At 41.6% G+C, this 62,574-nt stretch overlaps 1 protein-coding gene across 1 annotated transcript; it reads right to left on the bottom strand.

Moving 5' to 3' along the window:
* Window positions 1–9,203: 9,203 nt before the first annotated feature.
* On the bottom strand, window positions 9,204–33,702 carry adra1d (adrenoceptor alpha 1D). The gene is made up of 2 exons (XM_038998836.1): window positions 32,751–33,702; window positions 9,204–9,814 (listed from the first exon to the last, which is right to left on the bottom strand). Exons 1-2 carry the CDS (start codon window positions 33,700–33,702, stop codon window positions 9,204–9,206), a joined length of 1,563 nt encoding a protein of 520 aa, XP_038854764.1.
* Window positions 33,703–62,574: the final 28,872 nt, after the last annotated feature.

Raw genomic sequence — 62,574 nt, 5'->3', positions numbered from 1 at the left:
TTAGCAAGGCACACCTGTTAAAATTTAAATCCATTCCATCATGAAGATGGTTGAGAGAATGCCAAGAGTGTGCAAAGCTGTCATCAAGGCAAAGGGTGGCTACTTTGAAGAATCTCAAATCTCAAATATATTTTGCTTTGTTAAACACTTTTTTTGGTTACTACATGATTCCGTATGGGTTATTTTGATGTCTTCACTATTATTCCACAATGTAGAAAATAGTAAAAACAAAGAAAAAACCTTGAATGAGTAGGTGTTCTAAAACTTTTGACCGGTAGTGTGTATATACTGTATATATATATATATATATATGTTTCCTGATCTTTCTTACATTTCTCAGATTTAGGAGAGGCACTTCAGAACACACTTCCTTTTGATATTTTTTGGGACTATCTGTTGTTCCATGTAATGAATCTGTTATTCAATGCGTTTGTATGGGCTAATAGCAGTAAGGCCAAAAATACTTTTTCATCAAATAATTTGTTGATATTTTTTTTAATACTTCAAGGGGTCTTACATTTCAAAATCAAAGAGCAAAATGATCCTTGGTATGGCCTTCTTAAAACAATTCCATATAGAAGAACCTTGTATTCAGACTTACCTTATGAAGGTGCGTAACGGGCTTTGCAGGTGTGGTTCCCTTGCTCGCTCTGAATAAATATAATTCAACCACTGAAAACCCTCCCATTTGCTGGCCAACTCATTTTCTCATGGAGTTTTCATTCAACAGGGTTTTCAGTACATTTATCTTAATCCATCCCTTGAAAAACAGTGTAACTTTAATTTGAATTTGGTTGATAGACTCGAATACATCAAGACAACGGGCTCAGACGATAGGGCTCAATGAAAGAAAGACATCTAAATATATGCATATTCCTCTCCGTTTCAACACCAACAGGTAGATTTAAAAATACTCTGATGTAGATTATTTAGGCACATTTTGGAGTTAGAGAAGTATGTATGGTGGGCTTTTTACGCAGAAAATATATTAACCCATGGTAATGAAGGAAGATTAGTGTACATAGAATTATAATATGGAGAATAGCGAACAATAGTAGGCTATACTCTCCTCTATTGCCTGCACTAACCATGGAACAGTGTGATGACAGCCAATTATTGGGCCATGCGTCAGGTTTATACTGTTGCAGTTTAGTCTGCGCTCATCTCCATAACAATTTAATTAGCCTACATTTATTTTATTTTAAGAACTGTTACTAAGGATCCTCAGCAACAACCACATGTCCGTGACAGTGTATACAGAGGAAACAAATGAAGGTAAATGAAACAATGTCATTAAATGGAATGATAATGTAGGCTATACCAACGGAAGGGAATTAACAGTAAATTGGCAGTTGAATAGTGTGATTATTAGGCCTACTGACTGTCAGAACTGATAGTGGCAAATTTTTAACATGGTAGAAATAGGAAACAGAGAATGTCGGGGTAGCCTATAATTAACACATTCGAGACTTAACATGCAGGAATGGGCAAAGGCTGTACAATTTAAATTCGACCTAATGGCACAGCATTTCATAAACCGTACTGTGGGAAAGTTGATACAGTATGTTGACATGCTGCAGTGTGCTGCCATATGACTGGTTTCACATTTGTCTCCAGAGATGTTAAGGTAAAATAGATCTAAAACAAGCATAATTGATATTTACAATTCCCTTATCCAAATGGATAACTCATTTACCTAGCTCTTATCAATAGTTGTTCTCAAGTTGTAAATTACAGTTAATGGAGAATGCTGCTATTTCTATCAGAAAAAAATTAAGTAGATGATTTTTCCACTTGGTACCGGTAGATTCATGGGACCTTATTCATGGTTTCCTCTCGCGTAAAGGTAGTGGAATTATGATGATTTTAAGTCAAGGTCAGAATATCTGTAGACATACCTCCACCACACCTTCATTTCTTAGATCTCCATCCAGAACGAATAGCAGGTGAATATCATGTTATTCTCATGCTTACAGTAAGTTCAAGGTCAGAATACACATAGAGAAAAGTGCAAAAAAAGGGAATTAACGTTCAATTTACGCGTGCTTAACTCGGGTCGGAATCGGGGCCTAAAAACGTTCACTGTCTTTGTGATATGCAACTCCAGTGTAGATTTGGCCTTGTGTTGTAGGTTATTGTCCTGATGAAAGGTGAATTCCTCTCCCAGTGTCTGGTGTAAACCAGATTGAAGCAGGTCTTCCGCTAGGATTTATCCTGTGCTTACCTCCATCCCGTTTCTTTTCATCCTACACTCCCCAGTCTTTGTCGATGTCAAGCAAACTGTTACGAAACCCATAACTAGCCTACGGATATTGTTGCACTCGCTTTGTCTAGGAGTCCTAGGCCTAGTTGCATGGTCTGTAACCTGAATGAATGTGTGCATTTATGTGAGAAATCACTATTTGAGGACTGTGTTGCAATTTACAGAGTTTAGGGCCAGCTCCGTCTTGACCTCTTGGTCGGACAGTTCAGGCGTATGATTATTTTTTCAGATGATGACAAAACATAAATATGTACAAAAAATAAAAATTCCAAAGGTATGCCAAAACTCAAAAACACTCTGACAGATCACCTTAATTGGAAGCACCTGATGTGCTTATCAAGCAGGCTCAGCATTTAGACAAGATTGCCGCTGCCCCCTGGGGGAAAGGAGTGTGGAAGTGTAACCTGGATAGTGTGTTTGTCTATGTCCTAACACTAACCTTCTCCATGTCATAACAATACCCATACCATGATGCACCTACCACCATGCTTGGAGGCAGTTACTCAGTGATGTGTTGTGTTGAATGCCCCAAACATAAGGCTTTAAATTTAGGTTGAAAAGTGTATTTCTTTGCCATGTTTTTGTTGTTGTTGCTGTATTACTTTAGTGCATTGTTGCATGTTTTGGAATTTTTGTGTATTTTTATTGTTATTTTCACTCTGTCATTTAGAGCATTCTTGTGGTGTAACTACAATGTTGTTGATCCATCCTCAGTTTTCTCCCTTCACAGCCATTGAACTCTGTAGCTGTTTTAACATCACCATTGGCCTTATGGTGACATCCCTGAGCAGTTTCCCTCCTGTCCTGCAACTCAGTTCAGAAGGACGGCTGTTTATTGTGTCTGGGTGGTTTAATGCATCATCCACAGCATAATTATTAACTTGACTATTCTTTAAGAGATATTCAATGTCTGATTTGTTATTGTTACCCATCTACCAATCACTGCCCTTCTTGAGGCTTTCGAAAAGCTCCCTGGTCTTTGTAGTTGAATCTGTGCTTGAAATTCAATACTGACTGAGGGACCTTACAGATGATGTATGTTTGGGGGACAGAGGAAGGGGTAGTCATTCAAAACTCATGTCAAACTCTATTATTTCACACAGAGTGAGTCAATGTAACTTATTCTGTGATTTGTTAAGCCAAATTGACTGATCTAATTTAGGCTTGCCTAAACAAAAGGGGAGAATACTTCTGCAATAACTATATTTTAGTTATTTAATTTGTATTCATTTGTTAACATCGTATAATTATCTTTTCACTTTCACATTAAGGAGTATTGTGTGTATGTCAATGAAGAAAATCACGATAAATCTGTTTCAATCTTGGTCATGTAACAATGTGAAACAATCCAAGGGGGGTGAATACTTATGATACCCACAGTATGCTATACCAACAGTAAGTTGAGATGCCGACTGACCCCCCCCCCCCCACGCGCAGCAAGTAGTCTGCGTACGCACACACGCACAAACACACTCTCTCTCTGCCCCCCTCTCTCTCTGCAACATTGAGAGAATCTTGAATGGCGGCATCACTGGTTGGTATGGCAACTGCATCAGCCTTGGACTGCCCAGTACATCACTGGGGCTGAGTTTCCTGCAATCCAGGACCTCAATATCCAACCTGGTCTCATACACTAGACGTAACGTAGTTAACATTAATCCGGGACACTCAAATGATTATGATATGTTACGTTTGGTATGGACAGAAAGTTACTTATTTAACCCTTTAACCTTACTCCTAATCTTAACCCCTAACCCTGAGCCAAGCTAACATTAGCCAGCTAGCTAACTCTAGCATTAGCCACCGAGCTAATTGTTAAAGACTCCAGCCACCGAAGCCAGAGATCAGGGATGGGCAACTTTGATGGGGATGGGGGCCACAAACAATTGGAACTCATAATGAGGGGCTGCAGTTGCTTGCTGGTCTGGGTACCCACATCCATAACCGTGGGCTAATTGACTGACTATCGGTGCCTGACATAACAAGAAAAAAACTGCTGATGCACAACCAAATGTCTAAATTGCACCTTGTTCTATTATTCTAACTCGCAACAGTAAGTCGAGACCTCGACTGAGTTCCCTCCCCCCAAAATAATAAAGTAAAAAAGTCTGACACCAAATGCTTCTGAACAGCTTCTATCCCTAAGTTTTAAAGCTACTAAATGGTTGACAAAATGGCTACACAGACTATCTGCATTGACCCTTCTATTTTATTTTAGCACCCTATGCACACTAACTCACTCACTCACTCACTCACTCACTCACTCACTCACTCACTCACTCACTCACTCACTCACTCACTCACTCACTCACTCACTCACTCACTCACTCACTCACTCACTCACTCACTCACTCACTCACTCACTCACTCACTCACTCACTGTCACACTCCAACACACACACACATACATACACACACACACACATTTAATTTGCTCTCATACACATAACACGCCACACATTCATACTGACTCTGTTTATCATATACTTTACCCTTATACTTATCTGCCCCTACGACTCCAGTATTCCTGCACATTGTATATATGGTATTGGGACTGACCCTGGAACTGACCATTTATATAGCTCACTTACTTTCTCATGTTCTTCTTTTTTGTTCTGCTTTACTTTTTTATATAGTACTACTGATATCGATTACTTCATTGTTGGGAAAGCAAGAAAGGCATTTCACTGTTCTTGTGCACATGACAATGAACCTTGAAACTCTCTCTCGCTCTCTTCTGCCTCTCTCCCTGTCTCTCTTTCTCCCTCTCTACGTCCTCTTAGATGAAGTCTCTGTCCGGAGTAATTGCTTGTATGGCCATTTTGTTATTGTCAGCTCGGCAGAGATTTTGGCTGGGCCCCTCACACAGCGGCTGACTCATACAGTACTTAGGGCGGCATCCCAAATGGCACCCTATCCCCCATTAAGCCCCATGGGGCACTGGTCAAAAGTAGTGCACTATATAAGGAATAGGGTGCCGTTTGGGACACAAACCTATAATTGATGTTTATCTTAATATTTATGGGGGGGGGGAAATACACTGAGTGTACAAAACATTATGAACACCTGCTCTATCCATCACAGAGACTGACCAGGTGTATACAGGTGAAGGATATGATGCCTTATTGATGTCACTTATTAAATCTACATCGATCAGTGTAGATCAGGGCTGTCAAACTCATTCCATGGAGGTCCTAGTGTCTGCAGGTTTTTGGTTTTTCCTTTCAATTAAGACCTAGACAACCAACTCTATATTAGGAAGGTGTTCTTAATGTATAGAACCATCTTTTATGCCCTCATCTGTGGTAGTTATACTACTCTGGTAGTGCTACTGTTACTCAAATGGTGTCAGAGAAGCCATCTTTGATGTGATCATGGAAATTTGAAGTGAATTGTGATTGTGAGGGATTGCAGCTGGTAGGGCATTACAGTAAATGGTAAATAGCAGCTGCCAATAGTGACACCTGCTGGGAATGACAGGTACAGTACAATAATAGATCAAATGCATATTTGATGTGCAGTTGCGACCCGTCATTCAGGACAGGTGGGGCAAAGCCTTTTTAGCAAAAATAAATTAAATATATTAACAAAAAAATTGGGGGCTTGCCTGTTAAGGCATGTTATTTTGCCATTCATACGTGTCACATATCAGTTTGCAAATAATATCAAAATATATATATGTATCATTCAGCTAATAAAGCTGCATACACACAGTCTACTTTTTGTTTTCTGGAGTAAGGCAGCACCAGAATGCAGGGGCTTCAGCCTAGCTCAGTGCTTGTGGTGGGGCAAGCCAGCAGAAAATAGGAGCCCTGCGCCGTGATTGGCTCAGTGTTCTGTCACTCACAGGGACAGTACGTCATCGGCAAGTTTAAGTCCTTAGTAAGTGTAGACATCCGACATTTCAGCCCTTTGGGTCCTGCCATAGAGTTACATTACAAGTGTCCTTCCAAGAATGCTCAAGGTCATTGGCCACAGATACAATTACGTCAACTCACGTTATATGTACAATAGCTTTGTTAGTACTGATCATGTCAGCATCTTACTTTTAATGTCTTAGTTAGCAGTCATCATCATGAGTCAAGTCGACAATCTACTGGCAAATCCTTTTTAATCCTTGTCATATGAAGAGAAATAATGAAGAGAAATTATAGATATAACTTATCGTCGGCCATTGGACATAAAGATTACCCTACAAGTTGGAAATCGCAAATTCAACAAAGGGTCGTTTGGAAGGAATCAGAGGCTAACTGCAAGCATTGCAAAGCAAACACTAACGTTAGCCTGCTATTCAATGTAGTAGTTGTGTGTTTTTTTTCTCCGAGTTCCCACCATTAATCCAGAGAATGCCAGATTTTGTTTACAAAATTTGTCCACAAAGGACCGCCGCGCCACCTTCACAAGGTGAGTCCAAAAATGTCTTGTATGCTGCTGCATAAATTATGTAATATGCAAGGGAGATATGTATACTGTAGCTAAGAAAGTCATACTAAGTGCATGATGTGTAGTAAGCTGTTAGTAGCCCATGTCTCTCACCATAATAATTTGGTCTATTTTCACCAACGCTGTATTGTAAACACATCGTACGTGGCCGGTGTATGCTTGTTTGACAACTTTTTTTATACAGCTTTGACAGTGCTACTGATAGTAGTGGTGGCGCTTGGCTTGCACATGCAAATTCAGCACATACAACTTTCTATAATAGAATTGTGTTGTTTGACGTGTCAAATTAAAGCTTATTTAATGTGTCAAATAGTGTTATGACATGTATCTTTTTTGACACGCAAAGACCCAAACGGCGTTCAATGTGCCTCACCCTAATAATTTGGTCTATTTTCTCCTCTTAATTTTGCCTACTGTTCTAACTTGGTGGTACACATGTAGCCATAACCTGTTTTAGTGAAATGTAATCATCAAAGAGCTTTCATTGTCTGTTTATATGCCCCATTTATTTATCCTACGGTTCTGACTTGTTGTACAGGGAGTACACAGTAAGAACGGCCCATGTTCTGAATTCTGTCGCTGTACATTTCAAAGGTGCTGAACAAATAGTTATATTGACTACGTCTGTCGTTGCTTTCTCATTCATGTCTTAATGGAAATCACTGACTGCCTCTTATCCGCTTGTCGTCCCCTTATGCCATAGTTTACACATCTCAATTGTCAGTAAAAAAAACATTTGTTTGAGCAAGTCACCCATATCAGCTATGTTTTTTTAAAGGCAGTAAATGAGGTTGAATGATCTGTTTCGCTGCCAGACAAGGCTCCGCTGAAAGCCAGGTGTAGAGGTGGTAAGGTGTTGGGACTCTGCTGTTGGGACAGCTTTATGTAGGTCCGTACAGTTTGTGGGCACCGTTTGTCACTGTTATAGTGCAATTCATGTATTGTTTAGTGTTGTTTAGTGTTGTTAGTGGCTTGGCTGGCATGCATCCCACATTGTTTTTTTTGCCCCACCAAGATTCGCCACTACTGGTCTTGTGTAGTTTGTCCAAACCTAGCTACCGTACAATGTACCTGATACAGTCAGGTAAGGTTTAAGGTTTCGCTAGTTCCTCAGTTGAATCGTTAGGCTGGAACAAAAGCATGCACCGACCATGGCCACCCTCCAGAACTGACATAAAATAAAAAAAAGTGGTATTTTTTTCCATTTTTATTTTGCTTGACATTGACAGACGTCATTGAACCATCAGTAAATACAAACAAAATCAAAGCGTCTTTTTGGCAATGCAAAGAACAGACAGATAGTGTAATCAATGGGTTCCAGGCTTTGATTCTGTCAATCCCTTGTCCTTTCAAAAGATAAATGACCTCTCTTCTCTCTGGCTCTGAATGCAGTTAAGGTACATACACCACGATACTTATTCAACTGGTCCAAACATTGTTTTCAGTCTGAACGTGACCCATCACTTTTATAATGCTGTTTCACAGAGGTCTGCTCATGTCAGTTCATCACAGTTCACTCCACTCATTCACTTAGCAAAATAATCAGATGCAATTATAATTACCAATACATTACCCTATGTTTACCCATATCATCCCGAAATTGTCCTGTGCAATGGTTTCGTCATTCAAGTCAGTGGCTTTCACTTTGTTCTATGTGTTTGCTCTGTTCAGACAACACACATCTGTGCCCAGCTGCATTGTGTTAAGTTGAGCTGGATGGTCTGATACCCTAGAAAAGGGGTGTTTGTCTGTAGGTTATATGGTAGAATGGAGGTTCATAGTGTCTCCGTGTTGCTGCTGGTTGTAGGGGTTGAGCTGTTTGGAGTTGAGAGTGAGAATGCTCAAAGGACACAGTGACCGGCTGCTGATGAGCCCAGCCTATCATTGAGAAGTAAGTTTGACATCTTGCCACCTGTCCAGAAAGTGACTTTTCCACACCCACTTATTGTTCTGCATTTATCTTTTTAACGCACCTCCAAGAAATAATGTTTCATTCCACTTCACTTCAATCTCCATCCAACAAAATGAAACAAACACGATACAGTCATTAAGGTTTGATATCATATTTTGGAGCAATTTGTGCTTGGATCAAAGTGCTCCATTTCCAGACAAAATGAACTCAACCCTTTGATCGATGTCCAAACAACTCTCTGCAGACAAATGTTCTTTCAGTCCTGTTTGTTTGCTGGTCAAATGTTCCCGTGATAACCCCATGTTCCGATCTGACATTTTGTGGAATTTCCGCATTCCATTCCATGGCGCAAGTGGAAAAGAGCACTTTCCTTTTCCTTTTACCTCTTTCTGGTTTGCAATGGCAAATCCCATCTAGGTGTTTTAAGGCGGAATTATATTGGTTATTCCCCATGTTGACACCCCAATGGCAACCATCAAGCACTTTCACTTGCGGCGTCACTGCAAATGTCATTGAAGAAGGTTAAGCAATTGAATGACAGTAGCCATCCATATTAGCCACTCCCTTTGTCTGTCCCTCAAGAATCTAGATGTCTGTCTCCTTCAGGCCGTAGCACTCCGTGAGGTCATAGATCTGATAGCAGCTCTGCTCGGCGACCTCGTTGTAAATCCCCATGGAAACCGTGTCTATCTCAGTCCTCGCCAGGGCGGGGGCCGTGACGCCTCCCTTCCCGCCCGGACCTCCCTTAATCTTATTGGACAGATTGTTCATCTTCTCTTTGAGCTGGAACGATGACTTTTGTAGCGGCGGGAACAGGCTCCACCCTTTAAAACTCAGCGAAGGTCCTTTAGTACCCTTGTGGTAGTGCGAGCTCCCGCACGACTCGTGGTTGATGGTGTAACCCGGTCGGCAGTCTGTCACCCTGGCATTGCCGATACCCATCGTATCCATTTCCCTGCCACCTATGCCCTGGTGGTGGTGGCCCTTGACGGCCGTGCGCCAGCGCTGGTTGTAGAAGCGCCGCAGGACCCGGCGGCGGCGGTGGCACTGGCAGCGGAGGAGGCGGGTGAAGGCGCGCTGGAACTCTTTGCTGGAGCACGGGTAGATGACAGGGTTAATGCAGCTGTTGAAGTAGCCCAGCCAGAAGATGACCTTAAAGACCATGTCAGATGGCTTCAGTGCCGGGAAGAAGGAACCTGGGAGGGGACAGAGGAGAGATGCGTTAGGATCTGTGATAATCTTTAAGATGATGTGCTAGACATTTTTATCTCTCTTCATTTTTAAACTTTGACTTTTTGTGTGTAAGACAAGAATTGGCCTGAAATGAGACATCTAGCTGGTTTTTCTATGCATCGTCAAGACCGAACGGCAGCTTCTTCGGGTAAGGTTAAGGGGGAGGTGTGTGTTTCTTTGTTAACAACAGCTGGTGCGCAATCTCTAATGTTAAGAAAGTCTCTAGGTTTTGCTCACTTGAGTGAGAATACCTCATAATAAGCTGCAGACCAAACGATTTACCTTGTGAGTTTTCGTCTATATTTTTCGTAGCTGTCTATTTACTACCTCAAACCAATACTGGCACTAGGACTGCACTCAACAAGCTGTATAGGGCCATAAACAGCTGTATAGGGCCATAAACAGCTGTATAGGGCCAGTGATTTTAATGCAGGGAATCTGAAAAACTGTTTTACCTAATTTTTCCCAGCATGTCACCTGTGCTACTAGAAGGGAAATGCTCTAGATGACCTTTATTCCACACACAGAAATGCATACAAAGCTCTCCATCGTCCTCCATTTGGCAAAGCTGACCATAACTCTATCCTCCTGATTTCTGCTTACAATGAAGTGGATGCTAAGCTGGAAGACTGTTTAGCTAGCACAGAGTGGAATATGTTCCGGGATTAAACAGTTTACCACATAAATCACTGACTTCATTAATAAGTGCATCGACAACGTCGTCCCCCATAGTGACCGTACGTACATATCCCAAGCAGAAGCCATGGCTTACAGGGAAAATCTACACTGAGCTAAAGGCTAGAGCTGCCACTTTCAAGGAGCGAGACACTAATCCTTATGGTCTGCTTGAAACATGTTGGTATTACAGACTAGGTCAGGGAGAGGTAGAAAATGTCTGTGACGACACTTGCCAGTTGGCCCGGGTATGCTCTGAGTACACGCCCCTTGACCTGTTTAAAGGTCTTACTCACAATGGCTACGGAGAGCGTGATCACACAGTTGTCTGGAACAGCTGGTGCTGTCATGCATGCTTCAATGTTGCTTGCCTCGAAGCTAGCATAGAAGGCATTTAGCTCGTCTGGTAGGCTCGTGTCACTGGGCAGTTTGCGGCTGGGTTTCCCTTTGTAATCCGTAATAGGTTGCAAGACCTGCCACATCCGACATGCATCAGAGCCGGTGTAGTAGGATTCAATCTTAGTCCTGTATTGACGCTTTGCCTGTTTGATCAATCAATCAATCAAATGTATTTATAAAGCCCTTTTTACATCAGCAGATGTCACAAAGTGCTGTACAGAAACCCAGCCTAAAACCCCAACAGAAAGCAATGCAGGTGTAGAAGCACGGTGGCTAGGAAAAACTCTAGAAAGGCCGGAACCTAGGAAGAAACCTATAGAGGTTTGTCAGAGGGCATAGCAAAATCTCTTACAGGCGTCCGGATTAGTGTCCTGCTCCTTGAAAGTGGCAATTCTAGCCTTTAGCTCGGTGCAGATGTTGCTTGTAATCCATGGCTTCCGGTTGGCATACGTACATATGGTCACTGTGGGGATGACATTATCTATGCACTTATTGATGAAGCCAGATAAATCTCACCATTGGATAAATCCCGGAACATATTCCAGTCTGTGCTAGCAAAACAGTCCTGTAGGATCCGTGTCATCTGACCACTACTGTATTGGGCGAGTCACTGGTACTTCCTGCTTTAGTTTTCCCTTCTAAGCAGGGATCAGGAGGATATAATTATGGTCAGATTTGCCAAATGGTGGGGGGAGCTTTGTATGCATCTCTATGTGTGGAGTCAAGGTGGTCTAGATTGTTTCCCTCTGGTTGCACATGTAACATGCTGGTAGAAATGAGGTAAAACAGATTAAAGTTTTCCTGGATTAAAGTCCCCGGCTACTAGGAACGCCGCTTCTGGAACTGCATTTGCTTGTTTACTTTTGGCCTTATACAGCTGGTTGACTGCGGTCTTGGTGCCAGCATTGGTTTGTGGTGTTAAATAGACAGCTACGAAGAATATAGATGAAAACTCTCTTGGTAGTGATGTTTCAGTGGAGAGGAATGCTTTGTACAGCCCCCACATCCCTAATCTCATCTCATCTCCGCCACGGTGTTGACCAGCCCTCCTTTCCCTCATCTCTCCTTGCCCTGGCTTGAGCCCTCTCCTTAGGGACCTGTGGGCAGTTTAGTTTAGATTGGAGCTGACGTGGCACACACGCACACACGGGGACACACACACACACACACACACACACACGTTTGTTTTTACTATCCTTGTGGGGACCAAACAATTGATTCCCATTCAAAGTCCAATTTTCCCTAACCCCTAACCCTGAACCAAACTCTAACGCTTAACCTTAAAGGGAAATTTCACATTTTTTTATTTCCTATTCGTCATCTCCAGCACCACCCCAACATCAACATATGGAAACACTTGTCTCCCTCTATCTTTTTTTACTACAAAACATAGAAACGCCCCATTTTAACATATGTTGATGTTGCGGGGGTTAAAATGTCCTTTAAACCTTAACCCCAAACCCCTAACCTTAACCCCTAACTCTAAACCTAACCCCTAACCCTAGTTCTAACTCTAACCAGGGGTGAAAGTTGAATTTATTTATTCGTGGAATGGGACCTCCTATATGTGCACACACTTGCATGTTTTTTTTTATACTCCGAATCATATCATTTCATATAGAATCCCTATTAATTCAAAAGGATCTCTGTGGGCCTCGTCAACATGTATTACCTTTTATTGTGGCATAAACACAACCAGTCATGGTTTCATATGATTGTCAAATAATCACTTCAAATGGCTCCTTTACTAGGCTACCAATGCACGATCATCCACTCGCAACATATTACCAGCCTCATAAACAGTGGTCAATGGAAAGAGACATCGGCTACACAAAACACCAAGAAGTGTAATGACATTTGGCGATTGTCATTGTCACTGCTCTCCGCGCACGCCTTGGTGTCGGCCACTCGTCCCTGCCTTGGCGAAATTTCAGTGTTCCCGTCAAACCACGTTCCAAGTACATTGGCGTAATAGCCTACAGTTTTCTTGTCATTTTGATTTCATTATTGTGACCTTACAGTGAAATACTTACTTACGAGCCCCTAACCAACAATGCAGTTTAAAAAAATATGGATAAGAATAAGAAATAAAAGTAACAAGTAATTAAAGAGCAGCAGTAAAATAACAATAGCGAGACTATATACAGGAGGGTACAAGTACAGTGTGAATGTGCAGGGGCACCGGTTAGTTGAGGTACTATGTACATGTAGGTAGAGTTATTAAAGTGACTTTGCATAGATGATAACAACAGAGTGTAGCAGCGACGTAAAATAGAGGGGGGAGGGAGGGGGGGGGGGGTCAATGCAAATAGTCTGGGTAGCCATTTAATTAGATGTTCAGGAGTCTTATGGCTTGGGGGTAGATGCTGTTTTGAAGCCTCTTGGACCTAGACTTGGTGCTCCGGTACCACTTGCCGTGCAGTAGCAGAGAGAACAGTCTATGACTAGGGTGGCTTGAGTCTTTGACAATTTTTAGGGCCTTCCTCTGACACCGCCTGGAAAATAGGTCCTGGATGGCAGGAAGCTTGGCCCCAGTGATGTAGTAAGCTGTTCGCACGTCCCTCTGTAGTGCCTTGCGGTCGGAAGCCGAGCAGTTGCCATACCAGGCAGTGATGCAACCAGTTAGCATAGTCATTTAGGCAGGTTACCTTAGTGTTCTTGTGCACAGGCACTATGGTGGTCTGCTTAAAACATGTTGGTATTACAGACTCGGACAGGGAGAGGCTGAAAATGTCTGTGAAGACACTTGCCAGTTGGTCAGCACATGCTCGCAGTACACTTCCTGGTAATCCGTCTGGCCCAGCAGCCTTGTGAATTTTGACCTGTTTGAAGGTTTTACTCACATCGGCTGCGAAGAGCGTGATCACACAGCCTTCCGCAACAGCTGGTGCTTTCATGCATGTTTCAGTGTTATTTGCCTCGAAGCGAGCATATAAGTAGTTTAGCTCGTCTGGTAGGCTTGTGTCACTGAGCAGCTCTCGGATGTGATTCCTTTGTAGTCTGTAATGGTTTGCAAGCCCTGCCACATTCGACGAGTGTCAGAGCCGGTGTAGTACAATTCGATCTTAGTCCTGTATAGACGCTTTGCCTGTTTGATGGTTCGTCCAAGGGCATAGCGCGATTTCTTATAAGCTTCTGGGATAGAGACCCGCTCCTTGAAAGTGACAGCTCTAGCCTCTAGCTCAGTGCAGATGTTGCCTGTAATCCATGGCTTTTGGTTGGGATATGTACGTGTGGTCACTGTGGGGACGACATCATCAATGCACTTATTGATGAAGCCAATGACTGATGTGGTGTACTCCACAATGCAATCGGAAGAATCCCGGAACATATTCCAGTCTGTGCTAGCAAAACAGTCTGTAGCTTAGCATCTGCTTCATCTGACCACTTTTTTTATTGATCTTGTCACTGGTGCTTCCTGCTTAAATGTTTGCTTGTAAGCAGGAATCAGGAGTATTGAATTATAGTCAAATTTGCCAAATGGAGGGGGAGGGAGAGCTTTGTATGCATCTCTGTGTGTGGAGTAAAGGTAGTCCAGAGTTTTTTCCCCCTCTGGTTGCACATTTAACATGTTGATAGAAATTTGGTGAAACGGATTTCAATTTCCCTGCATTAAAGTCCCTGGCTACTAGGAGTGCCGCCTCTGGGTGAGCGTTTTTTTGTTTGCTTATGGCGGAATACAACTCATTCAATGCTGTCTTAGTGCCAGCTTCTGACTGGTGGTGGTATGTAAACAGCTATGAAAAATAAAGATGAAAACTCTCTAGGTAGATAGTGTGATCTACAGCTTATCATGAGATACTCTACCTCAGGCGAGCAGTAGCTCGAGACTTCCTCAGATATCGTGCACCAGCTGTTATTTACAAAAATACATAGTCCGCCACCCCTTGTCTTACCAGAAGCCGCTGTTCTATCCTGCCGGTACAGCATATAATCAGCCCACTGGTATGTTCATGTTGTTGTCGTTCAGCCACGACTCCGTGAAGTATAACATATTACAGTTTTGAATGTCACTTTGGTAGTTTAATCTTCCATGTAGGTCATCGATTTTAGTCTCCAAAGATTGCGCGTTTGCTAGCAGAATGGAAGGAAGTGGGGGTTTAAGCGATCGCCTACGAATTCTCAGAAGGCAGCCCGCCCTCTGGCCCCTTTTTCTCCGCCTCCTCTTCACGCAAATCACGGGGATCTGGGCCTGTTCCCAAGAAAGCAGTATATCATTCGCGTCCTACTCATCAGACCCGTTAAAGGACAAAAAGGATTCTGCCAATCCATGGTGAGTTATCGCAGTCCTGATGTCCAGAAGTTATTTTCGGTTATAAGTAGCAGCAACATTATGTACAAAATAAGTTAAAAAAGAAGTTACAAACGACGCAAATAAACAAACAAAAAAACACAATAGGTCGGGAACACGTAAAACGTCAGCCTTCTTCTCCGGCGCCATTGTTAAATTGTGTTTTACCAGTACGGCGTACCCACACTATTTATTTTGCCGGGACGCTGTACCGGACCATACCGCCTTACTTTTACCCCCGACTCTAACCCTAAATATAACCCTAAGCCTAAAATAGCCTTTTTACTTGTGGGGACTGGTGAAATGTTGTCCAAGTGTTCCTTGTTTTACTATCCTTGTGAGGAAAACACACACACACACACACACACACACACACACACACACACACACACACACACACACACACACACACACACACACACACACACACACACACACACACACACACACTACACACACACACACCCTCAGACGTAAGTGAGAAATTGTCAGAGTTGCTCCGGCTTCACAGGCACTATATCAGTAGCAAAGCGATAAATAACGAAAGAGAGGGACACTTGCAAGTAGAGAGGAAGGGAGGTAGCGCAGTGAGGGAGGAGAGGAGAGGTTATTATCACCCATCGTCACCCACTGGAGTAGCTTTAACAATCTTGGCCAGTATGGCGCTAATTTGGGGGTAATCAGGTCTCTGAGATGAAAGCGCGTTCCATTGGACAAGATGGGTGTGTGTGTGTGTGTGTGTGTGTGTGTGTGCAATGGGTAATTGGTGTGTTTGCATGTGCTTGTGTGCAATGGGTAATTGGTGTGCTACTGTTGCTCTGAGGAATCCACCGCCACCGAGCAGGATGTTTGGGGCATTACTGTACAATAAATATTCCTTGAAAGAACCAGAAGACCCCTTGTGACCCCCTGTGTGGGATCTGACTGATGACACCATTATAGACTACTGTACTGTTGTTGGATGTATGAGGCCCATTAGGCTACTACTGTACTGTTGTTAGAGAGGGCCCTACAGGGGCCCCACAGGAAGCCACGGTATCATTAGGTGGGTGATGTAGACAGATGTGAAACTAACTGGTGGTTCATTGTTTGAGGCTTGCCGTGTTTTTCCTCGTTGTTAGTGTTGTGTACTTTATGTAGAAGGCTGATGATGAAACAAAGATAAAACTCTCAGTGTGTTGTATACAGTACATCCAGTTTTGGGGATACAGTACAGCCGTTTTGGGGAATATACAGTACAGCTGTATACAGTACAGCCGTTTTGGGGAAATATACAAGACTTCGAAGACTATTTCAAATCTTTCAAATCTATTACTTGCTGTTATTGAGCTTGCCTGGCGCAACGGAACCAATGAAATAGTCCCCAAAGTGTGCCCATCTGGCACTCCAGGCAGATTCAAGAGAACGTTCAAAAGTATTTGAAACGATTTCAGACCCAGGTCTGTTGTGTATACGGCACACACAGATGCATTATTCACACTCACATGCACACACTTCTAACTTTGCCGCAGGGGGTATGTATATCATATAAACAACTCTATACCCTCCTTCCCCTAGTCTGCCCTCATCTGCCCAGTTTGAGATTGACTTTCATCTGGTGTGGAGCTAGGAATCGTGTTTCAAGAATGAGTCACGCCAATTTACATCTGCCAGAAGGAGAGCTTTATGTCCCTTTGTTTCTGCTCTTCCCTAAAGGCTTCACTGGTGACTGGTTCAACACATCAACACAGCATTAAAATGAACTATAAGACAAAACGCATCATGGAAAAAGTAGTTGTATATTGATTCTAATTGGCAAAATGACAACTTTGAGCGATGACTTCCGATTGTAGTCACAAGTCATATGCTACTTAGGAAGTGCCTGGGTTGATTTGGCTTGTTGCCTTGACACATCGCCGCTGTTGCCATGACCACATCAGCAGCGGGAGATGATGAACTACTTTATAGTACTTTAGCTGCTTTTAGGAGATTGTGGAGTCTCTTTTATGTGGAGCTTCTCTGTCGATAGGATGTTTTGTTTTAGTCTTTTGTGAGGATATGGTTTTGAAAAGTTCAGTCGTGACAGTTTAAAAGAGTTCACAGAGTCCCAGCCCTACAGTGCCTTCAGAAAAGTAGTCATACTCCTTGATTAATTGCACATTTTGTCTTACAATCTGAATTCAAAATTGATTAAATATTATTATTTTTTTGCCCATCTACACACAATACCCCATAATGACAAAGTGAAAACAAGTTTTTAGATTTTTTTTAAAAATTCAAAATGAAATACAGAAATATCTCATTTACATAAGTATTCACACCCCTGAGTCAATACATATTAGAATCAGCTTTTGTAGAGCTTTGCACACCTGGATTGTACAATATCTGTCACGCCCTGACCTTAGAGATCCTTTTTATTCTCTATTTTGGTTAGGTCAGGGTGTGACTAGGGTGGGTAGTCTAGTTTTTTCATTTCTATGTTGGCCTGGTATGGTTCCCAATCAGAGGCAGCTGTCTATCGTTGTCTCTGATTGGGGATCATATTTAGGCAGCCTTTTCTCACTGGGTTTTTGTGGGATCTTGTCTGTGTCTAGTTGCCTGCGAGCACTACATTAGTTTCACGTTTCGTTTTGCGCTTTATTGTTTTCTGTGAGTTTCATCCAATAAACATGTGGAACTCTATGCACGCTGTGCCTTGGTCCACTCATTTAAACAAACAAACGTGACAATATCTGGTTTCTAGGTGTGTCCAAACTTTTGACTGTAATATTCCTACTTCCAGGAGAATCTCTGTAATACTTAGAAGCAGCAGATATAATGCATTATGATACAGTTATAATGCATTGTAAGACTTATAATGGCTCATACAGTACATGCTTATAAAAAGTTATAAAGCATTATAACGGCAGGCTTTAAGTTAAGTGTTACCGGATACTATTCTGCATGTCAGACATTTATAATATGCAAATGAGCTACCTGTCAATCAACTGTGGTGTAGTGTTGGGGGAGAGGATTGCTTTATTGAAGACGACACTCAAGGTAAAGGTCATTTTTCTATGAATCTATGCTTTGTAATTGAAACCTTGAGTGGAGAGGGCTACAAAGGACTGTGCAACAGTGTAATGAGTGTTGTGTGAGTGTTGTGTGAGTGTTGTGTGAGTGTTGTGCAAGCTTTGACAGGCGCCACTCACTAGGGGTGAGTCACCTACAGCTCTGGCTGATGGATCTGGCTGGGCCATATGATACTTAGATACTTTGAATACAATGCTGTTTTTTTTTAGGGGGTAGATCAGCTTTAATATTGCAGATAGATTGTAGCTTCCATCAATGTAATTGTCTGCATCACTTCCAATCCCCAATATATTTTTTTGCAAATATACATACATACATACATACATACATACATACATACATACATACATACATACATACATACATACATACATACATACATACATTTACACATACATACATACATATAAATACATATACATACATACATACATACATACATACATACATACATACATACATACATACATACATACATACATACATACATTTACACATACATTCATGCATATATATACATATACAGTACATACATATATTTACATATCTTTAAAAAATATATATTTCCTTTATTACCTTCCAACCCTACCACCCCTAGTGAACAACAACGCTTAGACATGTATTTCCAGCTTATACATACTATATACATTTTATGGATAAAGTCTATTTTACAATAGTTCTACTTTGTTTGTTTTTACACCTTTTACACCTTCCTCTACCCTCAACCTCTCCCATTCTATTTCTGATGTCCATCCGGTTTGATTTCTATTTGCCATATCTTTCAAACTGTGCTCTTTCAAAAAAGTTCTTAACCTATATACGTTTTACGGGCACAGTATGTTTTATATTAGTTATCTTGTTGTTATTAGTTGTCCCAACCTTCAGCTCCATTCAACCCCTACCATCTATCTCTTAACACCATCCATATTGGATTTATATTTGCCATATATTTTTCAACTGTGCTGTGATGTTTCACAAAAGTTCTGAACCTTTCTATTCTCATTTCTCTAGAGAATGTAAATTGAAAATATTTTATTTTGTTAAAAGTATTCCTATGTTATTGATCGATTGACTATGACTTTTCAGAAAGCCCAGTAGTGCTATCTGCAGGGTTAGCTCCAGGTAAATGTTGCAATTCTTCAGCCATTCCTCATCCTGTGACCAAAAACAAGCTACGTATGGACAGTACTAAAACAAATGATCTAATGATTCTGCCTCTTCGCAGCAAAATCTGCAGAGCTGGGAAGGTTGTATCCCCCATATAAATAACATTCTATTGGTTGCAAGAATTTTGTACAATCATTTAAATTGAACAATTCTAAGTTTTGAATCCGGCGTCGTTTTATGTATCAGCTCATACACCATGTGCCAGAGGGAGATGTTTAGTCCCAGGGTCCTTAGCTATGGTGTTGAACGCTGAGATGTAGTCAATGAATAGAATTCTCACATAGGTGTTCCTTTTGTCCAGGTGGCAAAGGGCAGTGTGGAGTGCAATAGAGATGGATTCATCTGTGGATCTGTTGGGGCGGTATGCAAATTGGAGTGGGTCTAGGGTTTCTGGGATAATGGTGTTGATGTGGGCCATGACCAGCCTTTCAAAGCACTTCATGGCTACAGATGTGAGTGCTACGGGTCGGTAGTCATTTAGCTAGGTTACCTTAGTGTTCTTGGGCACAGGGACTGTGGTGGTCTGCTTGAAACATGTTGGTATTCCAGACTCAGACAGGGAGAGGTTGAACATGTCAGTGAAGACTCTTGCCAGTTGGTCAGCGCATGCTCGGAGTACACGTCCTGTTAATGCGTCTGGCCCTGCGGCCTTGTGAATGTTGACCTGTTTAATACATTTTCAAGTTCATAACTGTGCACTCTCCTCAAACAATAGCATGGTATTATTTCACTGTAATAGCTACTGCAAATTGGACAGTGCAGTTAGATTAACAAGAATTTAAGCTTTCTGCCCATATCAGATAGGTCTATCTCCTGGGAAATGTTCTTGTTATCTACAACCTCATGCTAATCACATTAGCCTACGTTAGCTCAACCGTCCCGCGCGGGGACCGATCCTGTAGAGGTTAAAGGTCTTACTCACATCGGCTACGAAGAGCATGATCACACAGTCGTCCGGACATAACTCCACCAGTCCTATTTATGATAGAATTTATGAAGATGATATCTTTTTTTATTACATTTTTTTCAATTAGTATATTTGAGTTTAACCACAATATTTGTTGTAGTATTTGTTCTGTCTTTTCTGGTGGATTAAATTGAAATTGCAACCAACTTTCTATGTCTTGTTTTAAAAATAGCAATATTTGGGAGAGAAATTCCTTTCCAAATAACTGAAAGTGAGAGGTTGTAATCTGAATAAAGGGAAAAAGGCCTTTCTTGAACATAGGGTGAGACATTCTTACTAATTTGCTAGAGAACCAGTTTGGGTTTTAAGTATAACTTTGGTATGACTGAAGCCTTTAGTGAGAGGTCTAATTCTGTAATATTTTATCATTTCTGCCCTCCGAATTCATATTCATTATATACATCATTTTGTCTGGCTTGCCATTCCAAATAAAATTGAATATTTCTTTCTCATATTATTTTTAAAAAAACTGTTTGCTAGTTTTAGGCAAGACCATAAGAAAATAGGTAAACTGGGATATGACTAAAAAGTTAATCAGGGTGACTTTTACACACATATAAAGGTATTTACCTTTCCATGGTAGCAAGATCTTATCTATTTTTGCTAACTTTCTATTAAAATGTATTGGAGTGAGATCATTTATTTATTTTGGGATATGTATACCGGGTATATCCACATCACCATCAGACCATTTTATTGGTAAACTACATGGCAATGTAAAAGTTGTATTTTTTTGTGATCCAATACATAATAATACATAACACTTCTCATAATTTGGTAATCCAGAGAAGTTAGAACAATTAAATAGATCCTCAAAGAGGCTGTGGAGGGATCCAAATTGTGTATTTAAAAGAGCACATGAATCATCAGCATACAATGATACCTTTGTTTTTTAAGCCCTGTATTTCTAAATCCCTTGATATTATTGTTGGATCTGATTGTAATAGCTAACATTTCGATGGCCATAAAACATAAATATGCCGATAGTGGACAACCTTGTTTTACTCCTCTTGACAGTTTAAAACTTAATGCGAAATAGCCATTATTTACGATTTTACGCCTAGGGTTACTATACACGATTTTAACCCATTTTATAAGAGATTATCCAAAATTGAAATGTTCCAGGCATTTACAGCACCATTCAAAACTTTGGGGTCACTTAGAAATGTCCTTGTTTTCCATGAAAACATGCATGAAATGAGTTGCACAAAATTAATAGGAAATATAGTCAAGATGTTGACAAGGTTATAAATAATGATTTTTAATTGAAATAATAATTGTGTCCTTCAAACTTTGCTTTCGTCAAATAATCCTCCATTTGCAGCAATTGCAGCCTTGCAGACATTTGGCATTCCAGTTGTCAATTTGTTGAGGTAATCTGAAGTGATTTCACCCCATGCTTACTGAAGCACCTCCCACAAGTTGGATTGGCTTGATGGGCACTTCTTACATACCATAAGGTCAAGCTGCTCCCACAACAGCTCAATAGTTTGAGATCCGGTGACTGTGCTGGCCACTCCATTATAGACAGAATACCAGCTGACTGCATCTTCCCTAAATAGTTATTGCATAGTTTGGAGCTGTGCTTTGGGTCATTGTCCTGTAGGTGGAAATTGGCTCCAATTAAGCACCATCCACAGGGTATGGCATGGCGTTGCAAAATGGAATGATAGCCTTCCTTCTTCAAGATCCCCTTTACCCTGTACACATCTCCCACTTTACCACCACCAAAGCACCCCCAGACCATCACATTGCCTCCAACATGCTTGACAGATGGTGTCAAGAAACTCCTTCAGCATCTTAATTTTTTCTGCGTCTCACGAATGTTCTTCTTTGTGATCCGAACACCTCAAACTTAGATTTGTCTGTCCATAACACTTTTTTCCAATCTTCCTCTGTCCAGTATGTGTATTCTTTTGCCAATCTTAACGTTTTCTTTTTATTGGCCAGTCTGAGATATGGCTTTTTCTTCTGCCTAGAAGGCCAGCATCCCGAAGTCACCTCTTCACTATTGACGTTGTGACTGGTGTTTTGCAGGTACTATTTAATGAAGCTGCCAGTTGAGGACTTGTGAGGCGTCTGTTTCTCATACTAGACACTCTAATGTACTTGTCCTCTTGCTCAGTTGTGCACCGGGGCCTCCCACTCCTCTTTCTATTCTGGTTAGAGCCAGTTTGCGCTGTTCTGGGGAGGGAGTAGTACACAGTGTTGTACAAGATTTTCAGTTTCTTGGCAATTTCTCTCATGGAAAAGCCTTCATTTCTCAGAACAAGAATAGACTGACGAGTTTCAGAAGAAAGTTATTTGTTTCTGGTCATTTTGAGCCTGTAATCGAACCCACAAATGCTGATGCTCCAGATACTCAAATAGTCTAAAGAAGGCCAGTTTTATTGCTTCTTTAATCAGGACAACTATTTTCAGCTGTGCTAACATAATTGTAAAAGGGTTTTCTAATGATCAATTAGCCTTTTAAAATGATAAACTTGGATTAGCTAACACAACGTGCCATTGGAACACAGGAGTGATGGTTGCTGATAATGGGCCTTTGTACGCCCATGTAGATATTCCATAACAAATCGTACATTTCCAGCTACAATAGTCATTCAGAACAATAACAAAGTCTACACTGTATTTCTGTTCAATTTGATATTATTTCCATGGACAAAACATTTGCTTTTCTTTCAAAAACAAGGAAATATCAAAATCACCCCAAACCTTTGAACGGTAGTGTATATATAAACTTCAGTCGTACTTTATCAAAAGCCTTTTCAAAGTCAAAGCGGATTTGAGCATTACAGGTATAGTTCAACCCCCCCAAATATGACATTGTTTTTCTTACCCCTGTAAGTAGCCTATGAACAAGGTAACACAGCACTCCATGTCCATAGACCGCTTAAATAGGGTACGGAAACCAACGTGTTATTTCGTCATTTGGATGAAGGATCCCTTTAAGTCTGCCTTAGGTTGTGTTAAAGGTGAGTTATAAGATGCTTGGTCCAGACTAATGACTTTGGATGTCCTATAGAGATGTGGCTGAGAAAAGCACAGGAGGACATAGTAGGACACACTCTGATTCAACATTCTCTTTTCACTCGGATGGTTTCTGGCAATAGTGGCCCATTATGAATCAGAGTGAACGGATCGGTGCAACGGAGAAAGGACTTGATTGCAAAAGTGTTTAGAAGTGCTAAGAAGCATCCTTCTCTGTACAAACGGACAGATATCCTCTAAGTGTATCCGTACAAAAAATGTGGCCGTGCAAAAAAATGTATGTAAGAATAATTGTTTTTGCATCTGATAGGCCTACAGCAGGTTGAAAATTGGACCAACATTGGGGAAAAGGAAAAACCATGGAAAATTAGACCAACATTGATCACTATATATATAGCCAAGGGGGAAGGGTAAAACTATGCTTACAGAGGTAGTCTATTGGTGGACACAACCTGCTAAATTGGACAAGCCCTCACAATCTGTCTTCTTTCAAATAGATGATGAGAGAAACAAATGGCAAAGCCCCTCTCGCTATTGGCCAAAGTATTCTCAAGACCTATCAAGAATGTGAAATAAAATAAATCCCCTCAAAGATAATATCGGGCAGGCCTGTTTTTCCTGAGCTAATTATTTCCTTTGGCAAAGCAGAGCTTCCCTTGCCCCCTCCCACCTCTCCCCCACCACGGGTATGGGGATATTCTCAGTGGCATCATGGGGAAAAAGCACAACAACATATTAGTCATGGGGTGTGTCCCAAATTGCACCCTATTCCCTATACAGCGTACTACGTTTGACCCATATGGCTCTGGTCAAAGTAGTGCACTATGTAGGAAATGGGGTGTCATTTGGGACGAATCCCTACAGTAGTCTCGTTTTGCTTGGAGTCAAAGGCCTCCTTCCTTACAACATCAGTGTCCTCAATAACATTTTGATAGTGGTGCTGAGGCCATCATCAGATGCCTTTGTAACAATCAGAACCGATACGTAACCGCAGTTTCAGATTACGTACAACGTGTCTGTTCAGTTTGTAAAAGTATTGAGTTTGGATATCTACAGAATATGGTTAGAGTTGTATTACTAATGTTTGTAATGTGTATCCTTTATCAAGGTTTTTGGACCACTGTACACATTGGATACTGCATATAGTATATGACTAGTTTATCTCCTTAAGGTAGAAACATTTGGCATCAAAATGTCTTGTTTGTTTTGTTCCTCGACTTTAACAGCACACACAGTTGATATTTTCTCAGTTTTAGATTAGACCTATGGACAGCACTGACATTTGGTTTATAGGAAAAGGTCAAACGTTGGGCTGACTGTATAAAAGTTTTTTCTCTTGCCGTCAGTCTGTCGCAGTTTCTCCACCACATTAACGCTGACATTCCTACAGCGATAAGGACCGTGGAAGAAGTGTATAACATGATCTCTTTTGAACTGCTCTCTATTCCTAGAATTCGAGGGTCACTCAACATTTGAGTGGTGAGGTGAGGACATTTGAAAGACTTTGGTAACTAAGGCTGTGTGTGTGTGTGTGTGTGTGTGTGTGTGTGTGTGTGTGTGTGTGTGTGTGTGTGTGTGTGTGTGTGTGTGTGTGTGTGTGTGTGTGTGTGTGTGTGTGTGTGTGTGTGTGTGTGTGTGTGTGTTCGGACAAATTTTGAAGCTTGTGTTCCAACACAAATAGATGTGTCATGCGGACTGGAGCCACAGAAACGTAGTTATGAGCATCATCAGTGTCACATTTCTTTAGCCTAAGATAATGACAATGCCTTCAGTGGTTGCTTATTGTGGATTTATTGTTGCGCCCTGTCTTGGTCGTTGCCTTCCTCGCTCTGTGCACTATCAAGAGGTTACCAAGCCATGTTTCTCACTTCATTCTACCAAGCCATTGCATGCAAAGGCTAGCTCAGATACATGGAGAGGAAAGGCAGAGAGGAAAGGCAGGTTTTGAGAGAGAAGGGGGGGCGAGAACAAAAGAACGAGAGGGGTATTGTACGTGTGGAATGGTGCCATCTTTACCTCCTCCCTTCCCCCTCATCCTTTTTCTTCCCCCCATCCTGGCTGTTGGGTGTGTGAGGAAGGGGGGGGGGGGGCAAACCCCCCACTCTAATGAAGCTCAATTACAGCCGTTCGAATGGCAGTGGACCGTTTAGTTCATGGGGTCAGCGGCCTGAATACCGCAATTAGAGTTACCCATCTCTCTTAATAGACTCTCTTCGGTGCCGATGAAATTTAAACATCCTTGTTTAGTATTTCACTTTCTAAATAGTGCTCTTGGAATACGTAAACATAAGCACAGTGAAAGAGATATATAACTTAAAAGTAATCGAATCAGGGTTGGGGAGCTGGGGACTGAGGGACTGGAAGTTGGAGGGCTGGAGGACTGAGAGGCTGGGAGGTTGGAAGGCTGGTGCTGGGGGGGCACAGCTAGCCTGGCACAAGTAGCAGAGTGTGCTGGCTGGGGGCCGAGCCAACAGATGCTATCAGCCAACCAACAGCAAAGTATGCACAATAACATTCCGGGGTATTGGAGGAATTTAAATCTAAGGAACTCAAGTTGATTAGTAGGCATAGTATGTTATGTGTAGGCTTATACAAAACAAGGCTGTGGTGGCTTGCGCTACATGAGAAGAATGTTACAAACAATGGTCCATTGACACGAAAATCCCAAATGGTTTTAAACACACTTTTCTGGCTAAACCTAACGCCTGTGGTGCGAAAAGGATTTCCCATTAAAGAAAGCCCCATTGCAAAGTTAGTAGCTGTCCTCTAAAAGATGCCTCCCTCTCTAAACTATATGGTGCCTGACTAAACTCCTCCATTGTTCCAAAAGCAATGCTTGCCAGAATATTGCTATTAAAATGACCCGTCTCTAAAATCTTTTGTCTGTCTTGGGGGCACAGTCCGTTTGTTCTATTGTTCAGTTGTTAAGAGTTTAGAACTGAGGCCAAAAAATTGAGCGCTGGGTGGAACACATCAAATAATTGATGAAAATACACTGTTTTGCAATGCAGCTGTACAGTAGCCTCAACTGCACTCAGTACAGTAGCACCATGGTGTAGCCGGAGGACAGCTAGCTTCTGGCCTCTTCTGGGTACATTGACTTCAATTCAAAACCTAGGAGGCTCATGGTTCTCACCCCCTTCCATAGACTTACACAGTAATTATGACAACTTCCGGAGGACATCCTCTCACCTATCAGAGCTCTTGCAGCATGAACTGACATGTTTTCCACCCAATCAAAGGATCAGAGAATGAATGAGATAAAGGCAAGAGCTTCCGCTTTTAAGGAGCGGGACTCTAACCCGGAAGCTTATAAGAAATCCCACTATGCCCTCCGACGAACCATCAAACAGGCAAAGCGTCAATACAGGGCTAAGATCGAGTCGTACTCCATCGGCTCTGACGCTCGTCGGATGTGGCAAGGCCTGCAAACCATTACAGACTACAAATGGAAGCACGGCCGAGAGCTGCCCAGTGACACGAGCCTACCGGACAAGCTAAACTACTTCTATCCTCACTTCGAGGCAAATAACACTGAAACATGCATGAAAGCACCAGCTGTACCGGAAGACTGTGTGATAACGCTCTCTGCAGCCGATGTGAGTAAGACCTTAAGACAAGGCCGCAGGGCCAGACAGATTACCAGAATGTGTACTCAGAGCATGTGCTGACCAACTAGCAAGTGTCTTCACTGACATTTTCAACCTCTCCCTGTCCGAGTCTGTAATACCAACATGTTTTAAGCAGACCACCACAGTGCCTGTGCCAAAGAACACTAAGGTAACCTGCCTAAATGACTACCGACCCGTAGCACCTACGTCTGTAGCCATGAAGTGCTTTGAAAGGCTGGTCATGGCTCACATCAACACCATTATCCCAGAAACCCTAGACCCACTCCAATTTGCATACCGCCCCAACAGATCCACAGATGATGCAGTCTCTATTGAATTGCACTCTACACTGCCCTTTCCCACATGGAGAAAAGGAACACCTACGTGAGAATTCTATTCATTGACTACAGCTCAGCGTTCAACACCATAGTGCGCTCAAAGCTCATCAATAAGCAAAGGACCCTGGGACTAAACACCTCCCTCTGCAACTGGATCCTGGACTTCCTGACGGGCCGCCCCCAGTTGATAAGGGTAGGTAACAACACATCCGCCACGCTGATCCTCAACACGTGGGCCCCTCAGAGGTGCATGCTCAGCCCCCTCCTGTACTCCCTGTTCACTCATGACTGCACGGCCAGGCAAGACTCCAACACCATCATTAAGTTTGCCGATGACACAACAGCGGTAGGCCTGATCACCGACAACTGCTCTTTAATTACTTGTTACTTTTATCTCTTATTCTTATCCTTATTTTTTTAAACGGCACTGTCGGTTAGGGGCTTGTAAGTAAGCATTTCACTATAAGGTCTGAACCTGTTGTATTCGGTGCATGTGACTAATAAGATTTGATTTGATTTGAGTCTAGTACTGAAAGAATAAGCTACAGCTAGCTAGCACTGTAGTGCATAACATGTGGTGAGTAGTTGACTCAAAGAGAGAGAAAGACAATAGTTGACCAGTTTTGAACACATACATTACATTTCTTCCAAAATAAAGGAGAAGCAAGAGAGAGATAGAGAGATATTTCATCTTTTCTATTTATTTTTCACTTTCAATTTCAATTGCTTTGCTAGCAAATGCAGCTAGCTAGTTTAACCCTACTCAAACACCCTGCTCAAACAGAGGGATGCTATATTAGCTATTTGGTTACACTGGAACTCTTCCAAGTCAAAGTAAGCTTGGTTTTACTAATTTAATGCCTCCGGGGCACGAAGGTGTAAGTGCTGAACTGCTTACTGACTGTACACTGTAACGTTACTGCATGATTGTAGCGGGTTTACGAAAGCGTTAGTTCTAATGACTATGTTTACTATGACTTTACTTTAGCTAATTTAAGTGATAATGCCCGAGAAGCCAGTGTTTGGAGGATATATAGGCACGGTGTTATTAGACCCGAGACAAAGTCGAGGTCCAAACACGGGCTTCAAGGGCATTATCACTTTTACGAGTTACCAACATATTATATTAATGATTGACATATTTTCCTTAAAAACATTATTTTGATGAATTTATTCATACTATTTCATCCTTCCACAAGATATAGTCCCGACACAAATCTAAGGTTGCTACCCAAGCCGGTTGGTGGTACGTTCTATCGGTTTGGTTGCCAGAGACATGACCCAGTCGTTCAGTCTTTTTGTTCTGTGTCTATGGACGCGACCCAGTTGTTCGTTCTAAATGTTCCAATGCCATTCCGGCTGGCAACGTTCTTATCCCTTGCTTGCTAGCAAGCTGACTATGGCTAACTTACAGGTTTAGCATATGTCGTGTGTAATTGTGAGTAATTGTGAATTTGCTCAGTCGGCTACATTTATCTTCCAGAGACAATAGTGGTCATCTCCGTACGTTTACAGTAGGGGCAAAAAATGTAAACCAAAACATCACAATTCCAGATATAAAAGAGTGTATTGTATTGGCAGTTTGCATGCTGCCCGTAACCTTCTCATAATAATTATGCACTTGGAGGAAACTTGGCACCATCCCTATGGTGAAGCATGGTGGTGGCATCATCATGCTGCAGGGAGGTTTTTCAGCGGCAGGGACTGGGAGACTAGTCAGGATCAAGGGAAAGATGAATAGAGAAAAGTATCAAGAGAGCCTTGATGAAAACTTGCTCCAGAGCTCTCAGGACCTCAGACTGGGGTGGTTTACTTTCCAACAGGACAACAAACCTAACCACGCAGACAAGACAACGTGGAATTTGCTTCGGGGAAGAGTCTCTAAATGTCATTGAGTGGCCCAGCCAGAGCCCGGACTTGAACCAGATCGAACATCTCTGGAGAGACTTGAAAATAGCTGGGCAGCGACGCTCCCCATCCAACCTTACTGATTTTGAGAGGATCTGCAGAGAGGAATGGGAGAAACTCCCCAAATGCAGGTGTGCCAAGCTTGTAGCATCCTAACGAAGAAGACTTGAGGCTGTAATCGCTGCCAAAGGTGCTTTAACAAAGTGCTAAATAAAGGGTCTGAATACTTATGTAAATGTGATATTTCTGTTTTTTGGGGGGATACATTTGCAAAAATGTTTAAAAACCTGTTTTTGCTATGTCATTACGGGGTACTGTGTGTAAATTGATGAGGGGAAAAAACTATTTAATCAATTTTAGAATAAGGCATTACAAAATGTGGAAAAAGTGTGGTCTGAATACTTTCCGAATGCACTGTATATCCATAAAAATTATGCCGGCTGATTCATGATTTTGACTGGCTGAGAAACGCTGCCTGCCTGTCTGTCTCGTCTTGACTCCCGACACGTTCATTACTATGGGACAGCTGGAGATCGAATTTGAATATTGAAACAATGTTGCAAATGTCATAGACAGACAGCAAGGTTCATACAAACTTCCGACGTTGAAAACTAAATGTTAGTCTAAAAAATATGTGAGATAATGTCTAGATGCTTTTAGGCATTTTAATGTCTTAGACTTTGCCAGTGTGTTGTGGATTGAAGTCCACACGCGAAGTGAAAGGGTAAGAAGAGGAGAGAGCATAGATGCGAGAAGGAATACAACGTGGCTGCTATGAAAGGGAAGTGTGTTTACATGTGATCAGGGGTGTATTCAGTCAGCAGAATTCAGTTGAAAACGTTTCTTAAACAGAAGCAAACAGAACGAAACAGGGACAAACTTTCCTGAATTTGTCCAATAGAAACTCTATGTTTGCAACTGTTGGACTAATGATTACACCCTAGATCAGCTAGATGCAGGCAAGTGTGCAACGCAGTATTGAATGTGTCACTGTCTGTCCATGTGTCACTTTCCGTCACCTTAAAATGTTCTCTCAACCAGTGTGCACCTACGTTGTAAACTTTCATTCCTAGGCTAGGTTGTAGCAACCTCATGATGGGTATAGGGAAAATTCGAGTATCATGTAGTAACCTAAACCTATCAATGTTACATTGAACTGGGTGAATGGAATGTGAATGACAGCCATCCAATATGCTGTAAGAGAAATAAGGGCATGCTCATGAAAAGAAAGATGTGTCCTACCTCATCTTAAATGGCACTGACCGCCATTGGTGTGTACAATGTGTGTGTCTTTCTTATTTGATATCACACTGGGCAGAGACGCCAGATCAACATCTAGTATAGATTTTTTTAAATGTAATTGTTAAATTTGTACCTTCATTTAATTAGGCCAGTCAGTTAAGAACACATTTGCATTTACAATGACGGCCTACCCCAGTCGACTCTGGGCCAATTGTGCGCAGCGTCGACCGGGACTCCTAATCGCGGCCAGATGTGATACAGCCTGGATTTGAACCAGGGACTGTAGTGACACCTCTTGCATTGAGACGCAGTGCCTTTATACTACTGTGCCACTCAGTTCTCAACTAATGTGAATTCAACAAAAAATGTCACCATGTCATTGGATTTTGGTACAAATTTGGGTGAAAAAAAGATGAAATGCTCTTAAGTTGATCCAATCAGTTTTCCATGTTGATTCAATGTCATCACATCATTTTGTGGGGTTGAAATTACGTGGAAACAATGTTGATTCAACTAGTTTTTGCCCAGTGGGATGTTACCCTTAATGGATCCGCTATGCCCCAGTCTTTCCCATTGACGTTCCTTATAAAACCTATTACCTGACATAATTAGTGGCATTTGATTCCCTCCTGTTATCCCTCTAGTCTCTACACCCGACCCCATTTCACCATTAAAGCACCTTTCTATTCATTAGCCTTTTATTGACCGTCTGCTGCTCTGTGAGCAAGTCACCTGTTTGTTTCTCAAATCATCATTAGCCAAAGGTTCTAGCACTTACTTTTACACATTGTTTTTATTGCTGTTTGATTATCTGTATTGTATATTGTGTTGTGTATCTATGTGTTGTGTTTTTACACCTTCTACTCCCTTTCGACTCCCTTTTCTATTGAGCTGTTGTTGTCGAGAAATTCACTGTAAAAAAAAACACCACAACTCTAGTTATTTCAACTAATTATTATTAAGTAACTGGTTACACAGCCTTTTTTCTGTTTACTCAAGTTTTCTGTTCAAGTGTTACCTGAACAACAAAAAATGTAGTTGGTCCAAACCAAGCTCCAACTTGAGAAAACTTTGTCAAACATTCGGTCAATTTAAAATGACGTTTGCTCAACTCATACGTTCATAATGAACGGTTCATTCAACTAGAAACGACTACTTTGGGAATCTTAACTAACAAGGGCTGTGCAACTGATTACACACTGCTTTTAACATGACATGTTTTCAATTTAGTTTATTAAATGGCGCACGTTCATTTATACAGTAATTATGATTCAACATGTCCTCACAACCGCTTGGTTCATGACATGCCAATCTTCCTGCCACGCCACCATGTCTGTGTCAGCTATCAGTTCATCATCATTGATTTCATTTACTTATTTAAGCAATTTTACTTTTTCTGTATAGTTGTCTAATGTTGGTGAGGCATATTGTATATTTTAATGTGACTCCTTAATCACTATGAAAAATAAAATCGTTTTTCTTGAGTGCACTTTTATGTCACTTTGCTCTTCAACATACTGCTACAAAACAGTAGGGCGTTAAGCACAACTGATGACGCCGTTGAAGGATATTTTATGGTTTGTAGTACTGCAAACAATAAACCGATGAATTGCACATGTATATAGGCATATGAAATTTCGGACTTGTAGTTATGTTTGATGATGCCGGATGCCACAATTGGAACTATTCATGATTGGTTTAAGTACGGTATTAAAGAGCATATGTCGTGCGTAATTGTGAGTAATTGTGAATTTGCTCAGTCGGCTACGTTTATCTTCCAGAGACAATAGTGGTCATGTCCGTACGTTTACAGTAGGGGCAAAAAATAAAAACCAAAACCTCACAATTCCAGATATCAAAAGAGTGTATTGCATTGGCAGTTTGCACGCTGCCCGCAACCTTCTCATAATAATTATGCACTTGGAGGAATTTTAAACATTCTTGTTAAACGTTTCATATTCTAAATAGTGCACTCCAATATGTAAACATAAGCACAGTGAACAAGATATAACTTTAAAGTAATTGAATCGTATTTGAGTAATATGGACACCGTTGGATAGGCTACATCCTGGCCGCAGTGAAGTGCACACTCGTCAATCATTACAGAGAATCCTACTGATTACACACGCGAGCGCACACACATATTTACAAATTCTGGGACACATATTTTACATATGGTTAAAAAAAAAACACAGAACCAATTCAACTGTAGCCTCAATAAATTGCAATTTAAATGTTGATAATCAAACCAACACTTACCCAGTGGTAAAACAAAGAAAAACGGTAGCCAACACAGGATGAACATCCCGACGACAATCGCCAGCGTTTTGGCAGCCTTCTTCTCCCGGGAGAACTTCATCAAGCGCACGGACAGCGAACTCCGGAACGGGTGGTTTTTACTCTTGGAAGTATCCTCCAGCATGCTCCGACAGTGTATCCTAAGCACCACTTCTATCGACTTATTTCTTTCCCGTTTGACCCCCGCTTCTAAACTCTTGGTAGTCCTCCTGGCCACCACGTAGACCCTGAAATACATCACTAGGATGACCATAAGCGGGAGGTAGAAGGAAAAGAGCGAGGAGAAGAGGGCATAGCCCGGTTCTTCGGTGATGCTGCAGACGCTCTCGTCCGTCGGCGGCGGTTCCTTCCATCCCAGCAGCGGTCCTATGGAAATGACCATGGAGGAGACCCAGACCAACACCAGAATGACGGCGGCTTTCTTCTCCGTCATGATGGTGGGGTATTTGAGGCAGTGTTTGACCCCGATGTACCTGTCTATGGAGATGACACAGAGGCTGAGGATGGACGCGGTGCAGCAGAGAACATCCACCGCTGCCCAGATGTTGCAAAAGACCCGGCCGAACACCCAGCATCCCAGCACTTCCAAAGACGCGGAGAAAGGAAGCACAATAATGCTCAATAGCAAGTCCGCTATGGCCAGGTTGACTATAAAGAAGTTCGTTACGGTCTGTAAGTGTCTATTGCACAGCACCGAGAGGATAACCAAAATGTTCCCAACGATAGCCACCAATATGAACATGGATAGAAAGACCCCGACTGCAATGACCTGGGGGTCCAGTGTGATGTTGGTGCAGCTGGTGGAGTTGGTGCTGTTGTCTGTGAATAACATTTGCTCCAGGAAAGATTCGTTGAGAGCTTTTTCAAAATATATTCCATCATTGCTTTCGTTCATCAAATTAGAATATGTCATTTTGAAACTCCATAAAGAAAACTTTATAGTTGGATTCCAAGGCAAAACAAAGTGGTATTCATAATGTTTTTGTTCAGTGTTGTTTGTTTCCAATATCAAAAGAAAACGAGATGAAATGGAACATTCTTCTCACACATGTGAATTGTCTTCAATTTATAAAAAGCTCCAGGGGTATCTCGATTGGTTCATCTATTAAATGCGTATTTTTTCCCCCAACAAAAATAAAACTGATGCGCAATAACAGCACCATCCCTCTGTCTGAAAATGCAGGATCAACTATTCCTTCTTTTTTTTTAAACTGAAGACTGCTCCAGCCATGGATTTTCTTGGAGTTCTTTGAGGTAGTAAAAATGTCAGAAAATCTCAAATTAAGTATCAGTAAATATATTTTTGTAGCTCAATAGCACCGGATGGTCCGATTCTATTCCACTGGCGGCATTCTTTTAGTGAGAATTCCAAACCAAACCACAGAGTCGCAGCCTGCCTAGGACCCCAGCATCTGAGCCCTGCGCTCCTCCTTAGCAAGTGGATTAAGTGAGGCGTCGCATAATAACTGCGACGCCACAAGAGGGAGTCGCGCCCGTCTCTACACACTCAACAGTGTATAGATTTGACCCATAGCCTAATATTCAGTTGATGTTTAGACTACTTCAGTATTACATCACTGACATATACAACCTGAAGCCAGACTACATGCAAACTAAACCCTTCAGTAGAATATAATACACTACATCTCATTCAAAAACATGGGCATTAATATGGAGTTGGTCTGCCCTTTGCTGCTATAACAGCCTCCACTCTGCTGCTAGGACTTGCTTCCATTCAGGCACAGAGCATTAGCGAGGTCCGCACTGATGTTGGGAGATTAGGCCTGGCTCGCAGTCGGCATTCCAATTCATCCCAAAGGTGTTCGATGGGGTTGAAGTCAGGGCTCTGTGCAGAACAGTCAAGTTATTTCACACTGATTTCAACAAACCATTTCTGTATGGACCTTGCTTTGTGCACGGGGTCTTTGTCATGCTGAAACAGGAAAGGGCCTTCCCCAAACTGTTGCCACAAAGTTAGAAGCATATAATCGTCTAGAATGTCATTGTATGCTGCAGCGTTAAGATTTCCATTCACTGGAACTAAGAGGCCTAGCCTGAACCATGAAAAACAGCCCCAGACCACTATTCCTCTTCCACCAAACTTTACAGTTGGCACTATACATTGGGGCAGGTAGCGTTCCCCTGGCATCCGCCAAACCCAGATTCGTCTGTCGTACTGCCAGATGGGGAAGCGTGATTCATCACTCCAGAGAACGCGTTTCCACTGCTCTAGAGTCCAATGGCTGCAAGCTTTACACCCCTCCAGCCGACGCTTGGCATTGCGCATGGTGATCTTAGGCTGCTCGGCCATGGAAACCCATTTCATGAAGCTCCCGACGAACAGTTCTTGTGCTGACGTTGCTTCCAGAGGCAGTTTGGAACTCGGTAGTGAGTGTTGCAACCTGGGACAGACGATTTCTACGCTATACGTTTTCACTTCACAATAACAGCGCTTAGAGTTGACCGGGGCAGCTCTAGCAGGGCAGAAATTTGAGGAACTGACTTGTTGGAAAGGTAGCATCCTATGATGGTGCCACGCTGAAAGTCACTGAGCTCTTCAGTACGGGCCATTCTACTGCCAATGTTTTTCTTTGGAGATTGCATGGCTGTGTCCCTTTTTTCATACACCTGTCAGCAACGGGTGTGGCTGAAATATTTGAATCCACTAATTTGAAGGGGGGTCCACATTCTTTTGGCCTTGTAGTGTATACAATATAATAGAATGGAATAGACACTTTGTAACTCTGGTACATAATGCTAAATGTGTTTGTATTATTTCATTTTTTTGCCAGAGATGTTTGAAACATAGCAAAATCAAAACCACAAGTGAGTTGAAATGACCACTGCAACAAAAACACTGTCAGTCATGGCCCCAACCCAGAGCTGTTGGCTTGAGTGAAATTGGCCTTATGGGTCCTAGCTGTAAAGTTCTAAGTCCCCAGTGACTCTGTGCAGCTGCTGCCGTCCCCCAAGGAGGAACGGAGGGGGCGATTGGTCGTTACGAGTCACCAGGGAGCTCAGGGGGGGAGCAGCGGAGGGGACACAAGCTCTGGGAAAATGGTGCGAGGCAGAATGAGGAGTCGCTGCCGGACTCACAAGGGGCAACACACATGCTGCGCTTCAATCTGCACTCCCTCTTTTTTTGAGGTTGCATTTCAAAAGATACCTAAATGGAGAAAAACACACAAAGGCATAGAGCAGGATGCTTGGCAGAGGAGTATAGGCTAGCCGTGATATTGCCTTAAAAAGAGGTTTGAATTATATATTTCTATGCGTATTGCATGGGACGTATGACAAGCATGTCACGTTTAGGGAGGAGCTGAATGAGCACAGGCCTACATCTCATTTTTATCATCACTGGACATAGTTTAATAATATCTGATTCCAAATAATCACTCCTTAGGCTGCACATCCAGGGTTAATCCTCAAAACAAGTCGTCAAATATTTCCCTTTTCATTCCTTTCGGATTCATTGTGTCGTATGGGTGAGAAGGGGGTGTGATATTTTGTGTGTGCAAATGACAATGTGCATGATTATACCCCCCTTCTCACCCATATGACAATTGCATGGCCAGTAACTATTCACTAAGTAATACCTGTTATAGCCACACCACCTCATCAACCCTTGCCATTACGTCAGTCATCAATCGTCAAAACATGCCAAGAGATGCGGCCCCCTGTTTTTGTGAGCAAATGACTCAATGATACCTGTCAGGGGTCCGGATGCTAGATGACTTTCTGCTGATGCAGAATAATGCAGTAACTAACTACACAGTGTCAGTCACTACAGAACATGTGAGGGAATGTATTTACTGTTGTTCTGTGTCAGCAGAACACTACTGTTATCCAATCCAACATAATTTTTTGTTCAACTTTATTATTCCACTTTTGGACAGCTGACACAAACAGACATTTCATTTTCTTGTTGCCCTATAAATGTATTAACTTATACGGATAAACGTGTAACTTTTCTGTGAGGTGCTTTAAGGAATAATGAGGCCAGTCTCCTTTGGTAACACACCACTTTAAAACGAGGATATTCATTAACATGGTCTGTGATGTGACTGTGTAGTGCAATTGACACCAACCTCCATCATTGTTCTGCCTTTTGTTCCAGACACACTTGACCATACACAGGACTTACAAAGCTCATATTTGACATGTTATCCATTATTCAAGGAGGATATAGACTAATGCTAGTTAGGAGAACTCCATGGCCAAAGGGCACAATAGTACAGTAGTCTATATCCAAATCCAATTATCCAGCCGTCTCGCTTCGGTATATCTTAACACTGCTCTACGTTTGAAACATGAAAAAGTGGAATGAAAAACAGACGAGGTACATTTCCCCTACATCTGTTTTGCTCCTGTCGCTAAATCAACTGTTATGACTTTTTAGATTTTAAATACACGCTGGATAGTGGATATCCCACCCTGTCCAAACTGGTAAGAGTGTCTGAAATTGAACCCTGAGTCCAGCACTTTCCTATGTAGCGTTGAGGACGCTCAGCTGTCACAGCCACTGCCTCGTTACAGTTCCCAGTCAGAAACCTTTATGTGCAACACGGGCTCCTGTCCTGTTAAAACGTTCTGTCCCTTCCCATTCCTTCCCATTCCTTCCCATTCCTTCCCATTCCTTCCCATTCAGACCTGGGTTGAAATATTATCACATGTCCAGGAACTTCAGTAGTAACAGCAGCTTCACTATATCGTTACCTAAACATGCACAGTTCCATAGTGCTCTCGTTCACACAGCACACAAGTGCAACACTTTCATGTTCTTGGCAGTGGTTACTTAAGTAAAAATACTTTAAAGTACTGCTTAAGTCATTTTTGTTGGTATCTGTACTTACTTTACAATTTATATTTTTTTTTACAAATTTTACTTCACTACATTCCTAAAGAAAATAATGTACTTTTTACTCCATGCATTTTCCCTGACACCCAAAAGTACTCTTTACATTTTGAATGCTTAACAGGACAGGAAAATTGTCCTATTCACGCACTTATCAAGAGAACATCCCTGCTCATTCCTACTGCCTCTGATCTGGCCAATTCACTATACACAAATGCGTAATTTGTAAATTATGTCTGAGTGTTGGAGTGTGCCCGTGGCTATCCGTAAATTAAAAAACAAGAACATCTTGCCGTCTGGTTTGCTTATTTTAAGGAACGTGAAATTATTTATACTTTTACTTTTGATACTTAAGTATATTTGAGCAATTACATTTACTTATGATACTCAAGTATGTTTAAAACCAAATACCTATACACTTTTAAGTAGTATTTTACTGAGATTTCTTTCACTTTTACTTGAGTCATTTTCTATTAAGGTATCTTCACTTTTAGTCAAGTATGACAATTGGATACTTTTTCCACCTCTGGTTCTCGGTCACCTTTACATTACAATGACAACATACTGCCAGACATAGTATTGTAGAGACCAGGGAACCGATGCATCTGGTTTGGTCATTTTCGGACTCATAATAACCAGAAAATAGGACGGCATGTAGAATTAAGTTATGAATTGTCCTTGCTATTCGCTGACACGTAAATTAGTAACATCACGTGTCATTTCCTGTGTTGGCTGGCTGCGTTCCGCCAGCCCTTTATAAGGTGTACTCAAAGCACCTCGCTCCACGATTGATGTTTCCTATTTCTCACAGCTATTACAAAGACTACTGAAACGGCATGTTTTTATTGGCAACTGGTTTTAATGCTGTTACCATAACTCTGGTGTCGGGAGGAAAGGACCCACACATGGGATGCGTCCCAAATGGAACCCTTTTCCACCCTTTGGGCCCTTGTCAAAAGTAGTGCACTATACAGGGAAGAGGGTGCCATTTGGGACGGAGGGGTCCATTAACCGCAACCCTGTCCTCCTCGTGTGAAAACACTCGTTTTGTCTGCCTGCCATGAAGATATCAATAGCGCACCTGTCAGTGCACCTGTCTGTGCCACTGTTCAGCTGAAACAATAGCCTGGTTAAACAAGCACCACACTCCATGTCAGACCTGGATTCACATTTAGCTGGGGTTGATTGAGCCTGGCGCCTTGGAACCAAGGGAATAGTTCCGCATTTTCAAATCCAGCACCACATCTGGCACTCCAGGCAGGCTCAATCTAACGCTTACCTTCCAAATACTTTTTGAACCCAGGTCTGATTCTCACAGATCACGAGGTTACACAAAACCCATGCCACTCAATATGAATGACTGTGGCGTAATACAACATTTACACACAATACAATGTTTCTTTTTACACAATATCATGTGTTCATCATGGCAACAGAGGCACCTGAGAGGGATTGTAAATGAGACAAAGACACAACTCTTCAAGTGAACAGGGGATTTTGGTTGAATATTGTCACTCGTGTGGATTACCCGTCAAGTCTCTTTGATATCGTCTGCTACAGTATATGACACTTTTACACACAGTCAGTCGTATGTTGTGATCTCACAGCGACAGTGTTGTAGTGGGCATAATATTGATCATGTATGATAAATACCTCACATGTGATTCGTAATAAGACTAAGCAAGTAGCCTATTGAAAAGTATAAATCGTTTAACGTCCCGTATATTTAGTAAACCAGACGGCACGATTTTTGTGTTTTTAAAATTCATGGCTGGCCGGGGGGCACACTTAGGGCAACACTCAGACATCATTTACAAACGAAGCATGTCTGTTTAGTGACTCTGCCAGATCAGAGGCAGTAAGAGGGACCAGGGATGTTCTCTTGATATGTGTGTGAATTGGACCCTTTTCCTGTCCTGCTAAGCATTTGAAATGTAACAAGTACTTTTGGATGTCAGGGAAAACGTATGGAGTAAAAGTACATTATTTTCTTTAGGAATGTAGTGAAGTAAAAGTAAAAGTTGTCAAAAATATAAATAGTAAAGTAAAATACAGATACCCCAAAAACGACTAAACTAGTACTTTACACCACTGCACACACCCTCAGACTGTCTCTCACCATGGCTTTCTCTGCTCCAGCCTCCGGTCTGTTTGAGTGTCTCCGGTCTTATCAGCTTTTCTGCAGGGTGCAGGTTAGGGCTTCCGCTGGACACATATCACGTCTGTGTGTGTGTGTGTGTGTGTGTGTGTGTGTGTGTGTGTGTGTGTGTGTGTGTGTGTGTGTGTGTGTGTGTGTGTGTGTGTGTGTGTGCGCGCGCTTGGGTGCATGTGCGTGTCTGCACTGTGGTGACATCACCCGGCAGGGTTGTCGTCTTCTCTTCAGATGTGCAGCTGGCTGTCTCCTGTCTCTCAGGGGGTTGGTGGGGAAGCTCTCCATAGAATGTTGTGGTCCACAGGGTCAGGCTTTTCACAGATCTGCCTCTGGCCTATCATATCCGCTGGTCTGCAGCATGTTTGTGTGCACGAGTTAGGGGCGGAGTTGGGCTTCACACTTCAAATCACACACAAACACACACACCACTGTTGCTTCCGTCCCTCTCTCTCTTTGCCCCAACCTGGGCTCAAACCAGGGACTCTCTGAACACTTCGACAACAGTCACCCTCGAAGCATCGTTACCTATCGCTCTACAAAAGCCACGCTCAACCAGTGACCTCAGAGCAACTGGGGTCACTGATTCAAACGCTACTAGCGCGCAGCGCTAACTAGCTAGCCATTTTACACCGGTTACACACACACTCACACACACACACACACACACACACACACACACACACACACACACACACACACACACACACACACACACACACACAGATTTTAAACAATCGTTTCTCAGCTGCATCCGAATATACAGACATGCACACACGCACGTACAGTACGCACGCATGCACATGCACATGCACATGCACACACGCACTCTTGTACGCACAAACACATGCACACACTTTGAACACTTTGAACCTGATGAGATGTATGCGGACTCCAAAGCCTATTCAAACATGTAGTATCATTCTTGCTATTATTTGCATATTTTCCAGACTCTTCTGCAGGAAGAGCACATCCCCTATAAGGAAAGGTTAGCTCGCTTGGAAGCAGAAATGGGGGAAAGTAAATTACGCTTGTTGATTATTTAATGCAAATTTTTATTTGAACATCAGTCTTAAGGGAAGGTGCTGGAGGCAGCATCATCAGCACTGTGAAAGCATTTAAAAAAAAATCCAAATGGCACCTATTCCCTTTAGAGTGGACTACTTTTAACCAAAAGTAGTGCACTTTATAGGGAACAGGGTTTCATTTGGGGCGCGCACATTGATTTATGGATCGGCCATCTTCTCTCTCTAAGAGCACTCGTTACTCTAAGTACCGTCTTATCAAGGGAGAAAACCTGTTTGTATTCGCCGCCCTGGCCATGCTTTATACATGTGTAAATGAATGCATGTATCACTAGTTTCCCCGGTGCCCCATTAACGCTTGTGAGCTAGTGGTGGAGTGGGCAACAAAGGTGTGTGTATGTGTACAGTACATCATTTACTGTTTGTACAGAACTAGTATAATACAGGCCCATTGTAATGTACACCTAACGTATTTGTCCAAACCTGGAATATCGACATTTAATAAATGCATAGGACATCTTCATGCATAATGAACTGACATGAGTAACTAGTATGACCACATAGCCCATTCTTGTAAAAATTCTTGTAAACATTCTTGTAAACCTTCTTGTAAACCTTCTATGCATGGCGTTCAGATGTTTTTCGTTATGGTATCCTGTGCCTTGTTATGGCAGGCTTGAAACTCAGCAACCAAAAAATAAGCATTTGCTCATAATGGTGCCTGAAGAATGTAAACCATTTTGATGTTGTTTGGGCTGGATTGGCATGTTCTTAGATTATTGTGTTTGTGTAAGGAGCTTTAGGAGTTTAGGGCTGGCTTGAGACATGCCAGAGGTAGTTTATTCCTGGTCTGTCTGGGTGACCAGCATAGATAACACACAGTGGAGAATTAGAATATAATATAATGTATATGTATATACTGTACTCTATATCATCTACTGCATCTTGCCATCTTTATGTAATACATGTATCACTAGCCACTTTAAACTATGCCACTTTATGTTTACATACCCTACATTACTCATCTCATATGTATATACTGTACTCGATACCATCTACTGCATCTTGCCTATGCCGTTCTGTACCATCACTCATTCATATATCTTTATGTACATATTCTTTATCCCTTTACAATTGTGTGTATAAGGTAGTAGTTGTGGAATTGTTGGGTTAGATGACTCGTTGGTTATTACTGCATTGTCGGAACTAGAAGCACAAGCATTTCGCTACACTCGCATTAACATCTGCTAACCATGTGTATGTGACAAATAAAATTTGATTTGATTTGATAGAAGAGGTATGTATAAGACGGAAGCCCCTGCCACAAGTCATGTTTGAGCAAAAATGGCTACAGAGGCTGGTAGGAACAGACACGTACCTTTCCCCCCAGGAGGCCACCAGTAAAAGTCAGGTGGGAGCTGAGAGATAAGGGGTTGGGAGGTTGATGTGGAGTTTGGACAGAGAAGGTTTGGGGAGAGAGAGGAGAGAACAGGGGAGAAAGAGGATGTTGGCGCAAATGCCCTTTTCACACAGAGACAACACAGCTGAGACGATGGTGATTGTTTTTGAGCGATTGAGATGTAGAGGATCTCTGATGGAGACAGGTGGCCAGGGAACCAGTGTGTGCTTGTTAGGGTTTATTAGAACACGCTGTTTATGGAAGCACGCTGTTTATGGGAGCACGCTGTTTATGGGAGCACGCTGTTTATGGGAGCACGCTGTTTATTACAGCACACTGTTTATGGGAGCACACTGTTTATGGGAGCACGCTGTTTATGGGAGCACGCTGTTTATGGGAGCACGCTGTTTATGGGAGCACGCTGTTTATTACAGCACACTGTTTATGGGAGCACACTGTTTTAATTACAGCACACTGTTTATTACAGCACACTGTTTATGGGAGCACACTGTTTATTACAGCACACTGTTTATGGGAGCACACTGTTTATTGCAGCACACTGTTTATTACAGCACACTGTTTATGGGAGATAACTGTTTTTATTACAGCACACTGTTTATTACAGCACACTGTTTATGGGAGCACACTGTTTTTATTACAGCACACTGTTTTTATTACAGCACACTGTTAATGGGAGCACACTGTTTTCATTACCGCACACTGTTTTTATTACCGCACACTGTTTTTATTACCGCACACTGTTTTTATTACCGCACACTGTTTTTATTACAGCACACTGTTTTTATTACCGCACACTGTTTTCTTACAGCACACTGTTTTTATTGCAGCACACTGTTTTTATTGCAGCACACTGTTTATTACAGCACACTGTTTATTACAGCACACTGTTTATTACAGCACACGGTTTATTACAGCACACTGTTTTTATTACAGCACACTGTTTTATTACAGCACACTGTTTATTACAGCACACTGTTTTTATTACAGCACACTGTTTTTATTGCAGCACACTGTTTTTATTACAGCACACTGTTTATTACAGCACACTGTTTATTACAGCACACTGTTTTTATTACAGCACACTGTTTATTACAGCACACTGTTTATTACAGCACACTGTTTTATTACAGCACACTGTTTATTACAGCACACTGTTTTTATTACAGCACACTGTTTTTATTGCAGCACACTGTTTTTATTACAGCACACTGTTTATTGCAGCACACTGTTTTTATTACAGCACACTGTTTTTATTGCAGCACACTGTTTATTACAGCACACTGTTTATTACAGCACACTGTTTTTATTACAGCACACTGTTTTTATTGCAGCACACTGTTTTTATTACAGCACACTGTTTTTATTGCAGCACACTGTTTTTATTGCAGCACACTGTTTATTACAGCACACTGTTTATTACAGCACACTGTTTATTACAGCACACTGTTTATTACAGCACACTGTTTTTATTGCAGCACATCGTTTATTACAGCACACTGTTTATTACAGCACACAGTTTATTACAGCACACTGTTTATTACAGCACACTGTTTTTATTACAGCACACTGTTAATGGGAGCACACTGTTTTTATTACCGCACACTGTTTTTATTACCGCACACTGTTTTTATTACCGCACACTGTTTTTATTACCGCACACTGTTTTTATTACCGCACACTGTTTTTATTACCGCACACTGTTTTATTACAGCACACTGTTTTTATTACCGCACACTGTTTTCTTACAGCACACTGTTTTTATTGCAGCACACTGTTTTTATTACAGCACACTGTTTATTACAGCACACTGTTTTTATTACAGCACACTGTTTATTACAGCACACTGTTTATTACAGCACACTGTTTTATTACAGCACACTGTTTATTACAGCACACTGTTTTTATTACAGCACACTGTTTTTATTGCAGCACACTGTTTTTATTACAGCACACTGTTTTTATTACAGCACACTGTTTTTATTGCAGCACATTGTTTATTACAGCACACTGTTTATTACAGCACACTGTTTTTATTACAGCACACTGTTTTTATTACAGCACACTGTTTTTATTGCAGCACACTGTTTTGTTGCAGCACACTGTTTTATTACAGCACACTGTTTTATTGCAGCACACTGTTTTATTGCAGCACACTGTTTTTATTGCAGCACACTGTTTTTATTGCAGCACACTGTTTATTACAGCACACTGTTTATTACAGCACACTGTTTATTACAGCACACAGTTTATTACAGCACACTGTTTTTATTGCAGCACATCGTTTATTACAGCACACTGTTTATTACAGCACACTGTTTATTACAGCACACAGTTTATTACAGCACACTGTTTATTACAGCACACTGTTTATTACAGCACACTGTTTATTACAGCACACTGTTTATTACAGCACACTGTTTATTACAGCACACTGTTTATTACAGCACACAGTTTATTGCAGCCCCCTGTTTTTATTGCAGCACACTGTTTATTACAGCACACTGTTTATTACAGCACACTGTTTATTACAGCACACTGTTTATTACAGCACACTGTTTATTACAGCACACTGTTTTTATTACAGCACACTGTTTTTATTGCAGCACACTGTTTTGTTGCAGCACACTGTTTTTATTGCAGCACACTGTTTTATTACAGCACACTGTTTATTATAGCACACTGTTTATTACAGCACACTGTTTATTACAGCACACTGTTTATTACAGCACACTGTTTTTATTGCAGCACACTGTTTTGTTGCAGCACACTGTGTTTATTACAGCACACTGTTTATTATAGCACACTGTTTTTATTATAGCACACTGTTTATTACAGCACACTGTTTTTATTACAGCACACTGTTTTTATTGCAGCACACTGTTTTGTTGCAGCACACTGTTTTATTGCAGCACACTGTTTATTACAGCACACTGTTTATTACAGCACACTGTTTTTATTACAGCACACTGTTTTTATTGCAGCACACTGTTTATTACAGCACACTGTTTTTATTACAGCACACTGTTTTTATTGCAGCACACTGTTTTGTTGCAGCACACTGTTTTTATTGCAGCACACTGTTTTGTTGCAGCACTGTCACGACTTCGACCGAGGCAGGCTCTCCTTCCCGTGCGGGTGGCGTTCGGCGGTCGTCGTCACCGGCCTATTAGCTGCCACTGATCCTTTTCTCCCCCTCCCTATGTGGTTATTGGGTTCACCTGTGGTGTATTAGGGTTAATTAGTTGGGCTTATTAGTCAGCCGGCCCGCACGTTTCTTTGTGCGGGATTGTTTGTTTGTAAGTAGTGGTGTTGGTTGTGTGCTACGTGTTTTCTGGACTGTGTTCCTTTCCCCCCGTGTCTGGGGTTGGTTATATAGTACACCCAGTGTGTTAATAGGGTGGACTAGTTGGTCCGTGTTCATTAAAGAACATTTTGTATTGGCACCTGCTGTTCTCTGCGTGTTGACTCCACACTCCGACACCCAGGCCTTACAAGCACACTGTTTTTATTGCAGCACACTGTTTTATTACAGCACACTGTTTTTACTGCAGCACACTGTTTTGTTGCAGCACACTGTTTTTATTACAGCACACTGTTTATTGCAGCACACTGTTTATTACAGCACACTGTTTTATTACAGCACACTGTTTTATTACAGCACACTGTTTATTACAGCACACTGTTTTTATTGCAGCACACTGTTTTATTGCAGCACATTGTTTATTACAGCACATTGTTTATTGCAGCACACTGTTTTTATTACAGCACACTGTTTATTACAGCACACTGTTTATTACAGCACACTGTTTTTATTACAGCACACTGTTTATTACAGCACACTGTTTATTACAGCACACTGTTTTATTACAGCACACTGTTTATTACAGCACACTGTTTTTATTACAGCACACTGTTTTTATTGCAGCACACTGTTTTTATTACAGCACACTGTTTATTGCAGCACACTGTTTTTATTACAGCACACTGTTTTTATTGCAGCACACTGTTTATTACAGCACACTGTTTATTACAGCACACTGTTTTTATTACAGCACACTGTTTTTATTGCAGCACACTGTTTTTATTACAGCACACTGTTTTTATTGCAGCACACTGTTTTTATTACAGCACACTGTTTTTATTGCAGCACACTGTTTATTACAGCACACTGTTTATTACAGCACACTGTTTATTACAGCACACAGTTTATTACAGCACACTGTTTTTATTGCAGCACATCGTTTATTGCAGCACATCGTTTATTACAGCACACTGTTTATTACAGCACACTGTTTATTACAGCACACTGTTTTTATTACAGCACACTGTTAATGGGAGCACACTGTTTTTATTACCGCACACTGTTTTTATTACCGCACACTGTTTTTATTACCGCACACTGTTTTTATTACCGCACACTGTTTTTATTACCGCACACTGTTTTTATTACAGCACACTGTTTTTATTACCGCACACTGTTTTCTTACAGCACACTGTTTTTATTGCAGCACATTGTTTTTATTACAGCACACTGTTTTTATTGCAGCACACTGTTTTTATTACAGCAGACTGTTTATTGCAGCACACTGTTTTTATTACAGCACACTGTTTTTATTGCAGCACACTGTTTTTATTACAGCACACTGTTTATTACAGCACACTGTTTTTATTACAGCACACTGTTTATTACAGCACACTGTTTATTACAGCACACTGTTTTATTACAGCACACTGTTTATTACAGCACACTGTTTTTATTACAGCACACTGTTTTTATTGCAGCACACTGTTTTTATTACAGCACACTGTTTTTATTACAGCACACTGTTTTTATTGCAGCACATTGTTTATTACAGCACACTGTTTATTACAGCACACTGTTTTTATTACAGCACACTGTTTTTATTACAGCACACTGTTTTTATTGCAGCACACTGTTTTGTTGCAGCACACTGTTTTATTACAGCACACTGTTTTATTGCAGCACACTGTTTTATTGCAGCACACTGTTTTTATTGCAGCACACTGTTTTTATTGCAGCACACTGTTTATTACAGCACACTGTTTATTACAGCACACTGTTTATTACAGCACACAGTTTATTACAGCACACTGTTTTTATTGCAGCACATCGTTTATTACAGCACACTGTTTATTACAGCACACTGTTTATTACAGCACACAGTTTATTACAGCACACTGTTTATTACAGCACACTGTTTATTACAGCACACTGTTTATTACAGCACACAGTTTATTACAGCACACTGTTTATTACAGCACACTGTTTATTACAGCACACAGTTTATTGCATCCCCCTGTTTTTATTGCAGCACACTGTTTATTACAGCACACTGTTTATTACAGCACACTGTTTATTACAGCACACTGTTTATTACAGCACACTGTTTATTACAGCACACTGTTTTTATTACAGCACACTGTTTTTATTGCAGCACACTGTTTTGTTGCAGCACACTGTTTTTATTGCAGCACACTGTTTTATTACAGCACACTGTTTATTATAGCACACTGTTTATTACAGCACACTGTTTATTACAGCACACTGTTTATTACAGCACACTGTTTTTATTGCAGCACACTGTTTTGTTGCAGCACACTGTGTTTATTACAGCACACTGTTTATTATAGCACACTGTTTTTATTATAGCACACTGTTTATTACAGCACACTGTTTTTATTACAGCACACTGTTTTTATTGCAGCACACTGTTTTGTTGCAGCACACTGTTTTATTGCAGCACACTGTTTATTACAGCACACTGTTTATTACAGCACACTGTTTTTATTACAGCACACTGTTTTTATTGCAGCACACTGTTTATTACAGCACACTGTTTTTATTACAGCACACTGTTTTTATTGCAGCACACTGTTTTGTTGCAGCACACTGTTTTATTACAGCACACTGTTTTTATTGCAGCACACTGTTTTGTTGCAGCACACTGTTTTTATTGCAGCACACTGTTTTGTTGCAGCACTGTCACGACTTCGACCGAGGCAGGCTCTCCTTCCCGTGCGGGTGGCGTTCGGCGGTCGTCGTCACCGGCCTATTAGCTGCCACTGATCCTTTTCTCCCCCTCCCTATGTGGTTATTGGGTTCACCTGTGGTGTATTAGGGTTAATTAGTTGGGCTTATTAGTCAGCCGGCCCGCACGTTTCTTTGTGCGGGATTGTTTGTTTGTAAGTAGTGGTGTTGGTTGTGTGCTACGTGTTTTCTGGACTGTGTTCCTTTCCCCCCGTGTCTGGGGTTGGTTATATAGTACACCCAGTGTGTTAATAGGGTGGACTAGTTGGTCCGTGTTCATTAAAGAACATTTTGTATTGGCACCTGCTGTTCTCTGCGTGTTGACTCCACACTCCGACACCCAGGCCTTACAAGCACACTGTTTTTATTGCAGCACACTGTTTTATTACAGCACACTGTTTTTACTGCAGCACACTGTTTTGTTGCAGCACACTGTTTTTATTACAGCACACTGTTTATTGCAGCACACTGTTTATTACAGCACACTGTTTTATTACAGCACACTGTTTTATTACAGCACACTGTTTATTACAGCACACTGTTTTTATTACAGCACACTGTTTTTTTGCAGCACATTGTTTATTACAGCACATTGTTTATTGCAGCACACTGTTTTTATTACAGCACACTGTTTATTACAGCACACTGTTTATTACAGCACACTGTTTTTATTACAGCACACTGTTTATTACAGCACACTGTTTATTACAGCACACTGTTTTATTACAGCACACTGTTTATTACAGCACACTGTTTTTATTACAGCACACTGTTTTTATTGCAGCACACTGTTTTTATTACAGCACACTGTTTATTGCAGCACACTGTTTTTATTACAGCACACTGTTTTTATTGCAGCACACTGTTTATTACAGCACACTGTTTATTACAGCACACTGTTTTTATTACAGCACACTGTTTTTATTGCAGCACACTGTTTTTATTACAGCACACTGTTTTTATTGCAGCACACTGTTTTTATTACAGCACACTGTTTTTATTGCAGCACACTGTTTATTACAGCACACTGTTTATTACAGCACACTGTTTATTACAGCACACAGTTTATTACAGCACACTGTTTTTATTGCAGCACATCGTTTATTGCAGCACATCGTTTATTACAGCACACTGTTTATTACAGCACACTGTTTATTACAGCACACTGTTTTTATTACAGCACACTGTTAATGGGAGCACACTGTTTTTATTACCGCACACTGTTTTTATTACCGCACACTGTTTTTATTACCGCACACTGTTTTTATTACCGCACACTGTTTTTATTACCGCACACTGTTTTTATTACAGCACACTGTTTTTATTACCGCACACTGTTTTCTTACAGCACACTGTTTTTATTGCAGCACATTGTTTTTATTACAGCACACTGTTTTTATTGCAGCACACTGTTTTTATTACAGCACACTGTTTATTGCAGCACACTGTTTTTATTACAGCACACTGTTTTTATTGCAGCACACTGTTTATTACAGCACACTGTTTATTACAGCACACTGTTTTTATTACAGCACACTGTTTTTATTGCAGCACACTGTTTTTATTACAGCACACTGTTTTTATTGCAGCACACTGTTTTTATTGCAGCACACTGTTTTTATTGCAGCACACTGTTTATTACAGCACACTGTTTATTACAGCACACTGTTTATTACAGCACACTGTTTATTACAGCACACTGTTTATTACAGCACACTGTTTTTATTGCAGCACATCGTTTATTACAGCACACTGTTTATTACAGCACACTGTTTATTACAGCACACTGTTTTTATTACAGCACACTGTTTTTATTACCGCACACTGTTTTTATTACCGCACACTGTTTTTATTACCGCACACTGTTTTTATTACCGCACACTGTTTTTATTACCGCACACTGTTTTCTTACAGCACACTGTTTTTATTGCAGCACACTGTTTTTATTACAGCACACTGTTTATTACAGCACACTGTTTATTACAGCACACTGTTTTTATTACAGCACACTGTTTATTACAGCACACTGTTTATTACAGCACACTGTTTTATTACAGCACACTGTTTATTACAGCACACTGTTTTTATTACAGCACACTGTTTTTATTGCAGCACACTGTTTTTATTACAGCACACTGTTTTTATTACAGCACACTGTTTTTATTGCAGCACACTGTTTATTACAGCACACTGTTTATTACAGCACACTGTTTTTATTACAGCACACTGTTTTTATTGCAGCACACTGTTTTTATTACAGCACACTGTTTTTATTACAGCACACTGTTTTTATTGCAGCACACTGTTTTGTTGCAGCACACTGTTTTATTACAGCACACTGTTTTATTGCAGCACACTGTTTTATTGCAGCACACTGTTTTTATTGCAGCACACTGTTTTTATTGCAGCACACTGTTTATTACAGCACACTGTTTATTACAGCACACTGTTTATTACAGCACACAGTTTATTACAGCACACTGTTTTTATTGCAGCACATCGTTTATTACAGCACACTGTTTATTACAGCACACTGTTTATTACAGCACACAGTTTATTACAGCACACTGTTTATTACAGCACACTGTTTATTACAGCACACTGTTTATTACAGCACACAGTTTATTGCAGCCCCCTGTTTTTATTGCAGCACACTGTTTATTACAGCACACTGTTTATTACAGCACACTGTTTATTACAGCACACTGTTTATTACAGCACACTGTTTATTACAGCACACTGCTTTTATTACAGCACACTGTTTTTATTGCAGCACACTGTTTTGTTGCAGCACACTGTTTTTATTGCAGCACACTGTTTTATTACAGCACACTGTTTATTATAGCACACTGTTTATTACAGCACACTGTTTATTACAGCACACTGTTTATTACAGCACACTGTTTTTATTGCAGCACACTGTTTTGTTGCAGCACACTGTGTTTATTATAGCACACTGTTTATTATAGCACACTGTTTTTATTATAGCACGCTGTTTATTACAGCACACTGTTTTTATTACAGCACACTGTTTTTATTGCAGCACACTGTTTTTATTGCAGCACACTGTTTTGTTGCAGCACACTGTTTTATTGCAGCACACTGTTTATTATAGCACACTGTTTATTACAGCACACTGTTTTTATTACAGCACACTGTTTTTATTGCAGCACACTGTTTATTACAGCACACTGTTTTTATTACAGCACACTGTTTTTATTGCAGCACACTGTTTTGTTGCAGCACACTGTTTTATTACAGCACACTGTTTTTATTGCAGCACACTGTTTTGTTGCAGCACACTGTTTTTATTGCAGCACACTGTTTTGTTGCAGCACTGTCACGACTTCGACCGAGGCAGGCTCTCCTTCCCGTGCGGGTGGCGTTCGGCGGTCGTCGTCACCGGCCTATTAGCTGCCACTGATCCTTTTCTCCCCCGCCCTATGTGGTTATTGGGTTCACCTGTGGTGTATTAGGGTTAATTAGTTGGGCTTATTAGTCAGCCGGCCCGCACGTTTCTTTGTGCGGGATTGTTTGTTTGTAAGTAGTGGTGTTGGTTGTGTGCTACGTGTTTTCTGGACTGTGTTCCTTTCCCCCCGTGTCTGGGGTTGGTTATATAGTACACCCAGTGTGTTAATAGGGTGGACTAGTTGGTCCGTGTTCATTAAAGAACATTTTGTATTGGCACCTGCTGTTCTCTGCGTGTTGACTCCACACTCCGACACCCAGGCCTTACAAGCACACTGTTTTTATTGCAGCACACTGTTTTATTACAGCACACTGTTTTTACTGCAGCACACTGTTTTGTTGCAGCACACTGTTTTTATTACAGCACACTGTTTATTGCAGCACACTGTTTATTACAGCACACTGTTTTATTACAGCACACTGTTTTATTACAGCACACTGTTTATTACAGCACACTGTTTTATTACAGCACACTGTTTTATTGCAGCACATTGTTTATTACAGCACATTGTTTATTGCAGCACACTGTTTTTATTGCAGCACACTGTTTTTATTACAGCACACTGTTTTTATTACAGCACACTGTTTATTACAGCACACTGTTTTATTGCAGCACACTGTTTATTGCAGCACACTGTTTATTACAGCAGCACACTGTTTTTATTACAGCACACTGTTTTTATTACAGCACACTGTTTTTATTACAGCACACTGTTTTTATTACAGCACACTGTTTTTATTACAGCACACTGTTTTTATTACAGCACACTGTTTTTATTACAGCACACTGTTTTATTGCAGCACACTGTTTATTACAGCACACTGTTTATTACAGCACACTGTTTATTACAGCACACTGTTTATTACAGCACACTGTTTATTAGAACATACTTAAGCAATAAGGCCCGAGGTGGTGTGGTATATGGCCAAATACTATGGCTAAGGGCTGTTCTTATGCACAACGCAACACGGATTGCTAAGACACAGCCCTTAGCCGTGGTATATTGGCAATATATCACAAACCCCAAGGTGCCTTATTTCTATTATAAATTGGTTACCAACATAATTAGAGTAATACAAATAAATGTTTTGTCATACCCTTGGTATACAGTCTGTTATAAACTGGGTGGTTCGAGCCCTGAATGCTGATTGGCTGACAGCCATGGTATATCAGACCGTATACCACAGGTATGACAAAACATGTATTTTTACTGCTCTAATTACGTATGTTGGTAACCAGTTTATAATAGCAATAAGGCACCTCGAGGGTTTGTGGTATATGGCCAATGTACCACGGCTCCGCGTTGCTTCGTCCTTAAAAACAACACTTAGCTGTATTATATTGAACATATACCACACCCCCTCGGGCCTTATTGCTTAAATATACCACGGCTTTCAGTCAATCAGCATTCAGGGCTTGAACCACCCAGTTTATAATCTTAATTAGAACACACAATTTATTAGAACACACTGTCTCTCTCTCTCTCTCACACACACACATACTCTCACACACACCCACAACCCCCCCCCCCCCCCCCCCCCCCCCCCCACACACACACACACACTACTCACAGACTCTCTCATTCTCACACACACTGCACTCACATCAGATAATGACCTGCCAAAATACACATACACACTGATTCCTAAGGGGCAATACGGTGCAGGGGGACAGCTACGGAAAACTCACTGTTTCTCTGGCCACCAACAACATTTATGAAGACAGTCCCTACTCCCTACAGCCCTCGGTTGGAATGAGAGTTTCAGTTGTGGATGGGAAGTGCCAGCAGCATGCAGAACGCATGCTGTGGGCCTGCCTATACCCACACACAGACACACACCAAGCAGCCACTGAGAGAGAGAGAAAAAGAGAGAGAGTCAGAGACAGAGAGAGGAGTGAGGGAGAGAGAGACAGAGCGAGCGAGCGAGCGAGAGAGACAGTGAGAGGAGGGAGAGGGAGAGAGAGAGAGAGAGCGAGAGAAAGACAGAGAGAGCGGGAGAGAGACAGAGAGGAGGGAGAGAGAGAGAGAGACAGAGACAGAGAATAGAAGAAGGGAGAGAGAGAGAGAGAGAGAGACAGAGGGGACTTGTGTCTGGGTAGTGGCAGAGGCAGACACGCCAAAGGGGCTAGTTAGTTAAGCAGGCAGCAGCACTGGCTATTTACTGGGCCCTCCTACTACCACAAAAACAGAGACGAGGCGAGAAAAACACTCAGAGGAGGGAGTGTGGTGGAAGCAGGTTGATGTTTACGGTCATGACTTTTTGGTCTTAATTGAAGGTTAGAGTTAGGCAGCGTGGTTACGGTTAGGTTTAAAAGTCAGATTCGGTGACTTTGTGGCTGTGCCAGCTAGTGACCACTCTGCAGAGCTGCCTCCAGAACAAGCCTCATTACAAAACAAAATGCTAACCTGCCATACATGGACGAGGAGAAAGTAAAGGTTGCGGCACGATAATAATAAGTTGTTTACAAAATATGACCTTGCACACAGTGACATTTGGGATGACATTTGTTGGAGGAAATGTGTACAAATTGCAGCACAACAATTAGGTGTTTAAATAACAGAATCGGCACACGGAGGCTCGACGTTTGGCTCGGCGTTGAATGAGGTTGGTGGATTTGAAAATGATTAAGGTTGGGCATTGCACTCTTTCTCTTACACGCAAACTCTTTCTCAAACACGGGCAAACCAATGCATTTAAAACGTCACATCACAATTGAAAAATATAATGCACATGGGAACCAAACGAGGGTGGTCTATGGTGATAGGTGGGATGGGCTGAGAGTGGCTGAGGGTTGGGATGAAAGAGTTTATGTTTGGTAATGTGTTATTGTTATGTGACTGCTTTATATAAAGTACCGTGTATGCAAAATGTCTAGGCAAAATGTATATGTAAAATGTCTATGTAAAATGTATGTACAGTATATGTAGCAAAAAACTGTAAAAAACAAACAAGAAATGTGTCCTCCGAAGAGGGGGGATGGGTTAATTAAAACCCCAGGCGAACTACAGTTTGCATTCACAGGCACACCTAACATCAAGCATAACCTGTTGACAACATAGAATTGGCCGACATGCATTTGGGCCAACATTTGTTCAGGTTTTTCTGTGGATTAGAACATATTGAAGTCTCCGTTTCAGTTTCACGTTTTATTGGTGGTATGTACAGGATACACGTGGTATACACCGTCCAACGGAATGCTCACGTCTCAACAATGCAACATCGATAGGAAATAATAAAAGATAAAGTCAATGGCTCAGTAAGGAACCGGGCAAGACGCGCACGCCGTCTTCAACGCCACCGTCTTAATGACTGGCAGGGAAAAAGAGACTTCTAACAAAAGCAACAATGACTTGGAATGTAGTGATTCATATTCCTAGCTGAGGTGTCCTTTGGTCTTTTATTTGTGTATCCTTCCTCCTTCAAGCAGTATTATCCACCCACCAGAAAACGCTCACACACTCTCCCTCTGCCTTAATTAGACATCCTCAAGATCTTCAGTTACACTGTCAGAGGCAGGAAGAAGATGCACTATAGTGTGGAGTTTGTGTTGTTTTTCAGGGCCGCGCTATAGGCGGCGAAACTCATCTCAGGGTATTTGGAAACCCTCTGCAAGGTGATGACGAAGGGCCATGGAAAAAATGAGCAATTCTTCTCCGAGGTTACAGTAACACTGAGGGGGTTTACTAGTGCACGCACGCACACACACACACACACGTCGCACACACATCCCACGCACACGCACACACACAAACATACACACACACGTCGCACACACATCCCACACACACAAACAAACAGCAACACTGAGGGGGCATAAAAGCGAGGAGCATTATGTTACCCCTTCTGACCACTTTACAGCAAATGACTCGCCATCGCCGGTAGCTGTAAATTACCTTGGCCTCCATCTCTCATGATGGCTAAAAAGGCCTTGATGCAACATTTACACACACACTTAATTCTCCTGCTTCGTATGTTTGACAGACTGCATTATGTCCCAAGCAGCTGTGTGGGGGCAGCGCTCAGCAGATGGTGAACATCGAAACAACAATTCATTAGTCCACCGCTACCAGATATCCATATCAAAGAGCTAATCGTCTCACAATACTGGGAACAAAGTTTGTTTTTGCTTGCGAGAGATGGTTTTGGGAAGCCTGGGGGATCCAGACTGAACGCCATGTTCTGGATCCACCAGGCCTGGGAAGTCAAGCCTGGGAACCTATTTGTTTGAGCATTTTGTTGGTTTAACCAAACCTTAAAACACCCAGGTGGCTGAACCAGACGATAGCAAGCATTTTTTTATTCAGATATTCTATTCAAATCTCACCTGAAACTGTCCCATACTTTCTCTTGGAGGTTGCGTTGTAATTAAGGATGGAAGGGAAGGAAAGAGAAGATTTCTATTCATCCAAACACCAGCAGTGAGTGACCTTGTCCTTCATTCAAATCACCTTACGTGCATTAGAGAGATGAATAAACCACTGAGTACATTCATAACATGCAGAATGCGCAGAACTCCCATCAGAGATTATTATCTCTAAGTGTAGCCCACGCCTATTAAGTTTCATCACACATAAACACACAGAGGGCACTGTCACGTTCCTGACCTGTTTTCTGTTGTTTTGTATGTGTTTAGTTGGTCAGGACGTGAGCTGGGTGGGAATTCTATGTTGTGTGTCTAGTTTGTCTGTTTCTATGTCCAGCCTAATATGGTTCTCAATCAGAGGCAGATGGTAATCGTTGTCCCTGATTGAGAATCATATATAGGAGGCTTGTTTTGTGTTGGGATTTTGTGGGTGTTTGTTTCCTGTCTCTGTGATTGTCTGCACCAGATAGGTCTGTGTCGGTTTTTGCACATTTGTTATTTTGTATTGTTGTTTGTAGTGTTTTACTTGTTCTTTATTAAACATGTTTAACACTAGCCGCGCTGCACTTTGGTCCTCTCCTTCACCCCTGGAAGAAAACCGTTACAGGCACAAAAGCGACAAACTGGTTAAAAGCTATATGTAAACCCATTATATATGAAAACACATTATATATGACAACACATTATATATTAAAACACATTATCAGCCGGAAAGATTATGTACATTAGACTTCCTCCACATTTCTATATTGGACAGAACGTGCAGTAACTTCAGAAATTATTTATACCCCTTGACTTATTGCACAATTTGTTGTGTTACAGCCAGAATTCAAAATTGATTAAAACATTTGTTTTCACCCATGTACACACAATACCAAGAACATTCGATGTCTTCTTGGTATGCAACTTCAGTGTATATTTGGCCTTGTGTTTTAGGTTATTGTCCTGCTGAAAGGTGAATTTGTCTCCTAGTATCTGTTGGAAAGCAGACTGAAGCAGGTTTTCCTCTAGGATTTTGCCTGTGCTTAGCTATATTCCATTTATTTTTATCCCCAAAAACCTCCCTAGTCCTTGCCGATGACAAGCATACCCATAACATGATGCAGCCACCACCATGCTTGAAAATATGAAGGGTGGTACAGTACTCACTGATGTGTTGGATTTGCCCCAAACATAATGTTTTTTTTATTCAGGACATAAAGTTAATTTACCAATTTTTTAGCAGTTTTACTTCAGTGCCTTATTGCAAACAGGATGCATGTTTTGCAATATTTGTATTCTGTACAGGCTTCTTTCTTTTCACTCTGTCATTTAGGTTAGCATTGTGGAGTAACTACAATGTTGTTGATCCATCCTATGTTTTCTCCAATCATAGACATTAAACTCTGTAACTGTTTTAAAGTCATCATTATCATCATGGTGAAATCCCTGAGCGGTTTCCTTCCTCTCCGGCAACTGAATTTGGAAGTATGCCTGTATCTTTGTTGTGACTGGGGTTATTGATACACCATCCAAAGTGTAATTAATAACTTCATCATGCTCAAAGGGCTATTCAATGTCTGCTTTTTTTACTCATCTACCAATAGCCATCCTTCTTTGGAAAGTCTCCCTGGTCTTTGTGGTTTAATCTGTGTTTGAAATTCACTGCTCGACTGAGGGACCTTACAGGTAATTGTATGTGTGAAGTACAGAGATGAGATAGTCATTAAAAAAATCATGTTAAACACTATTTTTGTCCATGCAACTTAATATGTGACTTGTTAAGCAAATGTTTACTACTGAACTTATTTAGGCTTGCCATAACAAAGGGGTTGAATACTTAGACACAAGACATTCCAGCTTTTCATTTTTAGTTACTTTGGAAACGGTTCTTAAAACATCATTCACACTTTAACATTATGGGGTATTGTGTGTAGGCCAGTGACATAAAATCTAAATTTAGTCCATTTTAAATTCAATCTGTAACACAACAAAAATTGGAAAGGTCAAGGGGTGTGAATACTTTCTGAAGGCACTGTATATATTTTTTCTCAGAAAAGGTAGAAAGCAATATCACATCCAGTGATCTAATAATGATTTTTTCCCCCATAAATTATATATGGTGATACGCACGAACACACACAGTACACACTCCACCACCACCGCTCTGTGGCTTCCCCCTGACCCTCTGAATGTCAACACTGCTGCTTTCTGCTACATCAGCCAGTCAGGTAGAGAGATTTTCCATCTAGATTAGCACTGTGGCCTCCAGCTACGCAGCAAAATACACATTTTTGGTTTTCCTGCTCACCTGCCACTATGTTAACGGGGTGTAGGACCCTGTATACTGTGGAAATGTTAATTTGAATATTGATGTCGGTCTCTCTCCCTAGTAAGCGACTGAGGAGACATTTACTGTGCGAGATGTGGCTACTGTGTCTGTCCCCTATCTGATTGTCGACGACTAGACTATTGCACTTATAGCTGGTAACTTACTGGGATGGAATTGAGACACCGATTGATCAGACATTTGGAGTAGATGAGGATAAAAAACTACTGGAATTAGCTGGAAGCCATGTCCGAATGTGTTTTTAAATCACATGAGTGATTGCCGAGTGGAAGTTCGAGAAAGGAGACTTGGTGATTATGGTTTATTTTCCCCTCACAGCTGTATAGAAAAATGTACACACACACACACACACACACACACACACACACACACACACACACACACACACACACACACACACACACACACACACACACACACACACACACACACACACACACACACACACACACACACACACACACACACACACACTCTCTCTCTGCATCCTTTGGCCCCTAGTTGACACCGTGTGTAATTCCCAGTTGATTGTGGAGCGGGATCCCAGTTTACAGAGAATAAATCTCCTGGGGCCCACTCTGTGTACTCTGTGTCCTCGGAGGATCGCGAGGGGCCCGGACGGCTCCTTTTCTCACGCTGGACACGTCCATACTCTAAAAGAACACCCATTCTGAGGGCCAGTGGATGTTTCTCAATTGTCTCTCATAATGTCCTCAGCTCCTTTCGAAACGCCTGGGAGAAGTTCGGAGAGGAGGGACCTCGGACCTCCAATGCGTTTTGTAAGGGAGGTGAGCGAGGATGAGAGGAATCAAGGAAAGACATTTGAGAGGAAACAATGTCTCTGTGCTTCCCACTCCCTTCTAGTCTAGTGATTGTGTGTGTGTGTGTGACACACTGTGACACTAATTCGTTTTCAATCACTGTATAGATTGTCCTCTTAACCGCTCTCACTGACAGTCACTTTACTCAGGGTCACCTTTTGCTCACCCGTGAAATTCAAGTATTTCCTTCTGAATCTGAAATATCCATTTACACCGACAGGATTGTAGACTGTTTCACTTTCCACCTTGAGAAACCGTTTTTAATTCAATATCCACTTTTCCTGGTGTCATTGTGAATAGTTATAATTTCTCCTCCACACTATAACTGAGTCAGCTAGCCAGAATTGAAAATAAGCTGTGGAAATACAATTTTACACATTTCTACCCTGCTTGCTGGTTCTACGCCCACTCAGATTTGAACATGTCAAGTTCCACCGAACCACCACATTTTACCATGGAAAGGTGACTGGGAATATGGCCAAATACAAACAGTGTAGTTATTTCCTCCATAAGGCGATCAAACAAGCCAAATGCCAGTATAAAGACAAAGCGGAGTCGCAATTCAACGGCTCAGACACGCGACGTATGTGGCAGGCGTATGTGTGTGGTACGTATGTGGTACAAACAATTAAGGACTACAAAAGGAAAACCAGATACGTCACGGACACCGACGTCTTGCTTCCAGACAAACTAAACACCTTCTTTGCCCGCTTTACGGATAATACAGTGCCACCGACGCAGCCCGCTACTAAGGACTGTGGGCTCTCCTTCTTCGTAGCCGACGTGAGTATGACATTTAAACGTGTTAACCCTCGCAATGCTGCCGGCCCAGACGGCATGCCTAGCCGCATCCTCGGAGCATGCACAGATCAGCTGGCTGGAGGGTTTACGGACATAATCAATCTCTCCCTATCCCAGTCTGCTGTCCCCACATGCTTCAAGATGGCCACCATTGTTCCTGTATCCAAGAATGCAAAGGTAACTGAACTAAATGAGTATCGCCCCGTAGCACTCACGTCTGTCATTATGAAGTGCTTTGAGAGACTACTCAAGGATCATATCATCTCCACCTTACCTGTCACCCTAGACCCACTTCAATTTCCTTACCGCCCCACTAGGTCCACAGATGATGCAATCGCCATCACACTGCACACTGCCCTATCCCATCTGGACAAGAGGAATACCTATGTAAGAATGTTGTTCATTGACTATAGATCAGCATTCAACACCATAGTACCCTCCAAGCTCATCATTAAGCTTGAAGCCCTTCCCTGACTGGCTGCCCGCAGGTGGTGAAGGTAGGAAACAACATCTCCACTTTGCTGATCCCCACAAGGGTATGTGCTCAGCCCCCTCCTGTACTCCCTGTTCACCCATGACTGCGTGGCCATGCAGGCCTCCAACTCAATCATCAAGTTTGCAGACGACACAACAGTAGTAGGCTTGATTAACAACAACGTAACACGGAGTGTGGTGTCAGAAAACAAATCAAATCAAATCAAATTTTATTTGTCACATACACATGGTTAGCAGATGTTAATGCGAGTGTAGCAAAATGCTTGTGCTTCTAGTTCCGACAATGCAGTAATAACCAACAAGTAATCTAACCTAACAATTCCACAACTACTACCTTATACACACAAGTGTAAAGGGATAAAGAATATGTACATAAAGATATATGAATGAGTGATGGTACAGAACGGCATAGGCAAGATGCAGTAGATGGTATAGTGTACAGTCTATACATATGAGATGAGTAATGTAGGGTATGTAAACATAAAGTGGCATAGTTTAAAGTGGCTAGTGATACATGTATTACATAAAGATGGCAAGATGCAGTGGATGATATACAGTACAGTATATACATATACATATGAGATGAGTAATGTAGGGTATGTAAACATTATATTAAGTGGCATTGTTTAAAGTGGCTAGTGATACATTTTTACATAATTTCCATCAATTCCCATTATTAAAGTGGCTGGAGTTGAGTCAGTATGTTGACAGCGGCCACTAAATGTTAGTGGTGGCTGTTTAACAGTCTGATGGCCTTGAGATAGAAGCTGTTTTTCAGTCTCTCGGTCCCTGCTTTGATGCACCTGTACTGACCTCGCCTTCTGGATGATAGCGGGGTGGAACAGGCAGTGGCTCGGGTGGTTGTTGTCCTTGATGATCTTTATGGCCTTCCTGTGACATCGGGTGGTGTAGGTGTCCTGGAGGGCAGGTAGTTTGCCTGCACACTGAGGCTTGATTACCAACAACAACGAGACGGCCTACAGGGAGGAGGTGAGGGCCCTCGGAGTGTGGTGTCAGGAAAATAACCTTCCACTCAACGTCAACAAAACAAAGGAGATGATCGTGGACTTCAGGAAATAGCAGAGGGAGCACCCCCCTATCCACATCGACGGGACAGCAGTGGAGAAGGTGGGAAGTTTAAAGTTCCTCGGCTTACACATCACGGACAACAAACTGAAATGGTCCCCCCACACAGACAGTGTGGTGAAGAAGGCGCATCAGCGCCTCTTCAACCTCAGTAGGCTGAAGAAATTTGGCTTGTCACCCAAAACCCTCAAACTTTTACAGATGCACACTTGAGAGCATCCTGTCAGGCTGTATCACCGCCTGGTACGGCAACTGCTCCGCCCACAACCGTAAGGCTCTCCAGAGGGTAGTGAGGTCTGCACAACACATCACCGGGGGCAAACTACCTGCTCTCCAGGACACCTACACCACCTGATGTCACAGGAAGGCCACAAAGTTCATCAAGGACAACAACCACCCGAGCCACTGCCTGTTTACCCTGCTATCATCCAGAAGGCGAGGTCAGTACAGGTGCATCAACGCTGGGACCGAGAGACTGAAAAACAGCTTCCATCTCAAGGCCATTAAACAGCGATAATTAACATAAAGAGGCTGCTGCCTACATACAGACTTGAAATTATTGGCCACTTTAATAAATGGATCACTAGTCACTTTAATAATTCCATAATGTTTACATATCTTACATTACTAATCGCATATGTATATACTGTATTTTTTACTATCTATTGCATCTTGCCTATGCCGCTCTGTCATTGCTCATCCATATATTTATATGTATATATTCTTATTTCATTCCTTTTCTTAGACTTGTGTGTTCGGTAGTTGTTGTGGAATTTTTAGATTAATGTTAGATATTGCTGCACTGTCAGAACTAGAAGCACAAGCATTTCACTACACTCGTAATAACATCTGCTAACCATGTGTATGTGACCAATAAAATGTGATTTGATTTGATTTGACTTGAAAACACAAAGATGTTTT

This window comes from Salvelinus namaycush, chromosome 8 (genome assembly GCF_016432855.1).
Source record: "Salvelinus namaycush isolate Seneca chromosome 8, SaNama_1.0, whole genome shotgun sequence".
In the NCBI taxonomy this organism is placed as follows: domain Eukaryota; kingdom Metazoa; phylum Chordata; class Actinopteri; order Salmoniformes; family Salmonidae; genus Salvelinus; species Salvelinus namaycush.
Note: the sequence above shows the minus strand (reverse complement) of the source record. Positions and strands in the feature narration are given on the sequence as shown.

Excerpts from the sequence above, each read along its gene's own strand:
- adra1d (XM_038998836.1), bottom strand. The coding sequence starts at position 33,702 with ATGACATATTCTAATTTGATGAACGAAAGCAATGATGGAATATATTTT. Across the intron at positions 9,815-32,750 it reads TTTCTTTGTTTTACCACTGG|GTTCCTTCTTCCCGGCACTG; the intron begins GTAAGTGTTGGT and ends GTCCCCTCCCAG.